Here is a 72,089-nt window from a genome sequence, read left to right as displayed (position 1 = left end):
TCGGGGCATACTGCCATGAGTACCCCCCCATGACTTGGATAAAGGACTAGGTTTTCTTCTGTTCACCACCAGAGACTCACCCAATAATCCACAAGTTTTACTCTGTTTAAATTGGTTTACGGACACCAAGTGAGAGGTCCTCTGGAACTAATCAAGGAGAGATTTTTAGAACAGAAGGAAGAAGTCTCCATGTTAGACTACGTGACCATGTGCCATGAGCAAATCATGAGAGCCCGCGATGTGGCTTGAGCACATATAAAGATTTCCCAGACAGCTCTGAAAAAACAGGCAGACTAACATGCCAGGGCTCGAACCTTTCAGCCAGGAGACTCTGTGCTAGTGTCCCTACCAATATTGGGTGAACCCCTAAAGGCCCAGTTCAGTGACCCGTATAGAGGAGCAAAAAAGCCAGGGGAGGTAAACTACCTAATTAACATCCCAGACTACAGGAAAAAGCAAAAAAGTCTGTCTAATAACAACAGGCATGGAGCATGAGAGGAACAGTGAGGCTGAATTGGAGGGAGATGTGAGTGAGGCTCACATTGAACCCCCAGTGTCTTGCTAGCAAACACAGAAATTCGAGCAAATTTAGATACTACATTCACCCACCTAAATGCAGATCAACAAGGAGACCTGACAAGGCTGCTCACTGCATTTAAAAGCATCTGATAAGCCAAGCTGCACCACTTTAGCTCTACACAATGTGGATGTGGCAGAGACCCCTCCCATAATGCAACACCCCTACCACCCAGGTTCAATAAAGCCAGACCATGTTTTTTTAATATTCATTCACGAGATGTGGGTGCTGTTGGCTAGGCCAGCATTTATTGCCCATCCCAAAGACATTTAAGATTCAACCACATTGCTGTGGGTCTGGAGTCACATGTAGGCCAGACCAGGTAAGGACAGCAGATTTCCTTCCCTAAAGGACATTAGTGAACTAGATGGGTTTTTCCTGGCAATCCACAATGGTTCTGTGGTCATCATCAGGCTTTTAATTCCAGATTTTTATTGAATTTAAGTTTTGCCATCTGCTATGGTGGGATTCAAATCCAGGTACCCAGAGAATCACCCTTGGTCTTGCGAAAACTAGTCTAGTGATAATGCCACTACACCACCACCTTCCCCTATAAACCTCACTGTTCAGGAGGAGATTAACTACATGCTGGAAAACCAACTAGAAGAGCCTAGTAGCAGTAGCTTGAGATCCCCAGTTGTGCTCGTGCCCAAGCTGGATGGCTTCACCAGGCTCTATATTGACCACTGAAAATTAAATGTGTTGACCAGAGCTGACTCTTACCCGATCCCTCACCTGGAAGAGTGCATAGATAGGGTAGGTAAAGCAGCCTACATTACAAAGAAAGGTTTACTCAAGGGATACTGGCAGGTTCCCTTGACTGCCTGTGTGAAAGAAACATCCACCTTTGTAATTCTGGATGGGTTATACCAGTGTTGAGTCATACCATTTTGACTCAGAAATGTCTTAGCCACCTTTCAAAGGCTGATGGACCAGGTAGTGATGGGCTTATCCAATTGTGTAGTGTACCTAGACAACCTCCTACTGCACAGTGACACCTGGGAAACTTACTTAGAGCAACTGGGAGCCCTCTTCCAGAAATTGCTGTCAGCTGATCAATCTCACAAAGAGCGAGTTCGCTAAGGCTCATGTGGCCTATCTAGGACATGTGGTGGATCAAGGACAAGCACTGCCCAGAGCTGCAAAGATACAAGCAGTAGACAGTTTCCCATTCCCACAACAAAGTGGGAAATCATGAGATTTTTAGGGATATGTGGATTCTACCACAAGTTTGTTCCAAACTTCAGCACTGTTGCTGCCCCGCTGACAGACCTACTACAGAAAAAAGCAAAAGAAGGATGGACTAAGAAATACCAGGCAACTTTCGAGAAGCCGAAAGCTATTTTAATAGACAAATTAGTGCTAGAAGCTCCAGACTTTAGCCAAATGTTTAAAGTAGCCATCGATGCTAGTGACCTCGGAGAAATGTCTCTCCTCCTCCAGGAAGATGAATCAGGAATAGAGAGACCAAATCGAGTACTTCTCCAAAAAATTAAACTAAACATTAGAAGCGGTATTCCACAGTAGAAAAAGGAACCCTAGGCTTATTACTGGCTCCCAAACACTTTGAGATATATATCCAAAATGGATACTGAGAAACCAGAGTCTGTATCGACCACAACCTTTTAACCTTTGCAGAGAAATTCAAAACTCAGACTGCAAAGTTATTCCATTGCAGTTTGTTTCTCCGACCATATCACCTCGTCACCCACATTGCAGAAAAATCGAATGTGATTGCAGACACCCTGTCCAGCACTTAAAAGGACCCAGTTAGAGCTGATGGGATCATCCAGGCCAAGGCTAAGAGAGTGAATGGGAAGGAATGTGTTTCTTTTTGTTTTGTATTTTTTTATACCTTGTAATGAACTGAGAGTGAATCTCACTTCATTTTTTGTGATGTGGAGGTGTCACGAAGCTATGCCAAATTATTTTGGAAAATATGATTTAAACTTTCAACTGACTGGAAAATTGCAATTTGAAATCAGACAGAGCAAATTACCGAAAAACGCAAGGCCACTTTCCAAGGTGAAGGTGAAAAGACAAAACAGGTTAATCTCAGGGAAGTGTGACGAGAGAGACATTTCCTATCACTTGGAGACCCATCGAAACTCGTCAATGCCTGATGAAGAGACATTAAGATGCAAAGTGCTGAATATTGAAGCAATGGGTGGAATTTTCTGTGCCCGCTGGCATCGGGCATGTTCGGTGGCGTGAGCAGACAACGTGGCGAGAAGGCTTACAATCGATTCCATGACATCGTGAAACCAGTTTGCGATCGTCCACTCAGCCCTTCAATGACGGGCCGCGTTTCCCACCATCAGACATCAGGAACCTCATTGTAATACATCTGCATATCATCATAAGGCCAGCCTGCTGGAATTGCCCCCCATGCTGGATAGGCCGGGCATGTCAGCGTGATCTCACGCCGACATGTTTCACAACAGCACATGTAAGGTGTGCACTTGGCGGGCTGCACTTTGAGGTGAACTCGGAGGTGAGTACACAGTAACGTTGCGCAGCGCTCGCGAGGATCGCCGGTTACACTTCGCAGTTGAGACGCAATGCGGGGGTGGGGGCAAAGGCTGCCCAATGGTTGAAGGTATGTGTGCATGTGTCCACTTAACATCTTGCACCCCCTGCCCCAAACCCCCACGGTTCCTCTCACCCATGTCCAAATCCAGGTAGTAGCTGCTGCCTGGTGAACAGGGACGGGCCTGACTTCCATGTGCCAGGCAGCACTGGTTGCCTGGCGAAGACATCGCCCTCCCCTTACGGGAAGAACAACTAAGCCCTCACCAACCTGCTCCTCTCCACCCGGCGATACCCACCCACCCTTCTATGCCCCACTATCCTTTTTCCCTCTCTCTCGCTCCACCCCTTCTGTCTTTGCACACCATCAGGAGGGAGAGGGTAGTCCTTCTTTTCCCCCTCTCCCCCTTTATTAACACTGTTGCTACCACTGACAGAGCTCGGGGTGGGCGTGGCTCATCCCCCAATGGCTACTGTGGAGTCACTGGTGGCCAGGCCCTCCAGGGCAGCTGTGGAGGCGGTACTATCACTAGTAGTGGGACCCGCCAAGAAGACCTATGCGGGAGTGGCTGCTTCCATGGCCTCCACTGCTCTCGCAGCCCCGCCACCACTGCACCTCCTGACCAGGGCCACGGGGGTTAAGTGTTCTGGACTCCTGGTCGCTGAGTGGCAGATGGACCTCCTACCCGAGGAGCTCAGGCCTTTCGCCTGGAGCAGGACCAGCCTCTTCTACCTTCCAGTCCACCTCTGCCGTGCTGAGGAATCCTGGCCGGCGAACTGGCAGGAGCTGGAGGCCAAAGTCACCACTTGCCTACGGCGCTGAACAGGACTGCTCCCAGTGCTGTCTTACCAGGGTCGAGTGCTGGTCATAAACCAGATGATTGCCACCATGTTGTGGTACCAGCTGGTCACTTTGACCCCTCCCCCGGACTTAGTAACAAAAAGCCAGAGAATGCTCATCGACTTTTTCTGGGACAAAAGGCTGCATTGGGTCGCTGCTGAGGTTCTGAGTCTCGGGCTTAGGGAGGGCGGTCAGGCGCTGGTGTACCTATGCACCCAAGTGGCGACTTTCTGCCTTCAGGCCCTGCAGTGATACCTTTACGTCGAGCCCCCTCTGAGATGGTGTGCCCTGGCGATGTATTTCTTCCACCAGGTGCACCGTCTGAATTATAAGGTGCAGCTCCTGTTTGTAGACTGGGGGTGCCTTCGTGGCTCCTTGCAGACGTTGCCCATCTTTTAGCAGGACCTGAAAAAAGTCTGGAACATGGTCGCCTCACGACGCAGCTCTCCACCATCTGGAGTAGCGGCAATCGTCAGGGGTCCGCTGCTCAGGAATCCACCCCTCCACCCTTTTCATTGGCTGGTGGAGAGGCGGGCTGTGGCTGCTGGGGTGACCAGGATCGGGGATGTGCTGGGTGGCGGAGGAGTGGGCTGGTGATCCCACAGGAGTTGGTGCATTGCGCGTCGGTGGACGTCCGACTCATGGCCAATGCCATTCAAGACCATAGGATGATTGTGCTTGGCCCCGACATGATTCTGGGACTTGAGGTGGTGCAGGTGCGTGGTAGTCTGAGCATACCTCTGTTCAGATGGATTTCCACACTGGCCCCAAGCCCCGGACCCTCCCTCGGGATCCAGTGCCCCACAACCTGAGTCGCCTCGTGGAAATACCCTCCGTGCCCATTACCATGGCGCGGAGGGGTTTCCTGTATGGGCTGCTGCCGCACACCCTTCATTTCCTTGCTCTCGCCCTCACCTGCTGCCCGTACACACCCTGGCATGCCTTGTTGCCACCTGGCAGCGGAGGTCCCAGTGGGGGGCCCTCTACATGGGTGTCCTCCCATTTTCCATAGGGGACTTGGGGTGGCGGGTGTTGCATGCAGCAATCCCATACAAATACAGGTTGTGTCAGCTCACGGACTCCCAAGGTGCCTGCCTCTTTTGTGGCCTTATGGAGTGCATGGACCATGCCTATATAGGGTGTTATAGGCTGCACTCCCTTTTCAGTTATTTAAAAAACCTTTTACTGTTGTTTTGTTTGCATTTCAGTCCCACGCTCCTGATCTAGGGGCACCTGGTGTGGAGGGGGCCTGGAGGGGAGGAGGACCTCCTCAAGACCTGCTCATGGGCCTGGCCATGTTAGCCATTAACAGGTCCAGGCAGCAGGCAATCGAGGGGGTTGTCTGATCCGACTGTCTTCCCCTCTTCCGCAGCTACGATCACGGCCAGGTGTCCCTGGAGAGGGAGCACACGGCGTCTGCCAACACCGTCAAGGCCTTCCGTGCTCGGTGGGCACTTTTGGCACTGGGGTGTTTTATTGACCCTGTTAATCACATTTTGGTTTAATGTTTTCAAGTTTCCTTGAAATGTTGTCTTTGCTTTTGCAGTTTCCCTTTAAGGGGCTGCCTTTTACTTTATCCCTAATTTTGTTAATTTATTTTACATGGTTGACGCAAAAGGGTTACATCTTCTTAACCTTCCTAACCCTGCCACTACGTCTTGGTGCTCCCCAGGAATGCACAGCAGAGGTGGAGGCAGCCTGCTGACTGTGACGCCCTGTTTGTGATGGCCTTGGTGGTCGTTCTCTGGAGGGCCGAGATCTGAATGGCCCTGGGTCTGCTTTCAGGGTCCTGCTGTGTGGCAGTGGCACCCTCCTCGGTTTGTGGAGCTGGAGCTGCTGGGGTCACAGGAAGAGGGGATTTGGATGGGCCAGACTCTCCCAGGGTCACCTGAATGGATGGCCCCAGGGTGTGCACCTGCTGATCCTCCCCCCGACAGGCCTATGGGTGCCCGAGGGCTCCTGGCTGACTCCTTAAGGAGAAGGGATAGCTGGATTGAGATCACACTGCTCCCACCTCCTCACATATGTACTGTTGGAGGACAGTTATGGTGTCAGCGATGGGTTTCAGCCCATGCAGCAGGGCGGGTCCCAGGTCCTGGACCAAGGTCTTCATGGCGGACATCATCTGGAGGGCCGAGTTGACCTCTGTGCATTTGCATTCCAGCACTATCACCTCAGCCTGAAGGTGGACGGCATCCTCCATTGTGCCTTGCAATCTGAGGTGTGCAGCGGACATCCCTTCCTGATGTTCCCGAGCTTGCCTTTGCAGCTCCAGCAACTGTGACATGACCGAGTCCAGAGGCTCATCATCTGACTCAGACTCAGCAATGTTCTGGCCTCCAGCAGCCCTCCGAGTGCCGGAAACCTTGGAAGTCCCTGCTGCCTCCTGCTGTGGATATGCTCACCAGATTGTGATCCCGAGGCTACTCTAAATTGCTGGCGGAGGGTATGGGTGATGCTGTGACGGGTTTTCAATGACCGTGCCTTCAGGTTCATTTTCAGAGCTTTCTGCGGGGCTTGCTTGGAGACCCTGGGTTATGGATTCTGTCACCTGTTTCCTGGATGTGCCTACAAAAGCAAGAAGAGATAATTAGTGCATGGCAGTGGCCTGTGAAACAGGACATATCACTCATGACATGGTTGTCTGATGGATGTTGCACTGCTGGATCCTCATTTGGTAGAGCAGCGCCAACCTCACTATCAGCACAGTCACGGTCCAGATCCTTGCCGGCCAGCTGGGTGGCTCTATTTCCAAAGTTTGTGAGGACCCCAGTTTCAGGCATTCCTCCACCATTCTGCAACCTCTCCCTGTTGTTGTGTGCCAGCTTGTGCTGCATAAATAGAGATGGAGAGAGTGTAAGCAGGATGCCTGCCAGACCAGATGATAAGTATGCCTGACATGTGTGGGTGGTGAATGGTCCTATAGATGGGATGAGGACAATGAAGTTGTGTTTGAGAGATTGAATGTTGATTTTCCCTTGAACTGGCAGTGAGTGAGGTCCCTCTGTATGTGTGATGGGTTTGTGAGTGTGTGAGTTGAAAGTGATGAGAAGAGTGACCTACCTGGTGGAACGGAGGAGATCATTCGTTCTGTTTTGGCACTGGGCGGGGATTTTTGAAGGGCTTTGGCACTGACCACCACCTCCCAAGCCAGGTTGGTGATGTTGCCACCCATTTGTGGCCAGAGTGGGGGTAGAGGACATCACGGTAAGCCTCCATGGCGTCCAAAAGGCACTCGAGAGATGTGCCATTAAATCTGGGGGCTGCTGTCTTCTTGCCTTTCAGGGCCATGACTTCCATGCTGCAGTCCTGGGCTGGAAGTACTGAAAGGTGCGCGCGTGGCTGCACTTTAAATATGGCGACCGGCATGAGGAAGCAGCGAGGTGATGGCATGGCAAGCGATTGAGAGCCCATCCGCCATGGAAATGGCATGTTTCCTGGGAAGGCATAATTAATGGGACGAAATGACGTGAGAAGCCACCATTGCGGCTGACGGGTAAAGCGTCCTTTTTCCAGCCTACTACCACACCTCGTGCAAATCTGGGACAATTCCGCTAAATTGGCTTCCACAGACAGACCCACCCTAAACCTTGGAAACACACAACGGGTGAAGTATAATAGGCCAGGCTGCTGCTAATTCAGTGAGATTGCAAGAAAGTTTTCAGCAGGTAATAAGCTGAAATCGGGGCTCTTGCCCTATCTCTCTCTTTTGGAACAAGTGTTTTTCTCTGTTCGGAAGCCAACTCTGTTCGAAATCTACTCAGTGAACTGAGATTTTAGTAAAATTGTAACATTTTCCATGAAGGACTACATCCACAAAACCAACTAATCCACATCAGTTGCAATGTTTAAAAATCTATGCCTTAAGGACAAGCAAAGAACACTTACCCATACCGGGTGGAATTGTCCCAGATTTGCACCAAGTACTGTGGCGGGCATGAAAAAAGTCGTTTGACTCGCCAGCCGCAATGGTGGGTTTTTCACGCTGTATCATCCCCTCCCTGCCTGATAAACTATGTAGTTATGGGAAACACACCAGATCGCTGGCATCAGCCCTCCGATTGTCCTGCCACACCGTTACCTTGCCACTTATCACACCAGGCACCATGTTTAAAATGCAGCCACCCGCACACTTCTCCATGCCTGCAGCCCAGTCCTTGCTCTGCTGAAGGCATAGCCCCAAAAGCCAGGAAGATTGCAGCCTCCCGATTCAGTGATACATCCCTGGGACACTTTCTGGACGCTGTGGAGGCCTGCTGCGATGTCCTCGAGGACACGAGGCCCATCAGTCTCACCACTCTGGTTTGGGAGGCGGTGACAGCTGTGGTCAGTGCCAATGTTGCACATAAAAGGTCAGCCATCCAGTGCAGAAAACGGCTGAATGATCACATCCACGCTGCCAGGGTAAGTCAACCATCTTATCACTCTAAACTCACCCATTATTTCTCTCTTAACGCAAATGTGAGCATTCTTCCCCCTTATGATTCTGTTACCGTGCACTAACTATCTCTATTTTGGTTCACAGGGAGCTCTGCCAAGTGACTGGCACCCTCATAGAGCCAGCCCCTCAGCTCCATCCAGATCCTCTCCTCCAGCCAAGAGGACATTCCTCCATTGAAGAGCTGGAAATGAGCAGCCTGGAAGACCCGTCACAGCGTTTACCCACACCTTCCACCAGCGCAGAGACACACACCTCGGTGGGACCTAGATCTAGAGCAGGCTCAGGTTCATAATCTGGTGGTCACTGCACAGACACATGTCCATAGCAGGAGGAGGGAGGTGGAAGGTTCAGCCGAGCTCCCCGGAACTCAGAAGACTGGGGGGATGAGGCATCTGTGAGGTGAGTTAGAGGGTGAGCCTCTGGCTTTGGCCTTCCAACTCATCGTGGAGAGTCAGCAGAAGTTGGGGGAACATCACACACAGCTGTAGGAGACGCTCAACAGATTGGCACATGAGTCGGAGGAGCACATCCACCTGCTTTCTGATGAAGTGGTGCCCACATGTGTGCGTATAAAGATCTCCATGGGGAGGATGGCGGATGCCATAGAGATCCTGCTCCAGCAAAACTTGGAGATCCACGCAAACCTGCACCCCATTGCAGGAGTCATGGGTGAGACCCTGCAGCGGTAACGTGAGAGAGAAACGGGCACCTCGATGTCCCTCCAGATGCTCCTCAAGGAGTTAGGACAGGGCCCTTGGGCACCTGAAGGGAGGAGGAGAGGCAGTTGGACACCCCTGGGTCATCCACTCAACAACCTCAGAGGCTGTCCATTCTCCCTGAGTCCCCTTTGCCTGAGACCCCCTCAACCACGTTCCCTGTTACCTCAGAAGGAGCAGCTGGCCCACAGGAGGACAGCCAGTGCAACCCAGAGCCCCCAAGGCCTTGGCTCTCCAGCGGACCCATGCCAAAGTCATCAGAGGCAACAGGGCCAACCATTGCGCAGGCTGTCTCCACCCCTGCTGCGGATGCCAGGGCAGCACCTAGAAATGTTATGACTAGAAAAGTAAAGATATTCTGATCACAGTTGGTTGCACGGGTCACTTATGTCATTTTATAATCTGAAAATATATTCACTTTCACTGAATATTGTGTAATGGTGTCTTTCAGCTTCATTGACAGGCTTTGCAAGTCCTCCCACTACATCCCCTCCACTAGCAGTTCAGCTACACACAGCCAGCCCATGAGTGACTCTGGAGTGTGGCAGGGCCTTTCGGAGCCTCGTGCAAGCACTCTCCCGCACAAACGGAGGCTTCATCCATCACACTCATTTCACTGTCCTGGACATTTCAGTGCTGCCTGCTGGGATTCTCTTTCAGTTGTCCATCGGAGCTAACCTGCATCTCTGCCCACCCATTGATCGCACTCCCAAGCAGCATCTCTTCCCGCCCACCATGAGTCTCCTTTCACTTACGGATTTGCAAACATGGTATGTTTGACATTCTTCTTCAGCTCCCCCATCCTTTCCCCTCCCCCCAGTCACCCATTTCTTTTCCCCATCACCATCGAGCTCCCGGCATCATCTTCCACCTCCTCACCATCACCTACCAACTACAACCCTTTTCTTTCTGGGATGTCCAGGTGAACTTACACATTCCCTACCATCCTGAAAATCCCACCCCCATCCACATTAACCTCCCTGTCCTCCTCCTTCCCATCTCCAAGGTTCGTGTCTGCCTCCGAGTCCCCATCAACCACATTTGCCATCCCTTCTACAGATAACGTTGCACATTCACCCTCCACTCTACTGCCTCACTCTGCCCTCTCTCATTCTCATCATTCCCTCCTACTACCCTCATTTCACTCCCCAGGAGGCAGTCATTGACTCTACAGACTCCACCATTGCACATTCATCTGGACTTCCCTCCCCTTACTCCTCTTCCCACTCCAGTCCCCTTCCACCCCAAGGACTCCTTACCCCCCCCAGACTCCTTCCCTGTTCCTTACTCCTTCCTCCACCCTTTACATCTTCCTCCACCTTTACTCCTTCCCCCCTCCAGACTCCTTCCTCCTTCCTCCCCCCGGACTCCTTCCTCCCCCCGGACTCCTTCCTCCCCTTGGACTCCTTCCCCGCTTGGAACTCCTTCCACCACCCAGAGTCTTTCCCCCCACCTCCGAACGCCATCCAGCCTCAAAACTCCTTCACTTACACTTTCCTCCCCCCTTACACCTACCTGCCCAGTTGCCATATTCTCCTTCATTACCCACTTCTCTCCCATATTCCCTTCCCCCTCCCAACCTCATCCCCCTGACACTTTTGTTCCCCCCTCAACCAACCTCACCCCACTGAAACCTTCATTCCCCCCCCGCAACCGCACCTCCTGACACACCTTCCTCTCCCAGTCAAACCTGGACCTTCCTCTCCCATTGACAGCTACGCCTTCTTCTCCATCCTTTCGCTGATCATCCATAGCAGACCATGGCCAAGAGACTGATATCTTGAAATAGACCCTCAATGGTGACTTTCCACATTCTATAAGCTGGATCGCGGTGGAGCCATGTCCATGAGAATCCACCCAGCATGCCATGGATGTTCCTCCAGGGTCCCGTTGCTGGTGGGCTCCAGCATCTCCTGCTCCTCGAATGTCCACAATGTGAACAAGGCCCTGACGGTAAGTCCAGACTTCTGCACTTCACACTTGTCAAGACATGTTCTGCACCGGCGTGTTTTCCTGCTGACGTGGGTGGTAAATTTGATATGGGGGTATGACTCCAGTGAGCTGGGCTTATAATGATATGCAGATGTATTAAAATGAAGTTCCCAATGCCCAGCAGTGGGAAACGCAGCCCGCTTTTGATGAGTGGAGCGGACGATTGCAAAATTAGTTTCACAATGCCGTGAAACCGATTTTTTTCCTTCTCGCCATATTGTCCGCTCATGACTGCCATGATGCCCGCTGCATGTGGACATAGACGATTCCACCTTCTGTCTTTATGCAGGACAAGATCGCGCACAATCGCCGTGGGAGGTCCTAGACTGGACGTGGAGTGCCAGGCATCAAGGTCCTCACTCCATTCGAGAGACGCGTGTTGCAGCTGGCCGGAGAGGATATCAACCAATCCTGCGGCAACAGTGAGGTCAGCGGTGAACATCCATGTGAGGACTTGCATGACATCATCCCCCTCTCAATGCGACTCTGAACCCACTGTTCAGTGTTCAACGTGGCTGTTTAGCACGAATAATCTCCACTTTCTCTCTGAGGCACATCTGACACGTCGTCCTCAGGCAACTTTGACCCCAATCCCAGTGCTGAGAGCACCTCGGATGAGGACACGGAGGGCAGCAGCATTGAAGACCTATCATGACACTCACCCACACCCTCCACCAGCGCAGCGACACATACCTCGGTGAGACATAGATGTCGAGTCGCCTCGAGATGACAATCTGGTGAGCACAGCACACAACCTGTTCCACAGCAGCGAGAGGCAGGGACATCCATGGCCGTCAGCACTCAGAAGGCTGCTGGACAAAGGAATCTGCTGAGTCCAGGTCAGATGACGAGACTCTGGACTCAGTCATACCTCAGTTGTTGGAGCTGCTAAAGAAAGCTCTGGAACATCAGGAAGGGATGTCTGCTGCATTCCTCAAATTGCAAGACACGATGGAGGAGTCCGTCCGCCTTCAGTCCAAGGCGATAGCGCCGACATGCCAATGCATCAAGGTCAACACTGGCAGGATGGCAGCTGCCATGGAGACCTTGGTCCAGGATATCAGTCCTGCACTGCTGCGTGGGCTCAAATCCATTGCTGATGCCATAGCTGGCCTCCAGCAGTGTCAATGTGAGAGGGGTGTGGGGCAGCTCGACCTCACTCCAGCTTCTCCTTCTCCTCAAGCAGTCAGCTGGGGCCCTCGGGTACCCATAGAAAGAAGGATCAGCAGGTGCACAGCCCAGGGCCATCCACCCAGGTAACTCCGGGAGTGTCTGGCTGATCCAAATCCCCTCCCCCACAGCTCCAGCTTAACAGGCTGAGCAGGGTGCAACTGGCCTAAAGGAGGATGCCCAAAGCAGACCAGGGCCCTCCAGGTCACAACCTCGAGAGTACGCATGCTGAAGTAATCACAGGCAGGGTGTAGCAGTCAGCAGGCTGCCTCCACCTCTGCTGAGGATGTCTGGGGGAGCACAAAGATGGAGCGGCAGGGTTAGGAAGGTTAAGAAGATGTAGCTGCACAACTTGGCATGGGTGTTAATCACTTGCACATAATGTTCACTATTGTAAGTAAACTCTGAAGAATGTCTCCTTGCCTATAACTCCTTGTTCTGATGAGCAGTGTTCTTGTCACTTAGGTGTGAAACCTTGGTTCCTGCACAAGATAAAAGCAGATGCCTCAGTCCAGGGCCTCTTCCCTGTGCAGTGTGTAACCTTCAGACCAAAGTGATGGTCCGGCTTCACACTCACTGTACACATTAGCAATGCCTGCACTTCGGCGGTGCTTGTCATTGCTGCCAGAATGTCATGGGCAGGCATCACAGAGTTCTCTCATTCTCTCTGTGTGCTCACAGAGGTGGGGCTGCCACCACCATCTCCCCTACCTCGTCAGCATCTGTGACCAGTGACGCTGTGCTCCTGAAGGGAACAGGTGCTGAAGGCTGACAAAGGATCAAGTGCATTTAAAGTTTCATGGCAGCATCTCTATGATATGACCCTGAGCACAGAGCACAAGCGAGTTGCCCTCAGCCAGACAGGAGTCAGACATTCACAGAGGCTATGTGAAGAATTGTGAAGTGTCCTCATTGCATGTCATCATCATCCTCTTGGAATCTAGTGACTATTAGGGCCTTTGCTGCATTTCCATGACAGGAGCATGAGCACTGAGGGTATGTACACTGCCATCAGCCACACAGGAGTCAAATATTCACAGATGCAAGGTGAGGATGTCAGGACTGTCCTCACTGCATTTGGTCATCACCCCCCATGAATCTTCCAGCTATGAGGGCCTCCAGCGCGCTGGCCTCATTGCCTCATCCTCGCCTTCGAGGACCTCATCGCCATCATCCCCTTTGACATCCTGCTGATTGGAGGAGACATGCAGCTCTTCCATCTCCTCCTCAGCCAGGTCCTTCCCCTGTTGCAGCACCAGGCTGTGTAGTGCACAGCTAGTGATGACGGTGCATGACACCCTCGGTGGACTATAATGCATTGCTCCACCGGATCTGCCGAGGCACCAGAACCTCATTTTCAATATGCCTATCGTTTGCTCCACCAAAGTCCGGGTTGTGGCAATAGCCTCGTCTCTCTGCTGCAGTTTGAGGCCGCCGCAAGGGCATCATCAGCCACGTTCTCTGTGGTTAGCCCTTGTCCCCGAGGAGCCAACCCTGCAGCCTCTGTGGGCCCTGGAGTTCTGCCTAAATCTCAGCCCTTACGTCCTGGCTTTCCTGGTCCCAGAAAAATGCACAGAGTTCTGTGCTTTTGTGAAGATGGCATCTGTGACCTCATGGATTCACTTGTGGGTGGAAGCTTGCAATGTCCCGCAGAGGTCACCTGTGGAGCCCTGGAAGGAGCTACTGGTGTAGAAATTGAGTGCCGCAGTCACTTTCACAGCCATTGCCAGTGGATGCCCTCCATGTCTCTGTGGCATCAAATCCTGCAGCAGATGGCATATGTGACTGACCAATTCCCTATACATGTGCAGTCTTTGGCGACACTGTTTCTCAGTCATCTACAGGAATGACAAGTACTGTCTATACCCTGGGACTAGCGAGCTGTCTACAAATGATGGCTCTTTGTGGATCTTCAGCTGCATGCGCAGCAGGTCCTGCTAACCCTTCATCTTGCAGGAGGTGCTCCTTACTTTGCTGAGCCATGCACCTCCACTGCTCTCTTTCTCGTCTTCTCTGCTCTCTGTAAGCCATGAGACATACTGTTAAATCACCAGGCTCCATGATCCTGATGTTCTCCTCCTGCAGAATCAAACAGAGAGAGAGAGAGAGACACTTGGGTTAGCATATGTGTCCTAAGAACCTCTCTTGGTTAAGCCTGAAGGCTCCTTCATGCATGCCGCAGAGTGCTGGCCACGACTTGGATTGCCGGTATATATGGTCTTCATGACTGTCCGAAACACCACCCATTTGTGCCCCATTCCACTTGATCGGTTGGTTATAGCTTTGGCCATTGGACTGCATGTTGTGCTCTCAGCTCAGGCACAGGCATTCTCCTAACCCACACTGCAAGGCTGTGCTTATAGCCTGAACCATGAGGAATACTGGTCAAACCTTAATAAAGGCATTGCAAGGGGCTGTGAGAGCCTCCACTAGTCACTCCGCCATGGCCACCTTTTGCAAGGAGATTCTACAACTTGCCCAGTCGTCCAATTGTTCTGCTGCTCCCCAAAACACAAATTAATTTGCTTCCTGTGTCTGAGGTCTGAGCTGTGTCTTGGGCATTTGGTGGCACTTTTCTGCTATTGTGTTCCTTGAGTTGGCAGAAAAGCTTCAGACGCCACACTCCAAACATGTCAATAGGGCTGCTGCCGAACAGCCCTCAGCTGCAGAGGAATGCCCACTTTTGACCAGCTTTTCCAAGTGCTTGGCTGCTTGCCTCGCCCTCCCTCCCACACCCTCCTCAGCATGTGCTTGTGTACTTACATCAGTCTGTGCTGCCTTGCCAACCCCCCAACCCACCCCCAGCCTCCCAGGACTGGAGCCCTTGCACTAGCGCTGCACTGAAAGCCAGCCAGGAAAGTGAGTTGCCTATTGCCTGGGCCCTCTTGCAAATGCACAGTGCCTCTTCCTTGATGTCCTATGGACAATGCTCATGAGCGCTGCGCAAGGTTGTGTCATCTCACCTCTGAATTCCCCTCGAATTTCAAGTCGCCGAGTGCATCCCTTTTAAAGGCAGTCGTTAAGCATGCCATTCTGAGGTGACGCCAGCATGGGTGGTATACTTGACGTGGGGGACTGATTCTGGTGAACGGGGCTTATAATGAGATGCTAAAGCATTGAAATTAGGTTCCTGATGTGCCGTGGCGGAAACGTGGCCCACCATTGACGAGTGGAGCGGACGATCACAAACTGGTTTCACAATGGCATAAAACCGATTTTTGTCCTTCTCGCCGTATTGTCTGCTCACGCCCACCCTGATGCCCATTGCCAATGGGACCGGATGATTCCACCCATAGTCTTTGAACATTTTTTTTTTGATTGGACTGTAAATTTTCTTCTTTCTGATGCCTGGGTGCGTGATGTCACGATATTATTATTTTTTCTCATGGGCTTAGAGGTTAGTAAGTTTGCTCACTCTTAACACAAAAAAAGCCTTGTTTGATCTGCTCTGTATTGCTCATAGCTTTCATAGTTAACTACATTTGGAATCAGAAAAGGGATGTCCTCGTGAAAAAGAAACTTGAACCTTTGTTATAACCAATCTAGGAGGTTGAATAGATAGGAGCTGGTGCCACCCTCCTCACCAAGGCATGACAGAATTTAAACAAAAGCTTGGCAGTTAACTGTTCCCTGGTACATTCTCCATGGCAATGCATCTACCAATCAGAGTCTACTTGCCAACCAATCAGCACCTTCTTCTCACACAGTATAAATTATTGTTTCATTTGAGATTTGGTGTGCTTGTGATTCTGTCTTGATAAGTGCAAGAAGAAAAGCTTTGATAACATGTCTCTTTTTTCAGCAATACCCAAGTTCTGTAACACCAAGTGGATACCTGGTATTCCACGGGAAAAGCACTCTTTCAATCTCTAATCCTGCTTGAGGCTTGTTAATTTTTTACTTGTCCTTTCTGATCCTGAAATTGCAATTTAAATTAAATAACGTGCTTACATCTCCATTATCCATGCCTCTCAGCATTTTAAAGATCACAATCACATCATCGCTCAACCTTTTCGCCAATGAAAACAAGTTGAATTGCATAACTTTCGGCATTAATATCATCAATGGAACACTATGCTTTTACAAAGATGCAGAACATAGAAACAGGAGTAGGTCATTTAGGCCCTCAAGCCTGTTTCGCCATTCAATTAGGTTGTGGCTGTTTTGTACCTCAAATACATTACCTGTATTTGCTCCATATCCTTTGATATGCTTACCTAACAAAAATCTACTGATCTCAGTCTTGAGCACTTGAAATGGCATAATATTTACAGCCTGTTAAGGGAACAGGTTCCAGATTTTCCCTACCATTTCTATGAAAAAGTACTTCCCAATTTCACCCCTAAATGCACTAGCTGTAATTTTAATATTCTATCCCTTATTCTGTATTTCTCTAGCAAAAAATATAGTTTATCTGTATGTACCCTATCAAACCCCCTTAATATTTTTAAATACTTCAGTTGGAGCACCCTCCAGCATTCTAAATGCAATGGAATACAAAGCAAGTTCATTCAACCTGTCCTCATAATTTAACCATTTAAGATCTGGTATAACCCTGGTGAGTCTATGTTCCAGGGTTATTATATAATTCCTGTGGTTTGATGCCCAAAAATATACACAGTTCACCAGATGGGGTCTGATATGTCACTTCCTCACTTGTACTCCAATTCCCTTGAAATACAGGCACACACTCCATTCGTCTTTTTGCTTATTTTTTGAACCTGTGCACCAATTTTAGTGAATTATATCCATGGACACCTAAATCCCTTTGCTCCTCCACAGAGCCCACTCTCTCATGATTAAGAAACTTTTCTAGTTTGTCTTTCTCAGATCAGAAGAGGATGACCTCAAACATAAGCACGTTGAACTCTGCCACTTTTTCGCCCAATTATTTAGTCTGCCTGCTTTGTAACTTCCTGCTCCCATCTACACAACTTAATATCATCTGTACAACTCTCTAATCCCTCTTCTAACTCGTTAATGTATGGCTTCTTCAGAGCCCTAAATACTTGATGTGCCTAATATAACTGTTAAGCACTGGAAAGCCTGCACTTCTCACTTCAGTCGACTTAATTTTTCTCCACATACGCTGAAATAATTGGGTATTTGTACTTTCCTTGAACATAGTTCATAGAGCAAAATTATACGATCCCCTGCTGGTGATTCTGCTGGCACTGGGGGGCTCATCTAATTCCCTGGGTAGCTATCCCTCTGCATACATGCCCCACCCCCGGACCGTCAGAAATTTTATGGGGCATAGGCGAGGCCTAGGGCAGCCCACCAGCTCTCACCCCAATTGATGCCCTTAAGTGGCCAATTAATGGCTGCTCCCCACCCAGCCGCAATTATTCCCAGGGCAGGGCTGGATGCCCTGCACATTCTTGCAAAGTTACACTTTTCAGCAACGCAACTGCACCATTAACTGAGGAATCTCTGGATCTAACAATGCTGTTGGTTTTTAGAGTGCAAATAGGGAAAAGAAATTTGTTTCTCAAAGCTGAATATCAGCATGTAGCATGGGAGAGAAATCCTCAGTTATCATAATTTGGAATTGGGTGGCGTTGACGGCCGGAATCGCCTTTGTCCCTTCAGATTTCCTCAGGTTTTTATTTTCACTTTCCCTCTCTTTAAGCCCGTTAGCCAAGTCTGTCACAGGAGATGCAGGTGTTCCTGTCTCCCGCTGGTTCTGCTCTGGTCCCTTCTATTGTGTGCCACCTTGTCTTGCAAGAGACAGAGGGAAGAATGCGAGTGAATTTGTAGAACTGGGAGGTGCGCTTGCTATAGCTGGACATCTGAAGTATGTGAAAGCAGTATGAGATGGGGGCGAGGCTCCCAACATTGGTAGATGAGGAGTTGGAGGATCTGAATGTTAAGTGTCAGTCCTGCGTGCCAGGGAGTTCTGCTAAGTGAGTGAGGAGGTGTGGTACATTGAACAGCGTGAGAGATTGATGGTGCAAGTGGGTAAGAGATTTGATGTGAAGGTGCATTCATTGGCCTTGACTAGCCACATGAGGTCATTAGACCTCTTGTTGCTCTGCTGCCAGGTTCTTGAGTCCAGACACTGGGAGTTGACTTTCTTGGCCACCTGTTCCACTCCCTTCTGAGGGTTTGCCTTTGAGGGCCTCCTAGCTCCTCCAGAACCATGTCATCTCTCTACCTGCCCACCTCCACCATTAATGCCTTGAGCACCTGGAACCCTCTTTCTGTAATATTATTAATTGCAGCTTCCTTTCAAGAGGTACAGCCTGCCTTTAAGTGGTGCAGGCCAGCTACACCACATGATCTCAGCCCTGCTGAGTGCAGAGGCAGCCAGCAGCATGAAAAGGCAGTCAGTCGGCTACGAGGAAATCCATGTGGCTCCAGGCAACTATCATGTAAATGAAGTGGGAACACTAGTTTTGCATGTTGTCCACCTCCAATGGAACCAACACCGGCAAATCGTGAATCACAGCCCTCACACGTTGAAAATGGGATAAACAAATCTTTAGCCTTGTGTGCTTTCTGACCCAAGCGCCTAATGCTGGATTCACACATGTACGTAGTCTGCCTCAATTCAAATCCAAATTTTATTCCTTTTTATCATTGTCTTTCGATCACCTATGGTAAGCCGCTTTGCATAAGTAGGAAATACTTTGGAGTTGTGGAACTCGGAAGATAGGGGAAGCAGTTATGTCATTGAGAAACAGTGAATTGGGAATATTTATTTTTCCTTGGGCTGCTGAGCTGTAAACCACCGAGCTGTTTCTCAAGATCTGCAACATCTTGATATTCTTTTTGTCATTTGAAATTGTGTGGCATATGGCATTTGTCAAACAAGATTATAGCCTCTGCGGGGACATGTGTTTAGCAAGTATACATCTACTAAGTTATGTTTCTCAATTGCTAAACTGTACCTTTAGCTACTTATTCTAATGCACAGCGCTAATCATCTGATGAATAAACAGGAATTCTTGTAAAACCTGGCATCAATTTTGAATGAATAGAATTTAGGTCACTTCATTCAACTACTGTAATGAAAACTGTTCCACGCATCTGCATGATATATGTACCAAAAATAAATAAACTTGTAACAAATTATGAAGGGGGTTTGTATCTAGCATGGCTTAAAATGTCAATAGCTAAACTTGCCTATATTTTACAATTTCTTAATCACTCAATTTTTTTAAAGAGTTATTTTTGAACATTGTATATATATTTTTTTAACGTTTAAAAACTCACAGGCTTGCTGCTGTTAATGGGGATGTTAGATGTGGAATTTAAACAAAATGGTAGCCCCACAAGCGCTAAGTATGCCAAACATTAAGAGCAAAGTAAAAATGCTGGTGGCAACAGAATTGATTGCGACTGGCAATTTTGGAAAAATAACTAGGAATTTACGATTTGGGGAGAGGTTGGCCCTTGTCACATCAATCTTAGGCTGCAAAATTAGCATTGGGGTCCAATTTCAGTTTGCAGTCGCTCACATCCAATCCCCAGAAGCTCACTGCCTGTTGAATTCAAACCTTTCTGAAACTGGCATTAGGTGGCTTTAATATCCAAACTATGATATAACCATTCCAAATGTGGTAGCAACTGGGCATGCTCAATTTTTCTGGGTTTACTGTAGCCATTACCTATCTATCAATAATCCCTTGTGTCAAGGATGATGCTTTCTTGTGGATGGCTGGGCAGAAGCGAGATGTCAGTGTTGGCTGCGGGCTTACAGGTGGTTTATGAGCTCTAACTTAGCTTTGCAGTCTCTCGCGCAGTGAGTACATCAGTTGTTGGTTGGTAGAGATGGTGGCGGATTGTTCGCTCGAGAAGCTGCCCTCTCTTTCCATCTATCTCGCTGTTCTTTCTCAGTGGCCGCACTTGTTGATTGGAAGGTCTTTCGTTTTTGATGATGAATCTGCACTTTGGTCGCAATTGGATATCTGCTTCTCATGGGTTGATGTTAATAGAACAGACCTTCATGGTAGCTTTGAGATTGTCTTTGAAATATTTCCTCAGATCCCATATGAATGTTCTCCCTAGTGTATCGCTGAGTAGAGCACCTATTTGAGCAATCTTGAGTTGGGCATTCTGATGACATGTCCATCCATCTCAGCTGTTGTGAGATTATCACAGCCTCTCTATAGCATGTCTGTGGCGTAGAGGACATTCACGTTTGTTCTTTTCTCCTCTTACTTGATTTGTAAGATCCTTCTAAAACAGCGTTGATGATGTTGTTTTAGGACTTTGATGTGATGACTATAAGTTGACCAGGCCTGACCAGTGGCCCTTAACAAGGGAACTCAACCACCAAAAAGTATATAAGTAGACTTTTTTTTATACTTCTTGTTCTATGGAACCAGGAGGAGCAAGAGTTCTCCTCCTGGTTCGACAGAAATACTTGGCAATAAATGGCTTGCCATCTATAGCTTCCCTCGCCAGTTCTATGTGTGCCTGACTTGGCATCTGATCTGGTCAAATTTCCCAATGCCGTGCCCTTTGAAACTGCATTGTAATGCCCAAATTACATCTGTCACTTGCCGATTTTATGTAGGTGAGCCCCTCGGCCCAATTTCCAGAGAAACTTGGGCACATGTTCCAGTTGCCTGTTACGGAACTCACTCAACTTTCTGTCCATTTAGGAACAATGGCACAAAATTACTACAAATGCAGAAGAGGCATTAAGACATTTTCCTTCAGATTTTCGGACTAGATTTTAAATTCCTTCTTTCTACCAGGAGGAAAATATTTAAAAAAAACTGAAGCATAACATTTCATCTTTTCTGTGGCAGCACTTTGATTCAGGGATAACTTATTTTGCAGTGTATTAGAACACCTCCACTCTTCTCTAGATAGTTCTGCAGATCTATACGTCGACCTGAAGAGGCAATCGGGGCCTTCACTTTAGCATCTCATCCAAAAGTTATCACCACTGACAATGCAGCATTCCTTGAGTATTGTACTGAAGATCCACCTAGATCATGTGCTAAAGTTCTGGAATGGGGCTTAAACCTGTGACTATCTGACTCAAGACCAAGAGTCCTGCCACTATGCCAACAACAAATATTCTGAGATGTGGTGCAATCATATATACGTGCGATTATCATTAAATATCAAAGCACTACATAAACAGAATTTCTTTTATGCAGCAAACTGTTGTGATCTGAAACGTATTGTCTGAAGGGGTGATGAATGCAGATTAAATAGTAACATTTAAAAGGGAATTAGGTGTATACTTGTAAAAGGAAAACTTTGCAGGACCATAGGGAAAGAGGACGTGGGGGGTGGTGGTGGTGGTGACACTAATTGGACAACTTTTGCAAAGAGACAGCACAGGTAGAATGGGCTGAATGGCCTTCTACTCTGCTGTATGATTTGATTTACAGAGGACCCGGCATTATGCAGGTATTTTTCTTTGCTGTTTGGAATGAGAAGAGAACATTTTGTGGAAATGAGAAATAAATGTTCAAACTCCACTGATTATTAGTGAATTAAGTAAGATACTCAGACTTTGTTCTGCTTTTCTTCAACTGAATGGCACTATATGGTTCATTCAGCAGGTCTCAGAAATCATGCACACCTCAACAGCTGTAATTTCCCGAATTGAGGTCATGCCCTTGATTTTTAAAGCTGTACAATTACATAAACATTTTTATTATTAAATTCCAATTCTCTCCTCATCTTGTCTTACTATGTTTAATTAAATGAATTGATTAATAATGTCCATGGCAAGGTCAGTATATCAGACAGTATTAGCTGCATGGGTAAATATTGAAGCTGGAATGGCTTATTCTTGATGTGTTGTGCTTTGCAGACAGTGAGATTGTGCTAAAGCCTTCTTAATAGACCTTGCCAATTTAAAAAGTCTCACACTTGAGCAACATTTAGCAAACATTTATTTCCTCCTGCAATTGTAACTGTGCCAAAAAAGAACCTTTTCTTATTATAGAAGAAGTATAAAAAAAATGGGCAATAACACAAAGGAATTGCTTTTGAGGTTTGGCTGATTGATTGGCGGAATACACTAGTCATCCTTCCATTCCAGCGGCAAAGAGGTTCCCGCGATTTTGACCCTCCAACCTCATTTAATTCTGGCAGGTGAGTTGCAGTGTGCCAGGCAATTGTCCCACTCCAGCCTTGCTGTATTGAGGCCTCAAGGTCAGGTGAGGGTGACTGCCAGCCTGGTAAATTGCCAAGGAGCATTGGCATCACAACCACTGTGGGCGGCGCAGTGGCCCAAATTGTTTTTGGATCTCCTCCTGCTCCAGGGTCAACAACTTAACTTTTGGTTGGTCCATTTGGCTCCATTACCACTGGGATGCCTGTTAACATTACCAAGTACCAAATTCCATAGTAAAGATGACCTATCATGTGAATGAGGCAGGTGGATGGGTCTTTTTAAAATGGAGCTGATCATATTGCTGATCTTGGTGGGGTGGTAAGGCTACCTGCCCCATTTTGAAGCCACTACTGCCTTGGAAACATCAGGCAAAGGGTGTCAAAGTTGTCCACCAACAAGCCCCTACCCCCATATTCTTAGTGAATGGAGTTTTATTTAATTATTTCATGGGATGTGGGCGTTGCTGGCAATGCCAGCATTTGTTGTCCATTCTTAATTACCCTTGAGCTGACCTTGCTAGGTCATTTCAGAGGGCAGTTAAGAGTCAATCACATTGCTGTGGGTCTGGAGTCACATGTAGACCAGACCAGATCAGGACAGCAGATTTCCTTCCCTAAAGGTCATTAGTGAACCAGATGGGTTTTTACAACAATCAATGAAAATTTCATGGTCACCATTACTGAGACTAGCTTTTTTATATTCCAGATGTATTAACTGAATTCAAATTCCCCCAGCTGCCATGGGTGGGGTTTGAGCGACATTACCACTATGCCACCATCTCCCAACAAACTTGTGGATCGATGATCCAAAAGTCTCATCTGTTTGGGTTCTTTTGTGATCTCTTCTTCTTAAATACCCCTCTGGAACATTTTTTATTACAACCCTGCACAATCTTGCAGGCACGTTCTTCTTTCATTAGGTTCATAATTCATCATCAATAGTAAAGTCTTTGTAAATCTCAATGGAAGACTAATGCTTTCTCATTGAGTACACACAATGGTGCACTAGCACTGTATGAAAGTTGGTAGGCAGCAAACTGTTTACTTCATATACCAAACTTCCATCTAAAGGCATTCTAAGACAGTATTCCAAAGCAGTATTCCATTCCATTAGGTGTTATAATCTTCATATTTATGCTGCATATCATTTTTGCCATGACTGATGAAAAATGGTTTGCTTCAGTCCTTATTATTCTGCTTCCCTGCTGGTGTCCACCCTTGCATAATGGTACTGGAAGCAATTTGATGCTGCTGCCTCTGGAGTCAGGGCACACCATCCAAACTAGTGGGCCATGAAATTTGGCTCAGGAGTGCCCCTTTCTTGGGCACCGCAGGGAACATTTGGAGGCTAAAATTACACCTGATGCATGCATGTACATTTCTGCCATGAATTGTGCTGAATGAGTTGGTGTAAGTGTTTGTCCATCCTCTCTTAACCTCGCATGGTTGAGCATGCATTAAGAGCAGGAGGATAAAGGGATCATCAGTGAGGTACAGTGAAGTTTGATTTTCTTCTGGCTGTTGGTACAATTCTCCAAGTCCTTGGTGCTTTCCATGATTATTTTAAGTTGCAAAAGTCTGCAGGGAATGTTGTGGCAGGCGCTGAAGGAGCATTTTTGTGATTTAAGGATTCTGCACAAACCAGTTGTCACTAGACATTACACATTAGGTGGTCTTCCCCTTGGAATATAGCGTGGCTGGAAGTATAAGAAGTAGCCACACAGGACATATTGCTTGAAGAGGGAGGAGGAATCGGAAAAGGAAGTGAGGTGGCAATCTAGACAGCCCTTTCTGCTTGATTGTACATAAAGACTACTTTGGGTGAGACACAAGCAACTGCAGCTCCAATTCCCCATTCTCAAATAGTCCCATATTCTTTATCTTCCCTCTTCCACTGGCCATCACGTTCATATCATGGCCACAATAAAAAAATAAAAGCCACCACAAAATAAACATTGCAATCCAAACTTATAAATTAAATCATGCCATATTGTATACAAACATAAACTAATCACTCTTGTGCACCCCCTTTGTGCCTGTCTTCCATATGCCTTTGGGTGGACTTCTCCCAGATTTCACTAAGTGCTGTAGCGGGCTGGTAAAACGACGTTCTACCCGTTGGTCACGTTAGTGGGTTTTCACACCAGATCATCCCAAACCCACCTCATTACTTATGCATTCCTGGGAAACATGTCATTTCCATGGCAGGCGGCACTCATTCACCCACCAGCCCATCATCTTGCCACTTCATCACGCATCTGCGCTCAGTGCTTCCAGCCCAGGACTGCAGCAAAGAAGACATGGCCCCTAAAGGCAAGAAGACCGCAGTCCTCGAGTGTTTTTTGGATGCCATGGAGGTCCGCTGTGATGCTGCCACCCCCACTGTGGCCGCAGGAAGGGCAGCTACATTACCATTCTGGCTTGGGACCTAATGGCAGTGGTGATCAGTGCCAATGCTGCACAGAAGAGGTTGGCCATCCAATGCAGATAAAGTATGAATGATCTCATCCGCGCAGCCAGGGTATAGCAACCATCTCATCACTCTAAACTCACACTCAAGCCCATCACACATTCACTGGCATCTCACTCACTGCCAGCTCAAGGGACATCACCACCCTCCATCTGGCCTCATCTCCTCTGGAGACTACCTCCTCAGCCCTCACCATCTTGAGGCCACTTGCACAGATCAACATGTGCCCCTGGGATACCCTCTTCCCCAGTACAGCTCTCGTCCTGCAGCATCTTCCTTTGCCTGAGGCCACTTAATCCCCTTCCTTGAGCAAGACCTTGTCCTGCAGCCAGTGAAAAGCCACCCAAAGATGGCTGATCTGGTAGGCAGAGACCTACCTGTGAGCCCCCCTAAAAGTGATGTGGTGCTGTCTGTGAAGCCTGGCGCTGATAACTGTGAGTGCTGAATGAAGCAAGGTAGGCAAACAAACCTTGAGGTCCCGAGTGAAGTGCAGCTCACCAAGCGAACATCGCTTATGTGCCATTGTGAAACACGTCGGCATGTTTTCCTGCTGACATGGGCGGACCACCATTGGAGGAGGGGGGCAGGGAATGAGTCCGTCAGTATGGCCTTATAATGATACGCTGATGTATTACAATGAGGTTCCCAATGTTGGGGGATGTAGCCCGCCATCGGCCGGCTGAGCGAACAATCGCAACTAGTTTTGCGCCATTGTGAAACCGATCACGCCATATTTCCCGCTCATGCCACCGAACATGCCCGGCGCCGGCACGAAAAATCCCAGCCTTTGTCTTGCCTAGTGTTTCCCCCAGTGCTACCCCAGTGTCTGCAGCAGAGAACCGGCTGAATTTCAGGGGGGGTGTGCGGGGACTGCCGATGGCCTTGGAGGATGACCTCAAACAGCTTAGAAGTTCTGGCTTCAGACTGAACCACCTCAACATTGGCAGCAGCAGCCTGGGTTGGCTGACAGGCAAAGCAAGGGCACTACTGGAGTGGCAGGGGTGGGAAGGTGATTGCTGCCATCCTGAGAGAGGGCAGCAGGTTCATGGAGCCACTGCCACTCCCCTGGGTGTGCGTTTCAATGATCCTGGTAATCTATTGGAGGACAGATTGTTGGACTACTGTGCCAGCCTGAAAGCCCCTTTACACACTGTAATCCACAGCCATGATGGCAGTAGTCTAAGCTTTCATGGCATCTATCTGAGCTTGCATGACTTCAGTCCAAGCTTCTACCACAGCACTCGGGCATTGTATGATTGCTGCTTGTGTTGCAATGGAAGCTAAGACATCGGCCATCAGAGGCTGCATCATGGTTGGGTACACAGATGTGCCCGTGGCCACCAGTTCCACACTGGAAAGGATGGTCTCGCAGCTCTGTATAAAGCCCTGTACCAAGCTGGAGATAGACCGCTACATACTCTTTAACATTGAGTGCAGGCTTTCTGGCAGGCTTCTCAATGCACCAAGCATTTCATTGTGCATACCCATTAGCCTTCTTTTGTAGTCTGCGCCATTAAAGTGCACATCCGAGTTCCCTGCAGCAAAAAACATTTGTGACCTTACACATCAGTGCGCTAGCACCTGCATTAACTTTCCCCTTTGCACATTAGCTGCCAATGTTCCTCATGGTACAACAATAACTACACTTGAAAAGTACTTCACTGGCTATAAAATGTTTTGAGATGTGTTGAGATCATGAAAGATGCCATATAATTATAAGATTTTTTTTATTGGAGTGGTTCAATTGCCAGCTCCAAAGTGATAAATCACAGGTAACATTACTCCAATATTGTCGCTACTGCTGTAGAAATAATCTTGGAGCATACATGCGATGAGTCTCTCTAGCAGTTGCTTTCAGAGCCACTATTACACAACAACTTCTGTAACATAACAACGCCATTACAAATAAAGTCTTATACATTAATATGACTGGGTTATTTATTTGAGCTAATTTAATGCAATGATTATTAAAATTGGGCTGAGGGGAGAGAAGAGACTTTTTGGAGGAACATTGCAATGCAGCTGTCAGGATCACCCTCTACCCTTTACAAGAAGTAACATGGGATGTTTTTACGCCCAGCGGCTGAACTCTGGTTTAAAGTCTCAACTTTAAAAATATAAAGGATTTTAAGATGATTAGAAAAGGTTGATAGGGTAGGTAGAGAGAAATTATTTCCTCTAGTGGGAGAGAACAAGGGGGCATAACTTTAAGGATAGAGCTTGACCATTCAGGGATGAAGTCAGTAGCATCTCTTCACACAAAGGATAGTGAAAAACTGGAATTCTCTCTGCCAAAACAGCTGCTGAGGCTAGGCCAATTGCAGATGTCAAAACCGATCTTGATAGGTTCTTCGTTAGGCAATGGCATTATGGTTCATGGAACCAAGGTGGGCAGCTGAAGTTAAGATATAGATCAGCCATGATCTAATTGAATGGTGGACAGTCTCAAGGGGCTGAATAACCTACTCCCTTTTCTCTGCTTCTCCAGCATTGCACTTACCATGTATTTAAAGACCTTCAATCCCTCACATGGGTCTAATTCAAAACCCTAACAATTAAAAATCGATACTACCTTTGACTGTGCTGGCTGGCATCTAGATGGAAGGGCTGCTAAGAAAAATGATAAGAATTTACACAAGGAAGCATTGAAAATGCCTGGTCACTCAACTGGAGTGATATAATGTGCAAGTGTAATTCCCTAGCGCACATAAAAAAATCATTCATATCATGCTTTCTCACAAATAAATACTATGGAGGTGGAAGTAGGTAGTTTTGGAAATGAAAAGAAAATTGAACAGGGTATTCAACTATATTATTGTAACTGAGAGGTTAATGTCTTTTCTGAAAGACAGCGTTTCAATCAACACAGTTCTCCCCCAATAACTGCACTGCCGTATCAGCTAAAATATAAACCCAAACCCTGGAATGGGGATGAAACTCACAACCCTCTGCCCAGAGACATGTACTAATTACTTTTTGGGCTTATTGAACTTAATTTTTAAATCAACACAAATTTGTAAGCAAGTGTAAACTGACCTTGGGACAATTTCCAATTGTGATACTTTCTGATATCAACTAACCGCATGACAAATGGTAGGCTAAACTGATCTACGTAGTGTCCATTTTTTAGGCAAACCACAGTCATGTAAGGTTCAAAAATGGGATCTGAGATATGCATGCACACTTCTGACAGGAAGCACGCAGGACATCATTTTGGTAAGGGGTTTTGAAGGGCGTCCACCTAATGACCACAAGCAACATGCAGAGCAAGCAGATTTTGATGTCAATCAATGTACTGATCTGATGCCAGTGCTTGTATTTCATAATTCTACAGTTCAGCCAAAATGCTGTTTTAACTTTATACAGTTGAACATGACATTAAGCAGAATAAAGGACCTACTCCCCAACACTAACACTTTAAAAAAATAATTACTTGCAGGTTAGTGACTGAATTATTTCTTCTGACTGCTAGGGCAATTGTAGGCGTTTTTTGGAGCTTTCCAATGCTTGGCTAACCTTTGAATGCTTTGCAGGGAGTCACCTTTTTTTTAAACTCCTTTCTCATGGTCGTGGGCAAGGCCAGAATTTGTTGCCCATCCCTAATTGCCCTTGTTAGGTAATTTCAAAGGGCAGTTAAAAGTCACACATAGGCCAGGTAAGGATGTCAGATTTCCTTCCCTAAAAGGAAAGGACTAGTTTTTACAACAAACAATGATAGCTTCATGGTTACTATTATTGAGACTCACTTTATATTCCAAATTTATTGACTGAATTTAAATTCCACCAGCTGCCGTGGTGGGATTTGAACCCACGTCCTACAGACTATTAGCCTGGGTCTGCTGCATTACTAGACCAGCAACATTAACTTTCGCCACCATCTTGCTGATCTTGGAATAATTTTGTGGTTATTTAAAATCTTATTCTGATAGAGGTTGTTGCCTGACCTGGTAATGCTTCCTCTGGTGGAAATTCATCAAGACTGGGCAACTGAAGATAAGCCATGAGGAGCAAGACCAGCTGCTAGGAAAGGGGAGAGGTGGAAGGGATGAAGGACACTCATCAGAAGACCATATTAGCAAAGGGTCTTCAGGGAGCAATTTTCTTACCTCAAATTCAATGGCAATCAATGCATGAGATGCCTTTGTTTCACTAGGGGGCTGTGATTGAAATCTGCCAACTGCTGCAGCCCCAGCTGCAACCTCAAAGTAAAGACTGCATTGTCTGTGGGTGTCATGGTGGAATATTTGGCAGTGTATGCGAGATGTGAGTTGTGGGGTTGAGGCTTGGAACAGCGTTAAATGTGTGAAGTTGATTTAAAGCATATAAACTGCAAGATTGAGCACTAATTGTTAGAGATTGTTGGTAGATGGATGAGAGTGTTTTAAACTGAGCAGTAGATGAGGCTATTAGTGTAGTTGATAGTTAAAATTTGAACTCCCTCACCTTGAAACCTCATGTCAGATCATTAAGCTTCTTCCTGCACTCTAACACTGTTTTTGGAGTTGTCCTCCTGACATTGATCTCCACTGCTACTTATTCTCACTGTCTCCATGGGAAGATGCCTGTTGTAACTCCCATACGCCCCCCAACACCACCACCTCTCCCCACAATCCCCACCATAAAGGTCGGTGGCAAGACCACCTCCACTTGGTCAGCTTGCCATGTAAACATTTCACTATTGTGCTGCTAATTGGAGACCAGATTTAAAGATGAGCCAGGAATCTCATCTGAGCCAGGGTAACAAACATAGAGAGGTGGGGATGGGGGTTGGGCGGGATCGTCAGGATCGGCAAACCCAGAGTGAAGCATTACTTTGGGGGTATAGCCTCTGATAGGCCGAGGGGGCCTGAAAAAGATGTACTTTGCCCCCTTTTCTGCCCATTAGACTGCTTGGTGACCCTACTTGGCGACCTGGACACTTGGTGCCAGCTTCCCTCCCTACCACCTCTCACCCCATGGGTAAACCCCTAGCAGTGTAGCAGGAGGCCCTTAAGTGATGATTAATTGGCTACTTAAATGCATCGATTGGCCCTTGGGCAAGAGGCCTCCCGGTGCCTCCTCCACCACTGGTAAAACTGCCTGGCAACCCGTCCCGAGACCTTAAAAATTCTGGCTATTAGGTCAGGTGACCAAAAGTTTGGTCAAAGCTGTAGATTTTAAGGAGTTTCTTGAAGGTGGAAAGTGAGGTAAAGAGGTGGAGATGTGTGGGGATGGAATTCCAAAACTTGAGCCTCGGCAACTGAAGGCACAGCCACCGATCGTGGAACAATTAAAATTGGGATGCACAAGAGGCTGGCAGTAGAGGAGTGAAAATATCTTGCAAGGCTGTGGAGGAGATTACTGAGAGAGGGAGAGGTGAAGCAATGGAGCAATTTGAAAAATGGAACAGGAATATTAAATCAAGACGTTGCTTGACTGTGGGCCAAGCTGGGTCAGTGAGCACAGAGATGATAGGGGAACAGGATTTGCTCTGAGTTAAGACACGGGCAACATGATTCTGGATGACCTCGAGTTTACGGAGAATAGAATGTGGGAGACCAGCCAGAAGTGCATTGGAATAATTGCATCTAGAAATAACGGAAGCATGAATGAGGGTTTCAGCAGCATACAAGCTGTGACAGGGACAAAGTCGGGGGATGGGTAAAGTCGGAGGGGATATTATGGAGGTGCTGTTACGGACAGGAGAGAGATGGTAGGACAGTTCCTCCTTTTTGCGTGAGAGGGGGCAAGACTGAGAGCTGACCCGGAGGCTTAAAAGAGCACATGAGGGGTGAGACTGAGAGCAAACCTGGAGGCTGAAACGAGCTACCTGGTGGTGGTGAGGCTCAGTCTGTGGACTATCTGCATTCAGAGATAATCGAGTGTGATGTTACAGGGAACCAGGTAAGTGATTGGTTGGTGAGTATTTTGCTTGTTTTCTCATTTACCTTTTAAGAGCTGATACAAATTATTGGTAACTGTAAGGTTTTATTAGTGGTAAGGTTTTGTCATAGCAGTGGTAAAGCTTTTTTGGAGTAGTAGGGTTCATTAATTAAAATTAATTAATTTAAAAAGTAATAAATTAATTAACACAATTTAAAGATGGCAGGGTGGTAATCTGTTGTGTCTGGGGAATGTGGGGGCTCCTGGAAACCAATGTGTTCCAGGGCAAACACGTCTGCAGTAAGTGTCAGCAGCGTGAGGAGCTTCAGATCAAAGTCATTGAGTTGGAGACCAAGCTGCAAACACTGTGATGCATGAGGGAGGGGGAAAGTTACTGGACATTTTGTACCACGGGGTGGTCATACCCCATACGTTAGGCAGATCTTTAGAGTTGGTCACTCTATGGTATAGTAGGATGTGATAGCGCGTCAGGGAGGTAAGGGGATCCAGCAGGTAGTGATGGAGGATCCTCAGCCCCTGAATTTGTCCAACAGGTAGAAGGTGCTTGCCATCTGTATGGATGAGGAGAAAGACTGCAAGGTGGATGAGCGGGCTGACCATGACACCATGGTGAAGGATGCCATATAAGTGGGAAGAGTGAAGAGGAATGTGGTAGTGATAGGAGACAATATAGTTATGGGGATAGATACTGCTCTCTGCAACGCGATCAGGAGCTCTGAGGCTGTGTTACTTGCCCGATGCCATGGTTAAGGACATCTCCTCATGACTGGAGAGGAAATTTGAATGGGAGAGGGAGGATCCAATTGGCATGGTCCATGTGGGAACCAAAGACACGGGTAGAACCAGGCATGATGTTCTGCTCAGAGAATTTGAGGAGTTATAGTCCAAGTTAAAATGCAGAACATCAAAGGTAATAATCTCTGGATTGTTACCTGAGCCACACGCCCATTGACTTAGGGTCAAGCAGGTTAGAGCAATAAACTTGTGGCTAAAAGAGTGGTGTGGGAAGAAGAGCCTTTAATTCATGGGGCATTAGCATCAGTACTCAGGGAAGGGTGAGCCATTCTGTTGGGATGGCCTCCACTTGAACCGGTCTGGGATCAGTGTCCTGGCCAATCGTATAACTAGGGCTATGAATAGGGCTTTAAACTAATGGGGGGATGGTTTGGGTGAAGCGAGGCTTAGAAATCCTAAAAGAAAGGTCGTGGCATCAGAGGAGTATTGAATCAGAGGAGTAAAGACAAGCAGAATGGGGCAGGAAGTAGTAAAGAGTTTGTACATAAATGAATAAGGGAATAGAAGTAAACAATGAAATTAAAAGTTTGTTATCTGAATGCATGAAGCATCTGCAATAAGATAGATGAGCTGGTGGCACAAATAGAGATGAACAATTAAATCGCCATTGCAGGGCCATGGTTACAAAGTAATCGAGGTTGGAAAATAAATATTCCAGGGGACACAATATTTCAGAAAGACAGGTGAAATGGCAAAGGAGGAGGGGTAGCCCTGATAATAAAGGATGACATAAGGACTTCAGTGAGAAGAGATCTGGCCTCAGAAGATCATGAAGTAGAATCAGTATGGGTGGAAATTAGAAACAGCAAGAGTCAGAAAACTCTAGCGGGAGTAGTTCATACTGTTGGACAATAGTTATATTGTTGGACAGAGCATTAAACAAGAAATCATTGGAGCTTGTAACAAAGGCAATTAATAGTTGTGGGGGACTTTAAAATTCATATAGACTAGGACAATCAACTTGGTAAGTGTGGTCTAGGATATGAGTTTGTGCAATGTTTTTATGACAGTTTCTTGGACCGATACATTTTGGTACCAACTCGGGATGAAGCTATCTGTGATCTAGTATTGTGTAATGAAGCAGGGTTAATCAGTAATGTCATAGGGTAGGAAAAGATCCACTGGGAAATAGTGATCATAATACCATTAAATTTAGGGTCAAATTTGAAAGTGACATACTCCAGCCACTAAACTTAAAAAAAGCCAATTATATTAGTATGAGGGGAGAGCTGGCTAAGGTAAATTGGGCAAATAAACTAAAAGGTATGGCTGTAAATGAACAATGGAAAATATTTAAAGGAACAATTCAAAATGTCAAATAAAAATACATTCCATGGAAAAGCAAAAAAATCAGCAAGAGAGACTCATCTGTGTCTCACTCAGGAAGTGATTTAGATCCAGACTCAGGGACCTTCACTCACCTGGAGACATTCAGAAGAAGAGGCGGACCTGCAAGAAAACTATAGAGGAACGCACCTTCTATAGTCGGTGTGTGCTGGCTGGGCCTGAAGAGCGGGAAAAAAAAGCAAGCGATGACATCACAGGAAAAGTGTAAGTTGATTGATTGGCAGCTGCTGCTAGGGAGTGTCTGTAAATAGCTGGAAATTAGAAAAATGTAACTTTTTAAATAACTCTTAACAAATTACTTTATAATTAATTATGGAACACATGCAGAAGGGAAAGTAAGAAACAAATGAGTAAAGCTACTGTTTTATTTTGGTTTTGAGTGGTAAGGTTTATTGTATTACCAAGGTTCAAATTAGTACAGTAAGTAATGGTGAGGAGAGCATTAATTTAATTTAAAAAGTAATTAATTAATTAAAACACAATAAGGATGGCAGGGCAGGTGATGTCTTACAACTGCAGTAAGTGTGAGCTTGTATACATCAGTGTGGTCCATGTCAATCACATCTGCAATAAATGTCCATGGCTTGACGAGCTTAGTATGTTGACTTCTCTTCTCTAGACAGTAATGGGAGGCAAGGTCATTGCACATTTTTAAGGCTGAGTCAGATGCATTCTTGATTGACAAGGGAGTCAAAGGGTATAGGGGGTAGACAGGAAAGTCAAGTTGAGGCCACAATCGAATCAGCCATGATCTTGTCAAGTAGTGGAACAGGCCGCAGAACCTGAATTGCTTACTCCTGCTCCTAATTCATACGTTCGTATGTAAAACTCACTGTTATACTTGGGTCTGTCAAGATGGAAACTTGAAACCTTGCATGCCTGACAATTTGATTTTTGGTTCACTGAAGTAATGGAGGTTGAAAGGTTTTGGCGATGGATTCACTATAGCTTACTACTTGCAGCACAGGTTTCAGGCTTCTCTCCAATTGAGGTGCAGTCAAACCCCTGTAGCAAAGATCTGGTTTGGTTCTTCAAATCGGTAGGTAAAATCTAGCCCCAATTCTCTGCCTGCTGGTGAGTTTTAGGCAGGGTCCTTCATTTGCTGGTCTCTCTCTGTCTGCCCAGGCTCACTGAGATTGCTCTCAAAACGTGTGTTAATAAATGTTCCTTCTCACAATCTGGTTTCTGTCAGGTGGCTCTTTCCCATTATCTATACAAATGGTGCTTGATGACTTGAGCATTGACACACAATAGTGTTTATGTTTCATCCATTTGCACATCCTTGTGATCTTTTCACACGCATTCTGTGGAATTCCAGTCCACAGACTACTATGAAGGAAATCTGCCATCCTGCATGTGACTCCAGGCCCACAGCAATGTGGTTGAGTCTCAAAATGCCTTCTGAACAAGGGCAATTAGGGATGGGCAATAAATGCTGGCCTAGCCAGCAACACCCACATTCCATGGACATTTTTTTTTAAAAATGAACATGTTTTTGCAGGTATTTGGACAATGGCAGCTATTGCATTCACAGGAAAGGTCTGTTGCAATTTAATGCCTTCTCAGTGAAATGACCCCAAATGTCATTTTCATTTTAATGCCCTGGCTAATGCCCAGGCTAACTTCCAGCCTTGTATAGTTCCATGTATATTGGCAGAAATAGAAAGAGGTCACCTGACCTCTTAACTCCATTTTGTTTAAAAGCAGATTGTCCATTCTCTATTTTACTTTTAATGGTAAAATGCCCATTTTTCATAAATTCATGAAACTAACTGGGTGGGCATGACAGAGGAAATAAGCGATCTTAGTGATAGCACGGATATGAGGTCAGTAGGTCATCTCAAGATCAAATTTGACACCAAGGTTGCAAACATACTGGCTTAAACACAGACTGCTGCCAGGGAGAGGGATGGAATTGATAGCTAGGGAGTGGATTTTGGAATAGGGACAAAAACTAATGGTTTTAGCCTTCCCAATACTTAATTGGAGGGAAATTCTGCTCATTCAGTACTAGATGTCAGATAAGCAGTCTGATAGTTTAGCAACAGTGCACTGGTAGCGAGAGTTGGGGGTAGTGAGACAGAGCTTGGTGTCATCAGCATACATGTGTATTATGGACTTGTTTTTCCAGACAGGTTTCACATTAGAAACATCAGACTTTATTTACAGGCTGCAACAGTAGTTACATGTTTCCATCAAGCTCCACAGCTAGAAGAAGAACTCCCACTCTAAGTTTCCCTGTGCTTAGAGCTATGCAATACAATAAGTCTTAAATCTACAATGACTACAACGTGGTCCTGGGCATGAAATAGGGTAAATCTAGCCAAGAACCTCACATGATGGACTTGTGGATTAAGATTTAAGAACTTGGCAAGTCAGGGGACATTCTCCATTCTAAATTGTTTTGTAGTTGATTCAGCCGGAGCAAAGGCCATGATCAAATGTAAGATTTTCTCTGTGGGCCCAGAAGTGGTCCCTTTGCACCAAGGCTTCCTGGTCACCCCCAGCATATTGCATGTCACCATAACTCCTGACATGTATCTTTGTACCACTGCCCATGATGCAAGCAGCTCGATATTCATCTCTTCAAATGGATGAGCTGCTTGTGGAGATGTGACAAATGTCTGCCAGCACAGTTGATAACACTCTCATTTTTGAGTCAGTGGCTTATGAGTCCTGCTCCAGAGACTTGAACACAAAGTTCTAACTTAAGGCTCCAGTCCTGTACTGAGGGGGTGCTGCATTGTTGGATGTGCCGTCTTTCGGATGAGACATTAAACAAAGGCCCCATTTACTTTTTCACTTGCATGTGGTAAGACCTATGGGTCTATTGTGAAGATGAACAGGAGTCCTGGCCAATATTTATCCCTCAAACAACAGCAGGAAAAAATAAAAAAACAGATTATCTGGGATAGCTTTGCTGTTTGTGGACGTTTGCTGTGTGCAAATTAGCTGCCATGTTTCTTACATTACAATAAAGTGTGTAGGGATAGGCCAAGATCAAGAAAGGTGCTATTTAAATGCAAGTCTTCTATTCTTCATCACATTTTGTGGTAGTTCAGAGTAATTTGGATTATGTTCTGAATGGGTAACATACTTCAGCAACAGGAATAATTTATCCCTTGCAATGTGATGAGCAAGTTAACATGGAAGTTGCTGGAATCCTGGATGAAATATTTGATCCAGAAATAGAGCGGAATCATCCCAGATTTGCACTAAATGTGGTAGCGGATAGGTAAAACGATGTTTTACCTGCCAGCTGCAATGGTGGATTTTCACGACCTGTCACCCCAAACCCACTGCATTAGTTATGCGTTCCCAGGAAATACGCCGTTTCGATGGCAGACGGGGTCTCTTTTGCCTGCCACGCCATCACCTCGTCTGTTCATCAAACCACGTGCCATATTTAAAGGTCCAGCCACATGCACACACCTCAGCGTTTCCAGCCCACGACTACTGCAGGGAAAGATGTCCATGAAAGGCAAAAAGACTGCAGCCCCCAGGTTTAGTGAGGCATCTTTGGAATGCCTTTTGGATGCCATGGAGGCCCACTGTAATGTCCTCTACCCTGCTCTGGCCACAGGACGGGCAGCAGTGTGACCAACCAGACTTGGGAGGTGGTGGCACTGGTGATCAGTACAATGCTGCACAGATAAGGTTGACCATCCAATGCAGATTGAGGATAAATGATCTCATCCATGCAGCCAGGGTATGGTAACTATCTCATCACTCTAAACTCACTCAAGCCCATTACACATTCGCTGGCATCTCACTCACTGCCAGCTGAAAGAACATCACCACCCATTCTCACATACACATACCCTCACATGTTCATCCGGCCTCAACTCCTCTGGAGACTGCCTCTTCAACCCTCACCATCTTGAGGCCACTTGCACAGATCAACATGTGCCCCCACATACACCCTGGGATACCCTCCTTCCCCAGTACAGCCTTCGTCCTGCAGCCCCTTCCCTTGCCTGAGGCCACATCCCACCTTCACTAAGCAAGCCCTAGCCCTGCAGCCATTGGAAACCCACCCAGATGTGGCTGACCTGGTAGGTAGAGACCTACCTGTGAGCCCCCCTAAAAGTGATGTGGTACTGCCTTGTGAAGCCTGGCGCTGATGACTGCGAGTGCTGAATGAAGCAAGGTAGGCAAACAAACCTTGATGTCCTGAGCAAAGTGCAGCCCACCAGGTGCACGTCGCTCATGTGCTGTTGTGATGTTTTCTCACCGACTTGGGCAGACGATCCAGCAGGGGCGACGATTCCAGCGAGCAGGCCTAATAATGATATGCTGATGTATTACAATGGGGTTCCCAGCGTCCAATGGCATAAAACGTAGCCCGTCATCACTGGGCTGAGCGGACGATCGCGAATTGCTTTCACGCCGCCGGCTGGCACAGAAAATCCCACCGACAATTAAGCGGCCTATTAAGGCCTTAATGAACTAATTGATCGAAAATTTTTTGCTGCCCGTCCAACCTTTCGGTTGGCGGGCAAGTGAAAAGACCAAGCGGCCTTTGCATTTTTGGCAAAACGTCATCCGCGGGCAGGAGGAGATTTCGTCCAGTGACTAAAAAAAAACTTTTTTCACTCATCTCTAACATGTCCCTGTTCATGTGACAGAGTCACATGAGGGGACATGTTTTTTTTTTAGCATTTTAAAATTCTTTATTGCTTATTTGGAAAATCTTCAGCTCCCTGAAGCAGCTCTGTGCCTCAGGGAGCTTTTACTGCGCGCACCCGCGAGCATGCGCAAATTTCCGTGCTCGCACTCCTTCCCCCCCTCCCCAACCCAGTAGTGCTGAGCGCTGCAGCGTGCAATTCACGCTGGCTGGCCGTTAATTGGTCAGCCAGTGTGAAATCGTGGCTGGAGGCCGATCGCGGGCGACAGCCCATTTGGCGACCGCTCCCGCTCGCCCCCACCGAGTCCGTCCGACGATCAGAAAATCCTGCCCATATATTAATGGCTTTGGACTGATGAAACCCAGGAAAAGTCAATTGTGCCATTGGACTGCAGGATAATGTTGGTATTTTGACCATAATCTAGGAATGGCTGGAATCCTCTGCAGCAGAATTCAGTGACATGCCAGAATTTACAGAGTGTATGTGTGTGAATGTGTGTCTGTCTCTCTTTGACTTTGCCCCAAACTGGCTCTTTTTTCCTCTCCCTCCCCACTGCCCCTCCTCTACAGACTCTCTGCCTACTTCTATTTGTAAATGGCAGCTTTCTGTTTCTCTTTTATTGAAACAATGATATATATTGATAGTGCATTAACTACAGTGGAGATGTATTGTTCTGCTTCTTAGTATCATAAGCCATAAGGGCCTCCTACATGTTTAATTATGTGTTCTGTTAGCATGTGGATAACAAAATGTGGTAAAGCTAAAACTAATATGCTATAAGTGGTTTTGTACTGATTTGATTTTTACTATGTCCCATGTGCCTATTCTGGTGGATGCTAAAGATACCAGCCACAATTTACAGAAGATTAGTGACTTTCCTCAGAGTCCTGGCCAACAATCCTCTTTGAAGCAATACAATTTAAAAATAAATTTAACTGACTGTAAATCTCATTGTTGCTTATGGCACTTGTTGGCACAGAGCGGTTGCCATGTTTACCTATATTAACAACAGTCATTGCAGTCCAAGGTATTAAATGTTGCAAGGTGTTTTGATGTGCTAGAGTGCTGCAAAATGCAAATGTTATTTACTTTATTATAATGTCAGATTCATTGGAAGAAGCCCGGCCAAAGCTCTAGCTCATACATTTTTAATTTCGCAAAGCGACTGTTGGCTTCAGATTCCTCACTGTTACCTCTCTCAACCCCGTCACTGTTTCTGGGCTATCAGACCACTTGTGCAGCATTCAGTCTTGAATCAGCCATAATGGAGCTTCAGTGGTGTGTTCAGTTTCATTATAGGCTTCAACTAACAGACCAATTAGACTGCAGGACATTCATATTATAGAATTCTGCTCCACATAGACTTAGCTGAGATTCTATTTATTAGTATAATAAAGAATTCTATTTTGATCCAGGCACTTGTGGAACAAGTGAGGATGTAGGGGCAGGGAAGGGGCCAGATGAATAATTGTGGCAAAATCTAGAAATGCCAGGATTATGCCCTATTCAGATGAGGCCAGTGTGGGAGAGCAAAGGGGATCTTCCCCACACTCTCCTTCATCAAGGAGACAGAGTTTGGGAAGCTCTAGAACTTTCCTGGGAAATTCTGCTAAGTGAATCTTATGATATGCCTGCTCAAAGCAGGTAAGTTCCACTAAGAGCATTCCAAAGGATCCAAGATGCAAGACTATCTTCCAATGATCTGACAACTCCTTCAGGACCAAGCAGGGTCTGGCAACTCTGTGTCTAGAAATGAGCTCTCATGCCAACTGTGCCAGAGTAGCATGATACCTGTCTAACTTCCTGGGTCTTCGTTAGGCAGGGACAGCACTAATGTATCCTCACAGATTCAGTTGATTCGCCTGATGTGCGTTCATGATCTCATCCCTAACGTGTGGGTTACGATTTATAACAGGCTCCACAAGCACCCTGGGTGTTCCACTCCATTGATCTTCCACCAGCAAGCTAGAGAACAGGAATCTTAGGCCTACTCTCTTTCAGAGCACTGCTGGATACTACCTTGGGACAATTGGAATGCGAGAAGGATCAATGGGCTGAATGGTCTTATCTTAACTTAGACTATTTCAATGTTTTGAATGAGTTCTTCTCTCTATGTCTCAATAAGTTATTCATAATAAAAAATGAAGATCCTATTTCAGCGTTTCTATTTTAATTTGTATTCATTATATCAGAGCTTACCCGAATGATAAAATATCTTACAACATTTTTCCTTGATACTATGCACTTGGGTTGATAGCATTAAGCTTGAGTAGCCATAGATATAATTTGCAAAGCAATTGGTTCTAAATGCCTTCATGCTGTTTTGAAAGGACTTTTTACAAGAGCTGTTTCTCAAAGGTTTAAGACCATCACAATACTGAATAGACAGGAGACATCAAAAATGGGTGAGGTTTTGATTTAGAATTATGGTAATAACAAAGCAGCCACAAATTATCAGACTTGTGAAAACTATTAGAAGACAACTATTAAATAACAATTCTCTACTTCGCAGATTGGCAAATCCAATTTTGCAATGTTGTGGGGGTTTTTTGCAAACATTCGCCAAGATTTTCTCTCTTCATCCAAGATGATTGCTTGCCTAGGCTAAAAGATTTAGAGAACTGACATATTAAACTGTCAGCCCCACTGCTTTCTGAGGTATTACTGATGACTTTGTGTAGTGTAGCACCAGAAGTGTAAACTGATGGTATTACAACATTGGAATAATTAAACATGGGAACGATTCTGACTTTACCTATGCTTACAGCTGACATTTTATATTTTATTGCCAACATATTCCATCCAGAGAGTCAAGATGGAGTGCAGTCTTCAAATTAAGCAGGATTAGAAATCAGGGGGCATAATTGGACCAGGGTTTGCAAATGCAATTTAGTCCCTTTTTTATAGTCATATGCCCTGAAATTCCATAGGAGTGCTCCCAATCTCCCCTCATATCCATGGTGGAAGAATAGTGAAAACCCTCGGGAAATTGCCTGGTTGCGAACACCAATTTTCTGCATTGTTCTGGGCTTTCTGCCCATCCCCTGCTGTAACCTCTACAGGACCCATGCCAAATTTCAGGTCAAGCATTCAATCTAGCACTGTGGGGATAGGTCGAATTACAGTTGATTCCATTACAACTGCAAACACAGGAATATATAATGGAAGGCATTTAATTACATTAGTCAGGCTACTTTATACCTTTCTCTTGAGTAAATAATGTCTTTTGGTAGCGGCAATAACTTCATATTATATAATGATATTTACATAAGAAATAATATCCAATTACACCATGGGGAAGGTGGATACAAACTAGAAGTGTTTAAGAAAGGCGAATGGAAGGGTTTATAGAAGATATATGAAAGCTGAGCATTGCCAGGTGAAATGATTTTGGGGAATTTTCCAGGGGGTAGGGATGTAGTGCCCAAAAGATCAACCTCTAAACCTGAAAGCCTAACCCTCACCCTTAATGAAAATATTAATTACTAGAATTGATAGTGAAAAATAGTGAACCAGGATGAATTACAGAGGAGTTCCTTCAGATAAGGTGGGATGAGATAATAAGAATATGAAAATATGAATTTTGGTTAGGTTGAAGTTCTCCTCAAAGATTTTACTTCCTAATACTGATGAAATAGAGAATGAAAGAGATTTAGTGAGACATATGCACAGATCTTCACAGATGGCGAGGAAGACAGAGTTACTTTCTTTATTCTAATTTGATTTCAGGTAATGTAAGTTGAATTTTTAAGAGTAAAGAAAGCTACTTTGAAGAAAACAGATCGGAAGGGTAGGGCTCTGGAGATAAATAAGTTCATGACCTCGGGCCTCTAACCACCCACATTTGCAGGCATTGAGTAGCCATTGAGGTGAACAGATGAAGGATTAAGGGCAAAGTGAATAACAACGGAACAAGAGAGAAGATATAGGTTTGATGTTTAACACAAAGGACAAGAGGTGGCAAGGGTAATGATGGGAGTGAGAGATGCAGTAGGAAGGAGAGGCAGTAGTACGAAGATGAAGGAGTAGAGGAAAAGCTGGAAGTAAGGAGCTGATAGAAGCATGAGGGAGAGGGAATAAGAAGTAAGTCAATGAGGGCCACATTTTCTCTGCTGGCCCACCTCAAATGCAGCTTGCAGTATATTGGTGGCTCCTTTCTCTGACATACCTGCCTTACCATGCATTACCTCTCACCCAAAGAAAAATACAGAAAGCAAACCAGAAGAGAGACAGAAAAGCAAAATAGATTTAGGGAGAGGAAAAACTAAAGTGAAGAGAAAGGGAGTGAGGTGGTTGCATAGTGGTAATGTCACTGGACTAATAATCCAGAGGCTAAGGCTAATTTTCAGGGGGCATGGGTTCAAAGCCCATCCACAGCAGCTGGTGGAATTTAAATGTCATTAATAAATCTGGAATTCAATAATGGTGACTATGAAACTATCATTGATTGTCATAAAAAAAAACCCATTTGGTTCTCTAATGTCCTTTAGGAAAGGAAATCTGCCATCCTTACCTGGTCTGGCCTAAATGTGACTCCAGACCCACAGTAATAGTTTTGAGTCTTAACTGCCTTCTGAAATTGCCTTGAAAGTCACTGAATTCAAGGGAAATTGGGGATGGGCAACAAGCCCATGAGAGGCCTTGCCAGTGACACACAGATCTCATGCAAGAATAAACTAGGAAAAAGATGGCAACAGCTAAACAGTCAAGACAGAGAGAAAAACAGGATCATGAACAGAGCTGAGGTGGTAAGAGAGAGCCTGTATTCTATGGCTGACTTCATGCAATGCCAAGGGGTTAAACAAAAACATTTTAAATAAGGATCTAACTGTTCTGTAGACAGTTAAAAAGAGATGTTTTTTGAAAGGTAGGAAGAAAAATTAATTCCAACTTTTAAGGAGAAGAAAGTAAAGTGTTTCAGGATTCAGTGTGTTAATCTTTAAAGATCAAATCTATTTTAATTATTACTCATGTAACTCAGTTACAGAAGTTAATGGGTTTTCTTGGGCTTGTGCCATTTGTTTAAAGCACACCTGCTCGACTACTTATGCCATGGACCAGTTTGTGACCTTGCCCCTCTTATCATTGCTAGCTGTATAATACTTTGTGTTCTTAGATTTACTTAGATTTAGTTCTTCCAGTCCCAAGTGGAACAATGAGCAGCAAGGCTCCGCCACTGGCCCCGATCCATCGCAGTCTCACACTCCAGCCCAGGTGGTGTCCCATTCCTGGAGGTCCCACTTTAATGTACTTTACCAGGTCTTCTTTGGTTGGCCTCATCTTATGCTTCTGTCTAATGGTGTCTATTCTACTGCCACTCTGGTGGGGCACATGCCCGAGAGGCAAAATACATGCCCTGCCAGCCTTAGTCATCTCTCCATCACAATGTCCAACAGGCGCCACTGACCAGTCCCTCTGTAGCACTTCTTCATTGGTGATACTGTCTCTCCATGTGATGCTCAGGATTTTACGTAGGCAGCTCTGGTGAAAGCTGTCCAACTTATATGACACCTTTACTGTTCTTTTCCATGTCTCACTGGCATAAATTGTGATTGGTATTACTATGGACATGTAAAGTCGCAGCTTCATGACCTTGTTGGTGGTGTTGGCTGTCCAGACTGTGCGGAGACGCTGGAAGCCTGATGCTGCTTTGCTGATTCTTGTGTGGACATGAACTCTACATTGCCCTCCATGGACATGTTGCTTCCTAGGTAGGGGAAGTGGTCAATGCCCTCAATGTTCTGTGGCCCGAAGGTGATTAAAGGGCCTTTTTCCTGCCCAGCCATCATTGTCTTTGTCTTCTTGCAGCTGAAGAATAGACCATCCTTGGTGTTGCTACTCTTAAAGCTGTTGGTCATGTCTTGGAGCGTGTGCAATTCTTCGGCCAGCGAGGTGATTTTGCCTGTGAAAGCCAGTCCATCAACCGGTGGTGTTACCATGGGAGGCTAAAGTCTGCACCCATCATCACCTTCCCCATGATGAAATCAATAACCTAGAGGAAAAAGAATGGGGAGAGTTTGCAGCCTTGCCGTGCTCCTGTGAATATGCTGAAGGAGTGTGTGGTGTCCATGCTGATCTTGACACAGCAGCTGGAGTCTCAGTATAAGGCTTTGACAGTGTTAATATACTGCTCCTGGATGCCATACTGTCTTGCGATGCACCAGAGTAACTAGCAATAGACACTAATGAAAGCCTTTTTGAAGTCAATAAAGTTGATAACAAATGGCTTCTGGTACTCTAGGCTCTGCTCTATGATGCTCCTAAGTATAAAGATCTACTCGCAGCATGATCTGCCATCATGGAAACCTGCCTGTTCTTCACGAAGGGTAATATTTACCACTGTTTTCAATTTGTTGAGGAGCACTGACTTTGTGTTCACTGTTCAGTAAATAATTGCTGGATCTACCAACTGCCATCTCAGAATATTGATAACTTTATAGATTATGAAGTTTGCCCAACGGCGATGTGTGAATTAGCCTTTTAATGTCACATATTAGCCAATCAACATGTGAAAAATCTCAGACCAAGGAGGATAGAGTCAGTAAGTGAATTTCTAGACCAATATCTTTAGTCTTCAGCCTTTTTAAATTTAATTTTGTATTTCACTTTACTATGAATAATTGATTATGTTGCATTTGCTGCTATGCTGCTCAATTTCTAAAGACATTGGTAACAACTACCCCACCCCTACCACCACAAATGGAGGCATAAGGTTTTGCTGAGAGTTGCGGGGCATGGTTAAAGATTTAAATATGGGGAACATTGTTGTCCATTATCTGGGAACTTAACCCTTCACTATATGGACAATGAGAACTCAAACCTGAGAGTAATTTAAGATGTAATCTATAGTAATAGAAAAAGGCACAAAAACATAATAACTGACTCTTCAAGAAATGACAGACATACCTTTAAACAAATTGTGTTGGTGCAGTTTAACATAAACTAACCATGAGTGTTATGTATTATTGCTACAGAAATAATTTACAGATTATATTAACTAATACAACTTACTGCAAACTGTACTACATATCTTGCAGTGAATTTGGTGATATGAGAATGAGACAGAATTACCATAAAATCCATTTGATAATGTCAAGGCTCTCTTGTCAGTTAGTTCTAATCTTGCACCTTATTTTCCCAGGCAGGGTGCTAAAGTTTCTCAGAAACATATTGAATGGATATCATGGGAATTGCAGCTTTTTCTGTTCAAGTGCAATATTCTTTCATTTGAGAGAAACGTTTTACCTCTGTGCTTGTAGCTGAGAATTTTTTTTTGCATAAAATAAAATGATTGACGGCACCATTTGGACGAAGGATAGTAAGGGCTTAGAATGTACTCGGTTACAACATTACTGACCAAGCTGGCTGAGTCCTGAAGGACATATCTGTCAGGCTTGCCCTGTGCCAAGTGATGAGGGAAACAACACAGGGGTAAAATCTACTTGACCTCATGTCTCCAAGCTAGCTGTTGCAGATGCATCTGTCCGTGCCAGCATTGATAGGAGTGACTGCCATCAGCTGCTCCTCGATTCAAGGATGACATCTACTCAGGGTCATGAGTTTCTGCCATGGGTCTTCATGTGATGAACAGATAATTCTTGACCTGCAGTTCTTCAATAACGTGGGGCAGGGCATTCCATAGGGTAGTGGGATCTAGAATGGAGGATTTGGTTCCTTTTCTTTCCTTCTCTGCTGCTGTTCTGTCTCATAATTAAAATGTTGTGCCTTAAAATGTGATGCAGCTTAATGGACAAGCTGTTGCCATTCTGAATGAATGGGTAGCAAGCTCCTCCCAGTCATTCATGCTGCCGTGCTTCAAAGAGAGCTTCAGAGTGTCTTTGAAGTGTTTTTTTTGCCCTCTCCTGAAATGTTGGCCATTTGAGAGTTGAGAAAACAAGACCTGGAAGGGGAGATGGTTTTCAGGCACCCAGGCACAGTGTACAATCTCCCAAATTTGATCTTGCAGGAGTTTTGCCTTCATGCTTGTGGATCTGGCTTCAAGAAGGACACCAGCATTTGTTTGACGGTCCTCTCATTAAATCCGGACGGCAAGGCAGAGAAATATTCCATTGACAGAAACTGTTCTTTTACTGCAGCAGTTCAAGAAGGCAGCTTACCACCACCTTCTCAAGGGCAATTAGGGGTGGGCAATAAATGCTGGCCTAGCCAGCACGCTTCCATTCCATAAATGAATTTTAAAAAAGACCCCTCAGGTCACCCATGCCAACCCATTCCACCTCAGATTTTTGATGCCACCCCATGCCACCAATTCATCCCACATGCCCACCATGTCACCCTATGGCCCATGAGATCCTCATGCAACCTTCATCACTCCCATGTATCCTCCATAGCCACTCACCTAGAATATGCTTATGCACAGACCTCAGAAGCTATGCATTACAAATTAAAATTATTTCAAAATCAAAAAAAATAATCTCTGACAATTTAGTAAAACTCTGAGTTCAAACACACTACCATTGATTCTTGGAAAATAAACTACTCCAGTGCAAAAAATATGTAATCATTTAAGTACCTATAAGGTTTGTAAACCAAAAAAATATATATCAAAGGTATATTTTGTTATTACAGCCTCTTACAAGTTTCAATTATTCGTGAATATTAATGCCATCTTCTTAGCTGAAACCATTAACAGCTTTTGAAACCCAGCCAAGCTGTCATAAGCAAAGCTTCCAGATACATTGCCTGAAACTGACAATTTTTAAAAAAAACCTGTCAATCAATAAGAGGGCAGAATTTTTTTTAACTTTAAAAAGTAGGGTTTTTTAACAGCCAGAGCTGCCAGTGGATTTAAATCCCAGCATAAAACATGAAAGCAGAGGCTGACAGGACATTTTTTTTTTTAGATTTGTAATGCACCAGAGCACTTTCTTCAATGTAAAAAGTATACATAACAACACCTACACAATGGTGGTCAATTCGAGGCTCAACTTACTTTTGCAGGACAGATCCCTATGATGAGTCATTGCATTAAAACCACATCTACAATACAATACAACATCTAATAGTGACATTTAAGTTTGTCAAAACATTTTATGCTTGCATTTCAGAATGTTCCTGCCTCGTCGGCAGGCTTCCCTCAGTGATCACAAACTATCCAAAGAAGTGCAGTTTTTGGGCCTCCAAAACACACAGCAGCACATGAAAATTGTGTGTGGGAGGAAATAGAATTTTCCTGTGATCCTCGCAATGGGGACCCCAAGCTCGGAAGAGGTGTATGTACTTTTTTCACCCAAGGCCTTCCTGACCCACGAGAAGGCCACACAAGAATGGTGTGTTGGGAAGGTTCAGGATATTGTAGTTCCAGCAAAAAGATCCAAGTTCAGCATTTTGCGAAACGATTTGCACCTCCATTGGGAGACGAAAATCCAGCCCTTGATGTCAAGATCTTGACCCAACATCACTTTTAGTGGGTTTAACTCCCCACACACTCCAAAACCTGCCTCCCATTGCCTGTAAAAGTTATGCCCTTTGTGTTCCCCTCACTGTTTACTTCCCTCCCTAATTTTGTATCAACAGCAAACTTGGGTACATCACATTCAATCCCTTCACCTAAGTCATTAATATACACCGTAAATAGCTGAAGGTCCAGAACTGATCATTCTAGTACCCCACTTGTGACAGCCTGCCAACTTAAAAATGACCTGTTTATTACTACTCTCCGTATTTTGTCCTTTAATCAATCATCTATCCATGCTAATATACTATTCCCAACCACATGAGACTTCATTTTGTGCACCAACCTTTTGTGAGGTACATTTATGAATACCTTTTGAAAATCCAATGATTGTACTTTAACTACCCGGCTATTCACATCCTCAAAAAAATTCAAAAGATTTGTCAAGCATAATATCCCTTTTGTAAGACCATGCTGATCCTGTCTAACCATTTTCTGATTTTATAAGTCCCTCATTATCACTTCATAAATCATAGGTTCCAACATTTCCTGATGGCTCATATAGGCCTAATTGACGTATCATTTCCTGTTTTCACTTTGTTGAAAAGCGCCATTACATTTGATAACTTTCAATCTATTGGGATTGCTCTAGAGTCTAGGGAATTTTGGAAAATCATAACCAGTGCATGGTGGTAATGTCACTGGACTGGTAATCAAGAAGCCCAGGCTAATGCTCTGGGGTCAAGGGTTCAAATCTCACCAGGGCAGCTGGTGGAATTTAAATTCAATGAATATTTCTGGAATTGAAAGCTAGTCTCAGTGATGGTGAACATGAAACCATTGTTGATTGTCATAAAAATCCACCTGGTTCACTAAGGCCCTTTATGGAAGGAAATAAAATGCCCTTACTTGGTCTGGCCTACATGTGAATCCAGACCCACAGCAATATGGTTGACACATTGTGCCCCCTGAAATAGTGTGGCAAGCCACTTGGTTCAAGGCCACTTAGGGATGGGCAATGAATGCTGGCCTTGCCAGTTATGCCCACATCCCATGGAAGAATAACTAAAAAAACTTTCTCTTTTAGAATCCTACGATGTACTCCATTAGTTCCTGGGCATTTGTCATCTTTTAGTCCCTTACGTTTTTACTTTTCCTTTACCAATTTTAATTACCTTAAGTTCCTTACTCTCATTAGATTCCTAGTACCCCACTATTTCCAGTATGTTTTTTTGTCTCTTCTGAAATATATTTGTTGAACATCTCTGCAATTTCATTTTCCCATTATAATTTCCCCTGTCTCAGCCTCTAAGGTTTCCTTGTTTATTTCCTCTATTCTCTTCCTTACGAGTAGAAGTTCTTACAATCTGTTTTGATATTTCTTATTTCAGCCATGATGCTCCGTCATCATAGTCATAGAGTCACAGAGTTATACAACACAGAAACAGATCCTTCGGCCCATTACGTGGGGCAGGCTTGAGTGGGGCGCCTACTTCCAATGGGGGACAAGGAGAAAACACACAACAAGGCTTGGCTGCAGGGATAGTGGTTGTACCTCAAAATGGTTAACAAAAATGTTTGTTCCATTGGTTACAAAGGCTAGTTACTGTCCTGTAGCCAATTTTTCTGTGATTCATTACAGCAGGGAAGATTCAGCATTTTCAATTTTGTTTGCTGATAATGCGCTAGTATCACTTGACTCAAAGCATTGCCAAACATTCCTTGCTTCGACCATTGCTGAAAGCAGACATGGTATGGCATTATAACTGCATTTGTACCCACTCCAGAAGCACCAGTAATATTGAAAGGCAGAAAACAAGGGTGGAATTTTAAGCCCCCACCACAGGTTGGGTGGGGGGTTTGGACGTCGGGGGATGGTGTGCTGTGGGGGGAAATTCAGCAAACCAAAGTCCATTACCTTTAGGAGGACGGGAAAATCCCACTGGAGGGAGGGGCCATAAAATTCTACCCAAGGGGTGGGGGCCCCAGTGCAATTAGCTCATAAAGTCATAGAGGTCGTCAGCACAGAAAAAGGCCTTTCGACCCATCAAGTCTGCGCTGGTCAAGCAAGTACCTAACTATTCTAATCCCATTTTCCAGCACTAGGCCGATAGCCTTAACCATGTATGCCATGGCATCGCAAGTGCACATCCAAATACTTCTTAAATGTTATGAGGGTTTCTGCCTCTACCACCCTTTCAGGCAGTGAGTTCCAGATTCCCACCATCGTCTGGGTGAGAACATTCTTCCTCACATCCCCTCTAAACCTCCTTCCCCTTACCTTAAATCTCTGCTCCGCGGTTATTGATCCCTCCACCAAGGGGAAAAGTTCCTTCTTGTCTACCCTATCTATGCCCCTCATAATTTTATACACATCAATCTCCTCTGCTCTAGGGAAAATAACCCCAGTCTATCCAATCTCTCCTCATAACTAAAACTCTTCAGCCCAGGAAACATCCTAGTAAATCTCTGCACTCTCTCTAGTGCAATTACATCCTTCCTATAATGCGGATTCCAGGACTGCACACAATACTCTAGCTGTGGCCTAACCAGCATTTTATACAGTTCCAGCATAACCTCCCTGCTCTTATATTCTATGCCTCGGCTAATAAAGGCAAGTATCCCATATGCCTTCTTAACCACCTTATCTACCACTCCCTCTACCTTAAGGGACCGATGGACAGACACACCAAGGTCCCTCTGATCCTTGGTGCTTCCCAGGGTCCTACCATTCATCGTACATTCCTGTGCCTTGTTTGTCCTGCTCAAGTGCATCACCTCACAATTATCTGGATTAAATTCCATTTGCCACTGATCAGCCCATTTGACCAGCCCATCTATATCCTCCTGTAATCTAAGGCTATCCTACTCACTATTTACCACCCCACCAATTTTCAAGTCATCCGCGAACTTACTGATCAACGCTCCTACATTCAAGTCTAAATCATTTACATATACCACAAACAGCAAAGGACCCAACACCAATCCCTGTGGAACCCCACTGGACACAGGCATCCAGTCACAAAAACACCCCTCGACCATCACCCTCTGCTTCCTGCCACTCAGCAAATTCTGGATCCAATTTGCCAAATTACCTTCGATCCCATGGGCTCTTCCCTTAATTATCAGTCTCCCATGAGGGACCTTATCAAAAGTCTTGCTGAAGTCCAAGTGGACAACATCAAATGCATTGCCCTCATCTACGCACCTAGGCACCTCTTTGAAAAATTCAATGAAATTGGTCAGACACAACCTCCCCTTAACAAAGCCATGCTGACTGTCCTTGATTAATACCTGTCTCTCCAAGTGTAGATTAATCCTGTCCCTCTGAATTGCTTCCAATAGTTTCCCCACAACTGAGGTTAGGCTTACTGGCTTGTAGCTTCCTGGTTTATCCCTTCCTCCCGTCTTGAATAATGGTACCACATTGGCTGTCCTCCAATCACCTGGCACCCATCCTGTGGCCAGAGGGGGATTGAAAATTATTGCCAGCACCCCTGCTATCTTCTCCCTTGTCTCACTCAACAGCCTGGGATACATTTCATCCGGGCTTGGAGATTTATCTATTTTTAAGCCTTCCAGATCACTTAGAGCCTCCTCCCTTTCAATGCTTATTTATTTAATTATATCACAGTCCTTCTGCCTGATTTCCATTCCCACGTTGTCCCTGTCATTTGTGAATAACAACGCAAAGTTTTCATTTAGAACACTACCTACATCTTCCAGCTCCACACGCAAATTACCACTATGGTCCTTCATGGGCCCTACTCTTTCCATAGTTATCCTCTTACTCTTAATGTACTTGAAAATCACTTTGGATGTTCCTTTATTTTACCAGCCAATGCTTTTTCATGCCCCCTTTTTGCTCTCCCAATTTCCTTTTTAAGTTCTCCCCGACACATTCTATACTCCTCTAGGGCTTCCACTGTGTTGAGCCCTCAATATCTGCCATAAGCCTCCCTTTTTCTCTTTATCCAATCCTGTATATCCCTCAACATCCAGGGTTCCCTGGATTTTTTGGTTCCACCCTTTAACTTTACTGGAATATGTTGGCCCTGTACTCTTCCTATTTCCTTCTTGAATGAGTCCCACTGCTCTAAAAGTAGCTGCTCCCAGTCCACTCTGGCTAAATCATATCTGATCTTATTAAAATCGGCCTTCCCCCAATTTAGAACTCTGATTTCTGGCCCATCCTTGTTCTTTTCCATAGCAACCTTGAATCTAACGGAGTTATGATCACTATCTGCAAAATGCTCCCCCAATGATACCTCTACCATTTGCCCAGCTTCATTCCCTAAAATTAAGTCCAGGACCGCCCCCTCTCTTGTGGGACCTTCTATGTACTGGCTTAAAAAGCTCTCCTGGATGCATTTTAAGAATTCCGCTCCCTCTAACCTATCACACAATGACTAACCCAGTTAATGTTGGGAAGTTGAAATCCCCCACTATTACCCTATTATTTTTACACTTCTCTGAAATTTGCCTGCATATCTATTCTTCTATTTCTCTCTGACTGTTTGGGGGCCTATAGTACACTCCCTACAATGTGATTGCTCCTTTTTTGTTTTTAAGGTCTACCCATATGGCTTCATTTGAGGAGCCTTCTAAGATGTCATCCCTCCTTACTGCTGTATTTGATCCCTTGATCATATTGTGATACCCCCTTCGCTTTTACCTCTTTCCCTGCTTCACCTGAAGACCCTATAATCCTGGAATATTGAGCTGTCAATCCTGCCCCTCTCTCAACTATGTCTCTGTGACAGCAATGACATCATACTTCCATGAGTTAATTTGTGCCCCCAACTCATCTGCCTTATTCGTCAGACTCCTTGCATTAAAGTAAATACCATCCAACCTTGTCAAACTCTCTTGTGCCTTAACTGGCCTATAATTTCTATGCCTTCCAGACTCAGTTTCTCTCTCTTTTAATTTTGGATGTGCATCTCCCCTTGCTGAGCCTCCTCTCAGGATCCCATCCCCCTGCCAAGTTGGTTTAAACCCTCCCCAACAGCACTCGCAAACCTCCCCGCAAGGACGTTGGTCCCATTCCGGTTCAGGTGCAACCCGTCCACCTTGTACAGGTCCCACTGCCCCAGCAACAATCCCAATGTCCCAGAAATCTAAAGCCCTCCCTCCTGCACCATCTCTGCAGCCACGCATTCATCTGGACTAACCTCCTATTTCTATATTCACTAGCGCGTGGTCCCGGAAGTAATCCAGAGATTACTACCTTTGAGGTCCTGTTTTTTAATCTGCTTCCTAGCTCCCTAAATTCTGCTTGCAGGATCTCAGACCTCATCCCTCTTTCTACTTATGTTGCTGGTACCAATATGTACCATGGTCTCTGTCTGTTTGGCCTCCCCCTTCAGAATGCCCTGTAGCCGTTCAGTGACATTTGTGACCCTGGCACCAGGGAGGCAACATACCATCCTGGAGCCACATATATGGCTGCAAAAATGCCTGTTTGTTCCCCTTACTATCGAGTATCCTATTTCAATTGCTCTTCCCCTCTTTTTCATCCCCCCTGTGCCATTCACGGTGCCATGAGTGTGGCTGCACTTCCCAGGGGAACCATCACTCTCACTGTTTTCCAGCAAAGAAAAACAGTTAACGAGCAAGATGCACCCTGGGGATTTCCTGATTACCTGCCTGACACCATTCTTCTGACTGATGGTCACCCATTCCTTCTCTGTCTGCACTTCTGTAAGCTGTGGCGTGACCACATCTAAAAACGTGCTATCCACGAAACCCTCAACCTCGTGGGTGCACCTCAGTGCCTCCAGCTGCCACTCAAGCTCCGAAACTCAGAGCTCAAGTAGCTGAAGCTGGTGGCACTTCCTGCACACATGGTCAGTCAGAGCGCAAGGAGCATCTAGGACTTCCCACATGTTGCAGGCGGTACATAACATGGGACTGAGCTGCCCTGCCATGCCTCCAGTTGAAAAAAAACCCTTACTTTAAGTTAAATACATTAAAAAAAGTTAAATTAGTTATGTACTTTAAATAAAAACTAGAACTCTTATCTCTCCTTAGCTTAATCTATTTTAAACTGGAGAAAAACACTTACCCACTACTCACCAATCAGCTCTCACCTTTGTGCTGATGTCACTTTTTGAAGCTTCCATGCACTCACACCCCAATTAAAACCCCTGTTCTAACTTCACTTGCTCTAAGATGTAGCATTAGTATGCTCAGGAGTACCAGAAAGTTCAGTGTCTGATATCTGCTCACTTTGTCCTTGTGCAGAGAAATTCCTTTTGTATCAACAGCATTTTGGGTCAGGGACACCATTGGAAGAGACATTGGGTGCGCAAAGTGGTATCCCCACAATTCTGTGATGCCAACCATTACAACATCAGAAATGTTCTATGGGTTTCCAATTATGGCTACAGTTCTGAAAAGAATAGACACAGAAACAATCTCGATAAATATGAGCTATGAGTTAACCATGGCTCAGTGATAGCATTCTTGCTTGCTGTGCCAGAAGATATGAACCACATCTTCCACAAGTTCCGCTCTAGAGAATTGAGCACTGACCCCTCAATGCAGTACTCAGGAGGTGCTGCACTTTTGGAGGTGTTGTCTGTTGGCTGAGTTGTTAAACTGAGACCCCTTTTGCCCTCTCAGGTGAGCATAAATGATCCCATGACACTATTCTGAAGAAGAACAGGGAGCTCTTCTCCACCAATGCTGCCAGACCTGCTGAGTTTTTCCAGGTAATTCTTTTTTTGTTTTGGATTTCCAGCATCCGCAGTAGTTTTTTGTTTTTATCTCTGTGTTTAATTGACTGCCACTCCTCCTCAAGAAATGCCTACCTTGAAGAAGTATTGCTTTCCCAATGCGGTCTCCTCTACATTGGAGAGACCAAACGCAAACTGGGCGACCGCTTTGCAGAACACCTGCGGTCTGTCCGCAAGAAAGACCCAAACCTCCCTGTCGCTTGCCATTTTAACACTCCACCCTGCTCTCTTGCCCACATGTCTGTCCTTGGCTTGCTGCATTGTTCCAGTGAAGCCCAACGCAAACTGGAGGAACAGCATCTCATCTTCCGACTAGGCACTTTACAGCCTTCCGAGCTGAATATTGAATTCAACAACTTTAGATCTTAAACTCCCTCCCCCCATCCCCACCCCGTTTCTTCCCCCTCCCTTTTGTTTTTTTCAATAATTTATATAGATTTTTCTTTTCCCACCTATTTCCATTATTTTTAAATCTACAACTAATACCTTGTCAGTCTTTCCACCCCATCCCCACTAGAACTGTATCTTGAGTGTCCTGCCATCCATTCTTAATTAGCACATTTTGTTAGATAATATCACCACCTTCAACACCTCTTTGATCCTTTTGTCTATGATATCTTTTGATTATCTGCTCCTAACACTGCTTGCTTGTCCCTACAACCAACCCCCCCCCTCAACTTCTCTCCCCACCCCCCACCTCCACCACCTTAAACCAGCTTATATTTCACCCCTCTCCTAACTATACTCAGTTCTGCTGAAGAGTCATGAGGACTCGAAACGTCAACTCTTTTCTTCTCCGCCGATGCTGCCAGACCTGCTGAGTTTTTCCAGGTAATTCTGTTTTTGTGTTGAACGGGGAAGCTCTCCCTGGTCTCTTTGCCCATAATTATCCATCAACTAGTGTGACTGAAATAGATGATCTGATCATTATCTCATTAGTGTTTGTGGGAGTTTATCGCAATAGAAATTGATGTTTCTATGTGACTACTTCAACAGCACTCCATTCGCTGTGAAGCACTTTCAGAAATTCTGAAGTTGTGAAAGGTGCTATATAAATGTCAGCCTCCCTTTTACTTGCTATTGGTATTATTTACCCATAGAATTATCTTTACCAAAAGGTAGTCACAAGGCAAAAGGATTGGATGTTGTTCATTCTATATGTTTGGCTTGGATATAAGCTGGCATTAGCTCAAATGGATACTGAGATAGAATTGTGTTTGTTCAGAATGTTCTGTATTTCAACTCTAACACAGGTGACATAGTAATCCAGTACGAGTAAATGTCAGTGCTGATGTGTTAAAATCAACAACCACAGAATCTGGGCAGATTTTGTATGTGTAAGATTGGTAATTCCTATTCACCTTGAATGTTGTGGAGAATGCTTTTGGCTGGATGTCTTTTCACTCTGCTGCCCAACATAGAGTGGCATCAAGCGTCTAGTGGTGGAAAAGAGAAAAATTGGTGCTGAGGCAAAGCAGTGAAATGAAGAGGCAAAATGACCGATAATTCTTTCAGTTCTGAACAGCGGTGGCCCTGAATTTCCTCTAGTTGGTTTGTCGACAAGGTGCAACAATGTAAATTTCACGCAAATGAAAGCCAGAGGGTATTGCACAATGATTTCCTTCAATAGGACTAGGTGCAAATCAGTGGGCTAATTGCCCCACTCCACCTCGATCCCCCAGAAACCTGGTGCAACTGCTTGCAGAGTGCAGTTTAGGCACCACAGCCTGGACATTCTGCAGAATGATTCTTTTGGTCTTGCTGCATAAATTCAATGGGGAGGCTTCCCTGGGGATTTTACTGCCGTATCAGCAGGATACTAATTGGTCTTGGATTGTTTGGTCGAGAAAGATCAGCTGATACATCATACTGAGCAGAAAACTTAGGGGATATAAGCACATTTAACCGAGATTCAGGCATAATTAGGCAAATCCTAACCCTAAAATTGGGCAGAGGACCATAATCCTGGATCTGCATTCACAACGGACAGCACCATAAGGCCATAAGACTTAGGAGCAGAAGTAGGCCATTCGGCCCATCAAGTCTGCTCTGCTATTCGATGAGATCATGGCTGATCTGATAATCCTCAACTCCACTTTCCTGCCTTTTCCACATAAGCCTTGATTCCCTTACTGATTAAAAATCTGTCTACCTCCACCTTGAATATACTTAACAACCCAGCCTCTACAGCCCTCCGTGGTAAAGAATTCCACAGGTTCACTATCCTCTGAGAAAATAAATTCCTCCTCATCTCTGTCTTAAATGAGTGACCCCTTACTCTGAGATTATGCCCTCTGGTCCTAGGCTCTCCCACAAGGGGAAACAACCTCTCAGCATCCACCCTGTCAAGTTCCCTAAGAATCTTATATGTTTCAATGAGGTTGCCTCTCATTCTTCTAAATTCCAATGAGTACAGGCCCAACCTACTCAACCTCTCCTCATAAGCTTTTTGGGATTCATGCACAAGGACTCCCAAATTCCTCTGTGTTGCAGCTTTATGCAGTCTTTCTCCATTTAAATAATATTCAGCTCCCCTATTCTTCCTGCCAAAGTGCATAACCACACATTTTCCCATATTATATTCCATCTGACACTATTTTGCCCACTCACTTAACCTGTCTATATCCCTCTGTAGACTCTTTATGTCATCCTCACCACTTGCCTTCCCACCTACTTTTCTGTCATCTGCAAATTTGGCAATAGTGCATTCACTTCCTCATCTAAGTCATGAGTATATATTGTAAGTAATTGAGGCCCCAGCACTGATCCATGTGGCACTCCACTAGTTACAGGTTGCCATCCTGAAAATGCCCCCCTTATCCCAACTCTCTGTCTTCCATTAGCTAGCCAATCCTCTCTCCATGCTAATATACTACCCCCAACACCATGGGCTCTTAACTAATTAAGTAACCTTATGTGCAGCACCTTATTGAATCCCTTTTGGTAATCCAAATATATTACATCTACTAGTTCCCCTTTATCTATCCTGCTTGTTACCTCCTCAAAGAATTCTAATAAATTTGTCAGGCATGATTTCCCTTCCATGAAGCCATACTGACTCTGCTTGATTAGATTATGTAATTCTAAATGCGCTGCTATTACATCCTTTATGATAGATTCTAACATTTTCCCAATGACAGATGTTAAGCTATCTGGCCTCTAGTTAACTGTTTTTTTTTGTCTCCCTCCCTTTTTGAATAAAGGTGTTACATTGGCAGTTTTACAATCCTCTGGGACTTTTCCAGAATCTAAGGGTACATTTCAAGCATTGAAGCAGATGGTAGATTCATTGTAGTCTAAAATTCAAGGCTATGTGGCATAATTTCTTCATGTGCACCCAGTTTGCCTCTGTTCCAATTGCATTTCATGCTGTTATTTTCACAGTGTTTATGGTTGTGAGAGAATGAAGTGAAATAAGTTTAATAGAAATTCTTCTATTGCTGTTTTTTGCCCACTTACAATGCTTACAAGGGCAGAATTGGTTTCCTGATAGGAATCACCCTACCTCCGAAGTTTTCAGAGGAAGAAGAGGATCAATGGAGTGTTGCCAGGCAGGTTGGGCTGCGCCAGATATCCACTGTGTTCATCCACTGGGTACCCTCACTTGAGCATCTACAGACAGAGGTAAATGTATCTCAGTTACTAAAAGATTCGTGCATGCTGAGATTCCAATTTCCAATGGAGACCTGATCGCAGAGCTGATGGCACAATCCTGATGCTGCGTGATACTTTGAAAGCATCTTAATCACTGTATGTTGCACTTTACGTGATACTACATGTAAGAAGACATGACAGGGAATCCCACAGTCAACCTGGAAATGGATAAGCCACACAAGGTCATACACTCAGATATCAATATTTTGTCTTTTCCAAAGCTGCACCTGGAGCTATGAACAATTACAACAGGAGCAGGCCAAGAATATTGCACAAAATCTGCATGTACTTTTTTCTGACCACATTAAGGTAACATCAGCACTGCTCTATTCGTAATAAATGGTCTTTGCAAGATTTGGCATATCATTTAAGCCATTTTGGAGTAAGCCATATCCACAGCAGAAAGTCAAGACTTTTTATCCTCTTGGCCACCAGTGAGCACAGGCATGTTTCTTCCCTTTAACTATTAAAGAACATGATGTTGGCTGCTTCTCCTTCAGGCCAGGACCAAGGCTTCCTTTGTTAATAATTTTGTTTCGTCATCATGGTGATTCCATCCCCTCATATACACAACAACAGTTGTTGATAACATAGTGAAACAATAGCTTGCCGGCAAGTAACAACATTTTGTTTCAAGAAAAGAGCCAGAAAATGAATCCTTGAATTTGATAAATCATTTACTTCACCACCAAATAGTTTGTCCGTAAGGCTAATTACACTGCAGATTTAACTTAAGTCAAAATGGAAGTGACTTCCAATTACTATGACAACACTTTTCACACTAATGAATTACAACCCACTCTAACTGGATCTACTTAAAGTGCACAAAACTTTAATTTTCATTCCTTTCTCCCTGTTATATATTATTGATTTATATTAATAATCAAATCCCTGGGTGTTTTTTCTGTTCTAACAAGCAACATGACAACAGTTCACCATCATAAAGGGATGCATGTTTCTATTTACTTTGCTGTGGGGGTAATAAATAATTATATTGATGGGATAACATTTCCCTGATTTAATGAAAATATATGTACTTTTCGTAAGATGATACTCAGTTATATTTTGAATAACTGTAATCTTGCCTTTCAAGTGTTGGCTTTAACAGGGTAGCGTAGTCCATGCCTCAGCCTGACCAAAAGGTCATGGGCGGGGGATGACGGGGGGTCCGTCAACGATCCCAGTTGGGAACAGTGATTGGAGGCCAGATTTCCACCACTCCTCCTGCCATTACTTGGCTGCTTAAGGGCCTCAACAGGCCGAAGGGTGGGCTGTAAGCCTCCCCCCTCCCTCACCAGCTTTCAAACACGCCGGTAGGGGAGCGCATAATCTAGCCCGTGGCCTCACTGGCAACAAGGTATTTGGATAAGCCACACAAGCTCGCATAGCTTTCTCACATATCAGCAGTTTATATTTCAAACAAGCATTGGTCCACTGAAGCAATTGGATGCATAATACATTTCACATATTTGGATTAACAGGCAGACAGTTTAATATTTCATCCAAATGATAACTGTTCTGACATTGAAATATTCCCTCAGTACTGTGTCAGCCTAGGTTTCATTTTTCAGACCTGAAGTGTGAATTGAAACCACAACTACTTGACTCAGAGATGAAGCACCACCGTTGAGTCAATGGGTAGATGTTCCCCCTTGCGGGGACCTCAGGTGATCAACTGGCAGAGCATGCCAGGTGGTCTCTGAATAATTCCCACAGAACTCCAGGCCATTTTGAGGGCTGGGCACTATTAGCATTCGGCCAGTAGGCTGGAAAACTAGTGCTTGGAGTTAGCTCGTCAGTTCCAGGTCATAGCAATATCAAAGAGGCTCTAAGAAGGGTGTGGGGCGGTCAGGTCTTGAGGGAGGAGGGGTAGCTTGAGTGGCTGAAGTCCAGGGTGACTTTGAAGAGCCTGGAGAAGTATATTAAAAATGTTTACCAAGTGACCCAACTAGACACCGATACATAGCAGCAGTGAGAACAGGATGGTAAGCCTTTCTCCAGCATTCTCGGGATGCGATTGCCCATTAACATCAGATAGGAGGCCTCGAATTATCCTCCAAAGTTTCCACGCAGGGTAACATAGCATACAAATCGATGCCAAAGTCACAGCTCAGTAGGACCAAAGGGTTGTAATTTCACAACGGCACTCAGTTCAAAGCAGCTTTACCTCATACAGATATTAAAGTTGCAGAGATATTCCACAGTCAGGTCAGCCTCTAACTTTGGAGTTACAATGAAACCATCCATGCAAGGTGACATGGCTTTACATTGATCTGACCTTTGTAGCAGCCTAGGGCTGTAAAGCTGTGATGAGCTGACTGCTGTAAAAGCTTCTCCCAAGTTGTCCTTGTATAATTACTGCTATAAAAACATATGCAACAAGGACAGATGGCTTACAAATTTGAGCTCTTCGAATGTTACAGTACAGTAACACGACAATTGACCAATCAAGCCTGCATTAGTGTTGTTTCTGGCTTGATCCCATTCTCATGCTTATTCCATATAACTTTAACAAGCATCTAATTTTCTCTTAAAGTAATTTATGGACATGGCTTCAATAATGGTGATTGAAATCTCCACACTCCAACCACCTTCCATGTAAAGGGTGTGTTTTCTAACATTCTCTTCAATTACCTTTATGATTGTTTTAAAATTTTTCCTTCTCATTAAATGTTTCTCATTTACTCCATCATAATCCTTCATAGTCTTGAAGATCTTGTTCAGCTCACCTCTTAATAATCTTCTTGGCTGTAGCAAAGGAGTGCTAACTTCTCAACTTTCTGTTCATAAATGCAATCCCTTGCTATTGGTGCAGAAGAAGCTCGGAATGTTTTGGAATGGAAAAGGTCATTTTGATCTCTCTGGCAGGCTCCAGAGGATATGATAATAAACCATTATTGTACCTATTCCATTGATTTTATATCCTTCCTATAATGTCTCTGGGCCCAAAACCAAGGGCTCTGCTTATATTTTTTTATGGCCTCGCTTAATTGCACTGCCACCTTTAATGATCTTATCTCTATGGTACAGATTGCTCCATTGTTCAAAATAAAAACTTACCATTTAAGTTTAATGTTACCTTCCCTATGTTTACTTTCAAAATGTGTTACCTTCCCTATCCTTGCTCTCAAAACATGTTTTGCCTACAATGCAATGAAGTGCGTATGCCATCTATTTGCCCATCTTGCAAGACTATACCCTCCGACATATTAAACAAACTTCCTCACAATTTGCCATAGTCTAAATAGTGTCAATGTCAACAACAAATTTTGATACTGTTTCCTTATTTGATAAGTCCAGATCATTTTTATATATATAGTAACAGCAGTCCCAACATCCATTCCCGTAGATCAGTGTTCAACACATCTTCAGGATAGAATCATTATTCCTCCTGACCTTTGAAGTGTCAGTCATAGCTCAGCGGTAGAACTCTCACCTCTGAATCTGAATGTTGTGTGTTCCCACTCCATAGACTCGATCGCGTAATCCAGGCTAACACTTCAGTGCAGCACTGAGGGAGCGCTACACTGTCAAAAGTGTCTCTTTTTTTGGATAAGATGCCTGCCCTTTCAGGTGAATGTCAACAATCCCATGGCACTATACAAAGAAAAGGAGGGGAATTCTCCTGGCTGATTTGGACAATATTTGTCCCTCAACCAACATAACTAAAACAAGTTATCTGGTTATTATCTCATTGCAGATTGTGGGACCTTGTAATGGACAAATTGGCTGCCACATTTTCCCAAATTAAACAATAACTAAACAATTGTCTTTTCTTTCTTTTACTTGGCCTCAACTCAGCCAACTTTGTATCCATGCACTGTCCCTATCATTCCATCAGCTTCAACTTGGCTGACTATTATGTGGAACTTTATTAAATGCCTTTTGGAAGTTCATGACTTGAATGTAGGAGGGTTGATCAGTAAGTTTGCGGATGACTCGAAAATTGGTGGTGTGTTAAATAGTGAGTAGGATAGCCTTAGATAGATGGGCTGGTCCGATGGGCTGATCAGTGGCAAATGGAATTTAATCTGGACAAGTGTGAGGCGATTCACTTGGGCAGTCAAACAAGGCATGGGAATACACGATGAATGGTAGGACCCTGGGAAGTACCGAGGATCAGAGGGACCTTGGTGCGCATGTCTACCGGTCCCTTAAGGTAGCGGGACAGGTAGATAAGGTGGTTAAGAAGGCATATGGCATACTTGCCTTTATTAGCCGAGGCATAGAATATAAGAGCAGAGAGGTTATGCTGGAACTGTATAAAATGCTGGTTAGGCCACAGCTAGAGTATTGCATGCAGTTCCGGAATCCGCATTATAGGAAGGATGTAATTGCTTTAGACAGAGTGCAGAGGAGTTTTACCAGGATGTTGCCTGGGCTGGAGAGCTTTAGTTATGAGGAGAGATTGGAAAAAATGGGTTTGTTTTCCCTAGAGCAGAGGAGATTGAGGGGGGACATGATTGAGGTGTATAAAATTATGAGGGGCATAGATGGGGTAGACAGGAAGGAACTTATCCCCTTGGTGGAGGGATCAATAACCAGGGGCCATAGATTTAAGGTATGGATGTTTAGAGGGGATGTGAGGAAGAAGTTTTTCCCCCCCGAGGGTGGCGGGAATCTGGAACTCACTGCCTGAAAGGGTGGTAGAGGCAGAAACCCTCATAACATTTAAGAAGTATTTGGATGTGCACTTGCGATGCCAAGGCATACAAGGCTATGTGCCTCGTGCTGGAAAATGGGATTAGAATAGTTAGGTACTTGTTTGACTGGCGAAGACTCGATGGGCCGAAGGGCCTTTTTCTGTGCTGTAGATTTCTATGACTCTATGTACACCACATCAACCGCATTACCCTCATCAACCTTCTCTGCTATGACATAAAAAATCCTCAAGTTAAACACGATTTGCCTTTAACAAATCTGTGCCTGTTTTCCTTAATTAATCCATATTTCGCAAAATGACTATTAATTTTGTACTGGATTACTGTTTCTAGAAGTTTCCCCACCACCAAGGTTAAACTGACTGGCCTGTAATTGATGGGTTTATCCTTATACTTTTTTTTGAACAAGGGCATAACATTTCCAATTTTACAGTCCTCTGGCACTACTCCTGTACAGTATCTAAGGAGGATTGGCAGATGATGCCAGTTTCTCTGCAATTTCCACCTTTAATTGCCTCAGCATTTCCGGATACATCCGATCCGGTCCTAGTGACTTATCAACTTTAAGTGCAGTCACTCTAATACCCCTACTTTATCAATTTTCAGACATCCACATTTCAACTGTTTCCTTTTTCTATGACTTTGGAATCATATTCTGCCTTGGTAAAGACAGGTACAAAGTATACATTTACTACCCCAGCTGTGCCCTCTGCCTCCAGGCGTAGTTTGGCCCTTAATCATTCCTATCCCTTCTCTTACTACCCTTTTACTGTTTATATGCCTGTAAAAGGCTTTTGGATGGCCTTTTATGTTTTTCTGGCAATGCGCTGAAGGATCTCTGCAAGAGGTGTCCTGTATCTGCAGGGGTGCAGGTGGCCCTCCAGTTATAAGTTTAATGATCAGCCATGAGAAGATACCTTCATGTCTTCAAATGGCATATTCTTTCATCTGCCTCATCCACGATGCCCCACCACCCTACCAATAATCTCTATCAATCAGCATTCAACCCTTCAATTCACAGCTTTATCTCACCCTCACACTTTTTGCAAATTTTGCATCAACCACTGACAGTTCATACAAACTGGCAACTATTCAACCATAATAAAAACAGGAAATGCTGGAAAATTCAGCAGGTCTGGCATGATCTGTGGAGAGAGAAACAGAGTTAACTTTGAGTCTGTATGACACTTTTCATAGCCTCATACTTTAACTATTCAACCATGACAGCCACGTAACCCAAATACAGACAGGAGAGGATGGCAAATAACAGGGGGCAGCAAGAAAAAACTGAAGGTGAACAAACATGCCTGTATATTTTAACCCTTAGGAAAGAGATAGTGCTGGCGCTCATGGCAACGGCCAAGCGATTGATGGTGAGGGTATCTGCATACCTAATCCCTACTTCTCCTCCATCCCTCAATCTCATCTGACCTACAAGCTTCAGATGTGATCTTCTTAAACTTCAGCATTCTCCTCTCTTTTTACCTTGCTTCTTCTTCATTTTCAAACACACAACAATTTTTTTATTCAATCACAGGATGTGGGTGCCATTGCCAAGACCAGCATTTATTGCCTTAGGGAAAGTATTGGTGGGCTGCATTCTTGAAACTGAGGTGAATGATCGGCGGTTTGACATCACTGAATGCTAGACTATTTCAGAGAGCAGTTAGGATTCAACAATATTTCTGTAGTTCTGGAGTCACATACAGCACAGACCCAGTAAAGATGGCAGATTTCCTTCCCTAAAGGGGATTAATGAACAGATGGATTTTTATGACCAGTCAAATCCTGATGCATTTAATTCATGAAATTTAAAGGCCCCTGCTACCGTGGTGGGGTTTGAGCTCCAGATCATTAGTCCTGGCCTCTGGACTGCTAGTCCACTAACATAACCACTCAGCTAACAGGCTCCCATATTGTGGCCTTTCCAGTCAGAGGAGGAAGAAGGCAGTGGTGATGAAGAAAAACTGTCGCTCAATCTTACACCTGCAGCCGCCAGTTTAGAATCTGATACGGTGCACACATTAGAGGATAGAGCAGAAGATGGTAAGATACTGGGCACATATGCCAAGGAGACAGAACAAGGGAAAGGGATGCTAATATATCACTAGGATTGCCAAGGCACTGCCCTGGAGGAGTGGCAGTGGTTCTATTTTGCACGAACCTGTTACCCTCTTTCAGTATTCCTACTCCTATCCCTGCCTGTCAGCCAGCCAGCCCCAATTGCTGCAGCCCAGGCCAAGGTGGTTCAGTCTGAATCTGAACATTTTAGGTCCAGAGCTGCTCAAGGTTGTCCTCCAAGGCCAACTGCAGTCTCCTTAATGAAGGTCATTAGCTTTCCAATTCACATGGTGCAGCCACTGAGGGAGCAACTCGTCGTCATACTAAGAAAAATAAAGGCAAAGGATAGACATTATGGGAATGCACAAGGGTGATTACTTTAATTTTGCATGCATTATGTGATGATTGAATTGATAAATTTGGATTTGAATTTGTATTTTATATCTGTGGTGAACTGAGGGAGGAACCTGTCAAAAACAGGGCGATGTGATAGTGAGAGAGGAAAAGTAAGAATTTTAAGACTGTTGGTGAATGGGAAGGTGTAGTTGAGGTTGCTGGTATCACTCATGATCACATGAAGCCTGGCAGAAAGGGGGTGTCTATGCTGTAGCCTTCCTTCCTCTTTCTCTTGTACTTCTTCCTCCTCTTGCTCCTCTTCGTGCTCCTCATCATTTTGCCTATTCGGTGGTGGCAAGGGTTGTTCCCTCATAATGGCAAGGCATGTACCAAATCACCACAAATATAACTACCCTCTCTGCTGAGTACTGCAGTCCTCTTCTAGAGCAGTCCAGGTAGCAGAAGCTTTGCTTAAGGATGCCGTGGTGAGCTCTACAGTGTTCCTTGTACCAGCATGGCTCCCATTGCCAGTCAGACCTCCCCTGTCAGGGTTTCAAGCTAGAGTTATGAGTCAAGTCATGAGTGGATAAACCGATGCCCACTAGCCAGCCTCTGATTTGCTTTGATGGGTCAAATGCAGGAAGTACAGGGGACAGGCACAGAATGAAGGAATCATAAACAGAATTACCTGGAAAAACTCAGCAGGTCTGGCAGCATCGGCGGAGAAGAAATCAGTTAACGTTTCGAGCCTTCATGGCCCTTCGGCAGAACTGAAGCATAGTTAGGAGAAGGGAGAAATATAAACTGGTTTAAGGTGGGGGGGGGGGGGTGGGTGGAGAGAGAGAGAGAGAGAGAGAGAGAGACGTTGAGGGTGTGGTGATTGTGGAGATGAGCAGATAATCAAAAGATGTCACAGACAAAAGGGTCAAAGAGGTGTTGAAGGTGGTGATATTTGTCTAAGAAAAGTGCTAATTAAGAATGGAAGACAGGATATTCAAAGTACAGCTCTAGTGGGGGTGGGGTGGAAAGACTAACAAGGTTTTAGTTTTAGATTTAAAAAGAATGGAAATAGGTGGGGAAAGAAGAATCTATATAAATTATTGGAAAAAAAAGCGGGGTGGGGGGGGTGGTAGAAACGGGGTGGGGATGGGGTGAGGGGGAGTTTAAGATCTAAAGTTGTTGAATTCAATATTCAGCCCGGAAGGCTGTAAAGTGCCTAGTCGGAAGATGAGGTGCTGTACCTCCAGTTTGCGTTGGGCTTCACTGGAACAATGCAGCAAGCCAAGGACAGACATGTGGGCAAGAGAACAGGGTGGAGTGTTAAAATGGCAAGTGACAGGGAGGTTTGGGTCTTTCTTGCGGACAGACCGCAGGTGTTCCGCAAAACGGTCGCCCAGTTTGCGTTTGGTCTCTCCAATGTAGAGGAGACCACATTGGGAGCAACGAATGCAGTAGACTAAGTTAGGGGAAATGCAAGTGAAATGCTGCTTCACTTGAAAGGAGTGTTTGGGCCCTTGGACGGTGAGGAGAGAGGAAGTGAAGGGGCAGGTGTTGCATCTTCTGCGTGGGCATGGGGAGGTGCCATAAGTGGGGGTTGAGGAGTAGGGGGTGATGGAGGAGTGGACCAGGGTGTCCCGGAGGGAACGATCCCTATGGAATGCCGTCAGGGGGGGTGAAGGGAAGATGTGTTTGGTGGTGGCATCATGCTGGAGTTGGCGGAAATGGCGGAGGATGATCCTTTGAATGCGGAGGCTGGTGGGATGATAAGTGAGGACAAGGGGGACCCTATCATGTTTCTGGGAAGGAGGAGAAGGCGTGAGGGAGGATGCGCGGGATATGGGCCGGACACGGTTGAGGGCCCTGTCAACGACCGTGGATGGAAAACCTCGGTTAAGGAAGAAGGAGGACATGTCAGAGGAGCTGTTTTTGAAGGTAGCGTCATCAGAACAGATGCGATGGAGGCGAAGGAACTGAGAGAATGGGATGGAGTCTTTACAAGAAGCGGGGTGTGAGGAGCTGTAGTCGAGGTAGCTGTGGGAGTCGGTAGGCTTGTAATGGATATTGGTGGACAGTCTATCATCAGAAATTGAGACAGAGAGCATTCCGTAGGGATCGTTCCCTCCGGGACACCCTGGTCCGCTCCTCCATCACCCCCTACTCCTCAACCCCCACTTATGGCACCTCCCCATGCCCACGCAGAAGATGCAACATCTGCCCCTTCACTTCCTCTCTCCTCACCGTCCAAGGGCCCAAACACTCCTTTCAAGTGAAGCAGCATTTCACTTGCATTTCCCCTAACTTAGTCTACTGCATTCATTGCTCCCAATGCGGTCTCCTCTACATTGGAGAGACCAAACGCAAACTGGGCGACCGTTTTGCGGAACACCTGCGGTCTGTCCGCAAGAAAGACCCAAACCTCCCTGTCACTTGCCATTTTAACACTCCACCCTGTTCTCTTGCCCACATGTCTGTCCTTGGCTTGCTGCATTGTTCCAGTGAAGCCCAACGCAAACTGGAGGAACAGCACCTCATCTTCCGACTAGGCACTTTACAGCCTTCCGGGCTGAATATTGAATTCAACAACTTTAGATCTTAAACTCCCCCTCACCCCATGCCCACCCCGTTTCTCCCCCCCCACCCCCGACTTTTTTTTTCAATAATTTATATAGATTCTTCTTTCCCCACCTATTTCCATTCTTTTTAAATCTAAAACTAAAACCTTGTTAGTCTTTCCACCCCACCCCCACTAGAGCTGTACTTTGAATATCCTGTCTTCCATTCTTAATTAGCACTATTCTTAGACAAATATCACCACCTTCAACACCTCTTTGACCCTTTTGTCTGTGACATCTTTTGATTATCTGCTCATCTCCACAATCACCACACCCTCAACGTCTCTCTCTCTCCCCCCCCCGCCCCCCAACCTTAAACCAGTTTATATTTCTCCCTTCTCCTAACTATGCTTCAGTTCTGCCGAAGGGCCATGAAGGCTCGAAACTTTAACTGATTTCTTCTCCGCCGATGCTGCCAGACCTGCTGAGTTTTTCCAGGTAATTCTGTTTTTGTTTTGGATTTCCAGCATCCGCAGTAGCTTTTAGCTTTTTGTTTTTATGAAGGAATCATAGCTGTTTCCAAAATACACACACACACACACACTTGCACGATGCTGCCTGTGGTCATACACATTGAGTGAGTGGAATCACTTTCTGTGAATGAAGAGGGCCAAGTTAACTGAGGTGCCACAAGGCAATGTGTGAATCAATGGCACCCTGCAATTCATGAGGAACCTTGTGTTCACTCCTCCTGCTTGCCTCTGGAAAAAGGGAATAAAAAGTACATGTTTCTCTCTGTTTAGAGAGCCTCCGTGACCTGCCTTATAAAGCAGTGCACTGCAAACTGAGTTGTTGTTTACATTCCAGCAGCAACCTGAAACAAACAAAACAAAAGTTAAGAGCCACGATTACCTTGACAGCCACAGGCAATGCTGACCTTACCTTGAGGCTGCAGTTGTCTTGCTCTGCGTGGCCTCCCTTTGTTCTTCCAGCCCATGTTTCATTCTGAAAGGAAACCCTATAAGCTCACCTGTGTCCGGAAGCAATTTCTTTTGTATTTTAAATCGTACAAAAATAACTGCAAGACCAGCCAGGATCCCTGCAGAAGACTGAAACTTTGGCCAAGAATGTATATAATCACTCCCGCAGCCAGAAGAAATAATAGAGCAACTAACCTACAAGTGCTTCATGATCCCTTTAAAGCACGGTAGAGTCCTTCATTCTGCTTAGCATTGTGCTCAGCTGGACGGGGTATTGGCTAGAGTGGAGTTTCAAACAGGCAGTGCTGATTTGCATCATAATCTTGCTGTTCCCAGTGGTCATTATATTTGGGTACACAAGTCCCTTTGCCAAGGTGGCACCCTCCACACCTTCTGTCGGAAGTGTGTGCATGCACTTTGATCCCATCTTGAAACTACCTTCTTAGGTGGCCACTTCACACCTTAAAAAAAAAGGCTCTAAGTACTCCAATTTAATCCTCAGCCTGTCCTTAACTTTTAAGACTAAATTACTTATTGGAAGTCTTTTTTATCTTCCTTCATGTTTTTTTGCTAGTGCTTCCTCACACTGTTTCGGCCTTTCTAATCTCCCTTCTTATAGCTTTCCTATCTTCTCTAGGACTTCAACCAAATGCTAATGCTGAATAATGTTACCAGAGAAAAGCAGCAAGAGGACTGATAGAACTTTGCTGAATCTGACAAATGCACATCTATTCAATGAAGGTAGGAGCATCCATCATGGAATCCTTTACTGTCAGTCTTGCTTCTTCAATGCATATTAAAAGAGGCAATGGATAGATTTCAAGTATCTTGCAATTATAGGCTGAGGCTAAGTGTAAAATGTTCCATCACAGAAACCATGTAGACTAATATCAAACATACCAACTATGGGTGTTGAATGAAGTCTGATTATCAGCCAAGAATCACCAGACATTTTGAATTCAAGGAGGGAGAGGAACAGATAGCAACTGTCAGCTGAAATCTAAAACAAAAGCATTTGTCCAGTTAAACCTGAGCAACTATTGATTCATCGATAACATCAAGCCACAGGGAGAAAACCGTCAAAAAGTAAGCGTTGGGAATATTTATTTTCAAATGATAAAGAGTTTTGCCACATTCAGTGTTGTAAACTGTAGGGTCTATTCTGTAATCGGTCACTCCCAGAGGGGAGCAGTGCTTACAGGGAATGTACTTCAAAAAATCATGGACACAGAGCCTGTTATATTCCAGCATGAACTAGCTGGCACCAAACTTCATCTTACAAGATATAGGCCTAGATTTTCACAGACTCATTGAGACTCCATGGCTTATCCAAAATGGCGCCAGACCCTCAGACCTGGAAGTCCTGCCCCCATTTCCGACAGATGCTGTTTTCACTGGTAGGGTAATGGGGGCGGTACGTGACTCACACGTGGGGGAAACCCGAACCCAGCAGGACCATTTGAACTCAGTGCTGAGTTCACACAGGCCCCATTTTTTGGTGGCGTGAGGGCCTTAACCCCACAGTGTGTGACTTACAATTTTTTAGAGTAGAGGTAAATGCTCATAAAAGGTGGATAACATCTACAGAATTGTCAGCCTGCAAAGTGATTTAAATCCTTGCCCTTTAAATTTTGACAAAACAAACAAGTTGCCTGTGTCTCCGACCAGAATTTTATGTTAGTTTTGGGCGCGCGGCCGACCTGGAAGAACGTTAAATCACGCGTGATGATGATGGGCGCGCATCCTGACGTCATCGCGCACTCATGTGACATTACGCTCGGCAGGCGCGCGCGGCAGCTGACAACTAATCAACCACTTAAGGTAATTAAAAGGGCAGTTGACTGAAATTTTACGTTGCCGTGTGATTTTTCGTTCGGCGCCCAGGCAACATGGGCAGGCGGCCATCCCGATTTTCACTTTTCCCATCCAAAGGGGCAGGAGCATTGGCTGTGTGAGTTGTTAGGCGTTCAGGTGAGAGTTTGCTGTTGCTTTATTGTTCAAACCTTCAGACCTTTTCCTCTGGTTTCTCCTGAAGTATTTGCTTTGTTAGCCTTGATCTGAGGGCTTTTGGGCTTTTTTGTTTTGCCAACTCTGTCGGAGCATTTCTGCCCAGCGCAGCCTTCAGTGCATCTCAGCAGATGACAATTGCTTACTCCACTAGGGGCACCTCCTCTGAAAAGGAAGAGAAGGGCAGAAGGGAGAGGAGGCCAGGCGTCTGCAGGCAGCGACGCAGGTAGTGACCTGTAGGAGGCCAGGCGCAGGCACAGAGGGTGCAGGGGCAACAGGGACAGCAAGGGAGAAGGGACCACAGAAGACGCCACTACCCTGCTGCCAGAGTGTACAGGCAGCGATCCAGCTACCTCAACATGTCTGAGGTCCAGTGCCGCAGGAGGCTCTGCCTCTCGAGGGACACCGTGTAATCATTATGCCATATGATTGGTCCGGAGATCGTCTCCAACTGTAGGCACCCAATGCCAGTTGCTCTGGAGGTCACAGTCAGCCTCAATTTTTATGCATCCGGATCTTTCCAGGGGGTCAGTGGGGTATCTGTGTGGAGTGTCCCATTCAGCTGTCCATAGCTTCATCAAGCTTGTTACTAAAACTCAGTTCAGACGGATCCTTACATTCATTCATTACTGGATGGACTGAGCCAGCCAGGCTGAGCAGGCCAGAGGTTTCACAGCTATTGCTGGGTTCCCTCGCATCCAGGGTGCCATTGACTGTACTCATGTAGCCATCAAGTCACCAGTGGGTTAGCCAGGTGACTTTGTGAATAGAAAGGGTTACCACACCATGAACATGCAGATAATATGTGACCACAAGACCCAGATTCTGCAAGCCTGTGTAAGGCACCCTGACAGCTCCCATGATTCATTCATACTGTGGCACTCCCAGGTATCAAGTCTGTTCGTGGCTTCAGCTCAGTTGGAATGGTTGGTTGCTGGGTGACAAAGGGTATCCATTGAAAAGGTGGCTCATGATACCACTCCGGCATCCTAGGACAGAGGTAGAAGAGAGGTACAATCGGAGCCATGCCTCCACAAGGGTGATGGTTGAGAGGATAATAGGGCTACTGAAGATGAGGTTCCGCTGCCTGGACCCCCAGGGATTTGCTGCAATATCCTCCACAGTGCGTGTCGCTTATTGTCGTGGTCTGCTGTGCTCTGCACAATCTGGCACTGGCAAAGGGAGGACCCACTCGAGGATGAGAATAGCGGGGCAGCTCCACAGGCCTCAGAGGAAGACTTCACAGATGAATCTGATGAGGAGCCCGGGCAGGCACAGGGTGAGGACGAGGAGGTAGACTTGATGAGCCTTCAGGGAGGCAGGGACACCAGGGAGGCCCTGATTCAATGCTGCTTCAGCAAAGCTGCCAAAGCTTGGCTTCCACCTCAATGCAAGGGTGCTCCCTCCGTCACACACATTTCTGAGTTGGCAATGCCATGACTCCAGTGTCGCCTCACAACCTCTGTAATAAAATTTGTTGCCCCTGCCACCTACCATAAGGCACTGATGAGGCATGCACGTATGGAAAACATAAGGGACACTCAGGGCATTGAAAAATAAATTTGCTTTATATCTTTACCAGGGTTGCAGATTCAGCCAGTCCCTAGTGACATGCTTCCACATAAAGATCCTTGTAAATTGATGCCACAATTACTCAAGGGACTGCCCAACCCCTACAAGGGAGCGAATGAATATCAAAGAGTTTGACTCACTCACATTCATGTGGCTGCTACCCTCTCCGTCATAAACATCATTTTTCAAACACGCATGGCAATAAGGCTGTCATAACCTACCCCCTCATGTGAATGCCATTAACTGTAAATGAGATGCCCATGCCATCAACTTGTCCAGAATCAAACCATGCCCACAATGCAGAGATTGACGCGACTTAAGACTTATAACCTATACAAGCTGATACGATTGAATATCATATCATATACGTATCATATGGCATCTCGCGTATGCCGATGACACTGTGTCATTGCGGCTCCTTAAAAGAACTTTCCCAACATTCATTCTGGCCAATGGTCCTGTTTAAGAATTGGGCCCACATACATCATTCCTGGCTTACAAATACCTCTGCAAAATGCTCAAGTCACATCCTGTGACACCTGGATTGCCAATGCAGCCACTGTAGAGGGCACAGCAGATGACCAACATTTCCTGGACAATACATGGCCTAGCAAGCTACAATGCCCACAGCTA

Source organism: Cetorhinus maximus, chromosome 5 (assembly GCF_964194155.1).
Source record: "Cetorhinus maximus chromosome 5, sCetMax3.hap1.1, whole genome shotgun sequence".
NCBI lineage: Eukaryota > Metazoa > Chordata > Chondrichthyes > Lamniformes > Cetorhinidae > Cetorhinus > Cetorhinus maximus.
Note: the sequence above shows the minus strand (reverse complement) of the source record.